The sequence below is a fragment of the Panicum hallii genome, chromosome 9, assembly GCF_002211085.1.
Source record: "Panicum hallii strain FIL2 chromosome 9, PHallii_v3.1, whole genome shotgun sequence".
NCBI classification, from domain to species: Eukaryota; Viridiplantae; Streptophyta; class Magnoliopsida; order Poales; family Poaceae; genus Panicum; species Panicum hallii.
In genome coordinates, this window is record NC_038050.1 from 19,426,898 (window position 1) to 19,498,986 (window position 72,089).

At 47.7% G+C, this 72,089-nt stretch overlaps 1 protein-coding gene and 2 long non-coding RNA genes across 3 annotated transcripts; all 3 read left to right on the top strand.

Annotated features, from left to right (window-relative positions):
- The first annotated feature begins 28,302 nt into the window (after positions 1-28,302).
- Positions 28,303-38,691, top strand: LOC112873951 (linoleate 9S-lipoxygenase 1-like). Its single transcript, XM_025937069.1, has 8 exons — positions 28,303-28,710; positions 28,808-29,082; positions 29,190-29,436; positions 36,287-36,526; positions 36,619-36,812; positions 36,906-37,258; positions 37,383-37,676; positions 37,879-38,691. The coding sequence occupies exons 1-8, from the start codon at positions 28,356-28,358 to the stop codon at positions 38,609-38,611; spliced, it is 2,691 nt and encodes an 896-aa protein (XP_025792854.1). The 5' UTR covers positions 28,303-28,355; the 3' UTR covers positions 38,612-38,691.
- On the top strand, positions 33,706-34,285 carry LOC112873954. The gene is made up of 3 exons (XR_003224859.1): positions 33,706-33,800; positions 33,876-34,080; positions 34,153-34,285. It is a non-coding gene; the product is annotated as an uncharacterized LOC112873954 (long non-coding RNA).
- On the top strand, positions 34,675-35,793 carry LOC112873953. The gene is made up of 4 exons (XR_003224858.1): positions 34,675-34,788; positions 34,870-34,982; positions 35,070-35,421; positions 35,540-35,793. It is a non-coding gene; the product is annotated as an uncharacterized LOC112873953 (long non-coding RNA).
- Positions 38,692-72,089: the final 33,398 nt, after the last annotated feature.

Consider the following 72,089-nt stretch of genomic DNA (forward strand, 5'->3'; position numbering starts at 1 on the left):
GCGCTTCGTCAGCGTGCGCGTTCCGATCGTAGGAGCAGGCTTGGGTCTACGACATCTAGTGCAAGACAACTAGGGGGATGATGTGGTGCTCACCGAGGGCTTGAACGGGCCGGAGAAGCAGCGCAGGCTGGCCGGCGATGAGGGCCGAGCGGCGGGAATGGGCGGCGCTGGCGGGGAGGACTGATGCAGGCGTCTCTGGGCTTCTGGTCACCATGGGTCGACTCGTGGAGATCCTGCGAAGGTCCTACGGGGGTTAGGGAGGTCCGGGGATCACCGGCGGCGAGGAATCGCAAGGGTGGAGCAGGATACCGGCGGCGATCCTCGGGCTCGATTCCAGCACAGGCAGGGCTCGGGGTCGAGGGTGGAAGCCTCAGGGAGCTTCCTGGAGGGACGGCGAAGCTGCTGCGAGCCTTGGCCGGAGCTGGGATGCACCGGAGCGGCCGGCCCACGACGGAGCAGAGGTGTTGCACGGCGGAGCAAGCGGGCGGTGGCGCTAGGGCTTCAGTGGCGGCTGCAGCAGCGAGGGTAGGGGGCAGGGGGGTTGGGGATCCTATTTGTAGGGCGGCGGGGCACCCTTGGTGTGCGGGCCCGGCGCGAGAGCCTCACCGGAGATCTCGGGCAGCATTGTGCATCGGGGAAGAAAGGGAGAAGGGGGAGGACGGAGAAGCTGACGGGTGGGGACAGGCTGCTAGATAGAGAGAAGGGAGGAGGCGCGGCTCAGGCTGGCGCTGAGGGAGCTGGGCCGGGGTGGCTGCTGGCCCGCTGGGAAAAGAGAGAAAAGGGAAAGAGGGAAGTGGGCCGCGCGGGGAAGGAAGCCGGCCCAAGAGGAAGGAGGAAGGGATGGATGGGCTACGGGTTAGGAGAGAGAGAGAAAGAGGGATGGGCTGCCGGGTGTAACACCCTAAGGTAATTTCCTCAAATTTTAATTAATTTATTTGGGCTTAAATAAATTTTCCATGCTTTTCCTTAATTTATATCGCATTTAACGTAATTTTATAACACAGGGAAATAAAATTAATCGTAAGATCAACTTGATTGTGCACTCATGCTGGTGCATTATTTTTGTTTGTGTTGGGTGTATAGGTTTGAATTCAAATCGCATTTGAATTCAATTAGAATGGTTTGAATTAATGAGTTAGAAAAACAAAAGAAGAAAAGGAGAAGGGATGAAAGAACCCAACAGCTGCCCAGCCCAGCCCGGCCCATCTCTTTCCCCTCTTCCCCTTCCATCTTTCCCGCGTGGGCCAAGCCCGAGGCCCATTTCCTCCCTCAGCCGGCCCACCTTTCTCCCTCAGCCCGAGCGCACTCGCCCTCTCCAGCTCTCCCCCGTCTCCCTCTAACCGTCGGGCCCCACACGTCAGCGCTTCTTCCTCCTCTCCTCTTTCTTCCCCGGCGTAACAGCCCCCTCCGAGATCTCCGGCGACCCCCCCCTGCTCCGGGCCCGCACGCCAGCGTGGCTCCGCCGCTGTACAAAGGGCAGCCCCCCCGAACCCTATCCCTAGCTCTTGCGTTGCCGAGGATCCCCAGCGCCGCCGGTTCCCTTTTCCTCCTCCGCACCCTCTCCTCTGCGCCACCGTGGGCACGCCGTTCCACCGCACCACAGCCAGCGAGAGCTTGCGCATCGGCACCGCCTCGTCACTCCGGAGCTCCTGAGCCCTTCATCTGTGACCTCGGGCCGTTCCTCCGTTCAAATTGCCCCGGAGCTCCACTGCGGGTAAGTTCATCCGCCTCCGCAATTGCTCGCCGCCGGCGATCCTCATGCCCCCTTGACCCCCCTGCCATCTCCACAGGACTACCTGGAGCCGATCTACCCCAGCTAAGGGCCCCGGCCACACCTGCAGCACCTTTCCCCGCGAGCGCCGTCTTCCTGCTGCCGCCAGTCGCCGTCGGGTTCTTTCCTCCGCTGCAACTCCGGGCATCGTAGCCCTCGGTGAGTTTCCCCTTCACGCTCTGGTACTTTTGCACCAGCTGCGGTAGTCTTTAGCCGCCTGTAACGCCCAGAACGCGAGCGCCGCCGATGCGTCGCCGCCCCGAGCCGCCCCCGCCGTCGAACTCACCGCTAGAGTCCTCCCTGCGTTCCTTTAGGGCCCTAGGTGAGTCACGCGTGTCGCGCAGGTCACGCCGGACCCAAGCCCGGGTCAGTTTGACCCACGGAGCGGCGGGAACGCCGGGCTCCGGTGAGCCCCGAGCCGCACCGCCGCAGGTGTTGCCGCCGGCGTCGCAGCGCCGCCCCCCCTCTGTCTCCTTTTCCCTGGGCCGTTCGATCCGAGACCGACGCGCCTGATTAGAACCGCGTACCCCTTCGTCCCGAACCGCTAGATCCAAATCCAAGCGCCCAGGTTAGAGCGTAACGGTTCGCCCCTCAGTTTGAATCTCGGCCGCCCATCTCAGATCCAGCGGGGAGTATTAGATCTGAGGGAGGATAGGGTCCGGAGCGTAGGATCGCGATCCAACGGGTGAGAACTGCGCGTACCCCTTCGATTAGCAGATCTAATCTGAGCCGCCCGAGGAAGATCCAACGATCCAGATTAAATCATACCGCTTCAGCTCGCCTCTTTTGCTAAAGAACCCCCGGGTTTTCCTGGAATAAACCCGCAGTCCACCTGTAGTTTAAAAGTATTTACGATCAGGTCCTTTTCTTTTCGTTTAAGCCCCTGTCTTTCCTGGAAATTGAACCCGCCGTCCAAGCCATGCCTTTTTGCGTGCTAGCCCCTAGATCTAGGCTTTAATTACGTTTTAGTCCCCGAGTTTTGTCCAAAAGCCCCTGGTTTCTCTGTTTTTCTTACAATTAGGTCCCTGGATCCTGTTTTAAGCACAGTTTTCGCGTTTTAGCTCCGTTTTAGGTGTTCTTTATATGCACGCGATCGTTGTAACGCGTAGATTAGTTCTAGGCTAGTTTCATGTGCTATTTCCATGTAATGTTGTACTGTTTTCTTATATTTTGCTATTGTTTGTGCATGTGTGTATGTGTGGGCTATGTTTGATGATCGTGAGTAGACGCGGAGCCTTTGGACCAGTACCAGGAGCAGCCGTCTTCCGAGCAGTTCGAGCAGCAGCCGGGAGAGTACGAGGAAGGCAAGTATAACATGAACCTCCTATCACTTTTAAATACAATCTCATACTGCATTTTAATACTGTATACCTATAAGGATTTACTAGCCACCTTTATATCCTATATATATATATCCTATGGGTTGCATATTTTGGTTAGTTGTGCTAGGTTGCTGCGCTATAACAAATCTTGGTCCTTTTTAATTAATTTGACTAATGGTCTTATGCAACTTAATTCTGGAGCCAACCCCCTGTGCTGTGTGCTTGAGTGGGTTGTGCGTCCTTAAAAGATGTTTTTGTTAGAAACATGGTTTAGGGGGCCAGCACGGTGCTTAGTGCTTGGTTGGCCACTCTCCATAAGGACCGGTTCATAGAGCGACAACCTGGGACAACCGCGCAACCACAAGACTGGTATGGGACGGTCTTGACTTACTAATTAGGTCATTTTGGTTCGGGAGTAACTTACCTGCGTGGGCAAGAGGGGTGGTAAGCTTCAATGGTCCCTGCTCCTCCGGCTTGGTCTGTGCTGTGTGTCTTGTACCCCCGGAGGTGGGCCCCATCGTCGCTGATCCAGAATCCTTAGCGGTTACACCTTACCAACGTGTCCTTTGTAACGGTCTCGTAGTGTGCTTGCTAGCCATCTCACCTAAGGAAGTGTGATGAACAACTAGCATAGCTCACGACTTGTGGGTAAAGTTGTGCAACCTCTCGAGAGTGTAAAACTGATATATCAGCTGTGCTCACAGTCATGAGCGGCCCAAATCCTCCGTCTGATTAGTGGGGTTATCAACCTTTGACGAGGGCGATTCCCCGGGTGGTTTTGGTTTGGATGGTTCTCAGTAGTTCTCAATTAATATTGATTAATTCTTATGCAATTTGGGTTATGGTAACTCATCCACTTGTAGTAATTAGCTTAAATAAAATTTGCCAAGATTAAAAGCTAATGCAGTTGAGTCAGCTAGCCTAGAGCCTCATAGTTTGTGTTATACTTGTTGAGTACGAGTTTGTACTCACACTTGCCTCTCTACTCTTCTGTTCTATTTTGGATATCTTCGACTGCTGCTCAGTGCCCGGCAACGTGGAGGACTACGTCAGCGGCTTCGACGACTTCTAGGCGTTTGTCTCCCAGTCGACGTCCCTGTGGCGCCCAGCTCTTTATGTATTCCTTTTACGCTTCCGCAACTCTTGAACCGATTCTTGATTCGGTTGTAATAAAATAATTTATTCATGATTTACTTACGATTTAAATTAATGTTATTCGTGACATGTGTTGTGATATCTTGATAATCCGTCGTATATATGCGTGACTTGATCCTGGCGCATATATGATTGCTCGATTTATGTTCTTATAAATCGGGTGTGACAGATTGGTATCAGAGCCGTGTCGACTGTAGGACGAAGCCTAGGTAGAATTGGTCGAGTTTAGGACTTCGGTTCTCTTGCTTGCCTCCGCAAATCTTCAACCATCATTTTTCTACTCCTATTCCTTGAGTCTTAAGCCCTAGATTTGCTATCTTCCCCGTCTTTTCTGAGAAGTAGCTTGAGTTTTCCGGAGACGTTGGCCTGAGTTGCCTAATCTTATAAGTTGTAAGTTTAAGTTGTCCCGATAAAAATACGCTAGAACGAGTGTGTTGGTCGAGTAGTGTGGAAAACTCGACTAATTTGTGAATATTGAATGTTTGTTATTGTGCACATGCTTGATTTGGATTTTTGGTTGATTGCATAGGCTAGTAGTTAAACTTGTTCATGCAAATCGACCTAACCCAACTTGAACTAAAATAATAAAATTGAGTTAGAACGTTGGGGGTAAAACCTATATTCCTTTCTGTCTGGCATATCCTTCCGAAGTTCATTTCCGCAGCTACACGATATCTTATTTCTCGTAAATTTCGTTTGTTGCAATCAGATGGTGAACACCAGGCGCACCGGTTCCGGTTCTGACCAGCAGGAGCAGAACAACCAGGGTACCGGTCAGCCGCTACCGATGCCGCCACCACTGACCCCGGAGCAGTTCTTTCAGCTCCAGATGCAGATGATGGCTACCCTGAACAACACCGTTCAGGCTTTACAGCAGATCCATGCTCAGCCACCGCCTCCTCCGCCGCCTCAGCCCCGCGACAGGCGTGCGGACTTCCTGAGAGGTCATCCTCCGACCTTCTCTCACGCCACGGACCCACTCCAGGCGGACGACTGGCTTCGCTCGGTGGAGCGCCAGTTGGTTGTTGCACAGTGCGACGACCGGGAGCGAGTCCTTTACGCCGCAGGGCAGCTGCGAGGCTCCGCTCTTGACTGGTGGGAGTCCTACCCAGCTCGAGATCGTGAGGCTCTCACGTGGGACCAGTTCCGTGAGCGTTTCAGGAACCATCACATTCCGGAGGGCATCATGAAGATGAAGCAGAAGGAGTTCCGTGCCCTCAAGCAGGTAAAATTTAACGGAAATTCCTTACCAAATTCTTTTGAGCTTGATCCATCCTTGATTTTCTTTTGTAAACCTAACCGATTGAGCGATTCCTATCCTTGTTATCTGTGTTCGTTATTTCAGGGATCTATGACGGTGACGGAGTATCGTGACCGTTTTCTTCAGCTTGCCCGCTACGCCCCTGCTGACGTCGCTCGTGATAGCGATAAGCAGGAGTACTTCAAGGAGGGACTGGATGATCACATCCAGTATGCGCTGCTGAACCACCGTTTCGACAACTTCAACCAGCTGGTTGATGCGGCCCTCAACACCGAGCGCAAGCGCCGGGAGATTGAGGACAAGAAGAGGAAGATGGCTCCATCCTCTTCGGGCAGCAACACCCGTCCCCGCTACCAGTACCCTCCACAGCAGCAGCAGCAGAGGCCGCCCCAGCAGTACCAGCAGCGGCAGCAGTACCCACCTCGTCCTCAGCAGCAGCAGCAGGCGGGACAGGGTCAGAGGCTTCCAGCGCCTCCGGCTCCACCAGCTCAGAGGCAGGGAGCGCCCACTCCTCCTCCTGGGCAGCAGGCTCCGGCACTTCCTCGAGTGTGCTTCCACTGCGGCGAGCCAGGGCACTACGCCAACGTCTGCCCTCGGAAGGCGCAGGCAGGACAGCAGGGGCGTGCAGCACCGCCCAAGGCCCCAGCTCAGGGCAGGGTGAACCACGTGACGGCCGAGTCAGCGGCCGAGGCTTCCAACGTGGTTATTGGTACGTTCATGGTTAATGCCCATCCTGCTACAGTGCTTTTTGATACTGGTGCTACGCATTCTTTCATCACCCAGTCTTTTGTTGAGCATCATGGTATTCCTACTAGCACATTAAAGAGGTGCATGATAGTATCTTCACCGGGAGGGCAGTTGAGGTCTCATGTCTTCTGTCCCAGAGTCAGTGTGGCCATAAGGGGGGTAGATTTCAGTGCGAATCTGATGGTGCTTGACTCCAAGGGCATTGATGTGATCCTCGGAATGGAGACCCTTGCTAAGTGGGGAGTCCGGATAGATTGTGCTCAGAGGACGGTTCTTCTGTCAGCACCGGATGGTCAGGAGGTTACTGTTGGAGCTACGGAGCCTTCTGGATTTCTTCATCAGATGGAGGCTAGACCCACGGATGGTATTCGCGTGGTGTCCGAATTCCCGGATGTCTTTCCGGATGATTTGCCAGGTATGCCGCCTGATCGCGACATTGAGTTTTCTATTGATCTCTTGCCTGGCACAGCTCCTATTGCTAAGAGGCCCTATCGTATGGCTCCTGTCGAGCATGAGGAGGTTAAGAAGACTGTCGACGAGTTGCTAGCTAAGGGTTATATCCGTCGCAGTTTCTCTCCTTGGGCTTTTCCTGTATTGCTTGTAGAGAAGAAGGATGGTGCGAAGAGGATGTGCGTCGATTATCGGGATCTGAATGCAGTCACTATCAAGAACAAGCATCCATTGCCCCGTATTGAGGATCTCTTTGATCAGCTTCAGGGTGCTTGTGTATTCTCGAAGATTGATCTGCGTTCGGGTTATCATCAGCTGAAGATTCGTCCTGAGGATATTCAGAAGACGGCATTCACCTGCAAGTATGGGTTATACGAGTATACGGTCATGTCCTTCGGCTTGACTAATGCTCCGGCTTTCTTCATGCATCTGATGAACAAGGTTTTCATGGATTATCTGGACACCTTCGTGGTGATATTTATTGATGATATCCTAATATATTCCAAGTCAGAAGCGGAGCATGAGAAGCATCTGAGGCTTGTGTTGCAGAGGCTCAGAGAGCACAAGCTGTATGCCAAGCTCAGCAAGTGCGAGTTTTGGATTGACGAGGTCCCGTTCCTCGGTCATGTTATCTCCAAGGGAGGTATTGCTGTGGACCCCGGAAAGGTGAAGGATGTGCTTGACTGGGTTGTACCGCAGACGGTGAAGGAAGTCCGCTCTTTTCTGGGCTTAGCAGGTTATTACCGGAGGTTCATCGAGAATTTCTCCAAGATTGCGAAGCCTTTGACTTCCTTGCTAGAGAAGGACGTGGGTTTTTCTTGGACTGATGAGCGTCAGAGTGCCTTCGAGGAGCTGAAGAAGAGGTTGACTACGGCGCCAGTCCTTACTCTGCCAGACCAGAGCAAGAGGTTCACAGTGTATTGTGATGCTTCGAGGGATGGTCTTGGTTGCGTCCTGATGCAGGAAGGCAAAGTGATAGCTTATGCCTCGCGGCAGTTGCGCCGGCACGAGCTGAACTATCCCACTCATGATCTGGAGTTAGCCGCAGTTGTGCATGCTCTGAAGATATGGAGGCACTACTTGTTTGGGCAGAGGTGTGATATTTACACCGATCACAAGAGCCTCAAGTATATTTTCACTCAGAGTGAGCTGAATATGCGGCAGAGAAGATGGCTAGAGTTGGTCAAGGATTATGACCTGGAGATTCACTATCATCCGGGCAAGGCTAATGTTGTAGCAGATGCTCTGAGCAGGAAGAGCTATGTTAACATGGCCGTGGCTTTTCAGATGCCTCAGGAGTTATGCGAGGAGTTTGAGCAGTTGAGTCTGGGTTTCTTGCATCATACCTCGGGTACATCATTCGAGGCAGAGCCCACTCTAGAGACAGAGATCAGGCAGCATCAGAAGGAAGATCAGAAGCTGCAGGAGATTCGTGAGTTGCTCAAGATTGGCAAGGCCCCTCATTTCAGAGAGGATGATCAGGGTACCCTATGGTACAAGGGTCGCATATGTGTGCCGGATGTAGCAGATCTCAGGAAGTTGATTCTGAGTGAGGCCCATGATACAGCATATTCGATCCATCCAGGCAGCACGAAGATGTATTACGACCTGAAGGAACGATTCTGGTGGTCTGGAATGAAGCGTTCCGTTGCGGAGTACGTGGCTATCTGCGACACTTGTCAGCGTGTCAAGGCAGAGCATCAGAGGCCAGCAGGGTTATTGCAGCCGTTGAAGATTCCAGAGTGGAAATGGGAGGAAATCACTATGGACTTCATTGTTGGTTTGCCTCGTACTCAGAAAGGGTACAACTCCATATGGGTAGTAGTGGACCGGTTGACGAAGGTTGCTCATTTTATTCCGGTGAACACTACTTACTCCGGAGCTAGACTCGCAGAGTTGTACATCTCCAGGATTGTCTATCTGCATGGTGTTCCGAAGAAGATTATATCTGATCGAGGATCTCAGTTCACTTCACGGTTCTGGGAGCAGTTGCACGATTCGTTGGATACGAAGCTGCGCTTCAGTACTGCTTATCATCCTCAGACGGATGGACAGACGGAGAGAACCAACCAAGTGTTGGAAGATATGCTTCGAGCCTGCGCTATTCAGTATGGTACCAGCTGGGATAAATGCCTGCCGTATGCAGAGTTTTCTTATAATAACAGTTATCAGGCCAGTCTGAAGAAATCCCCGTTTGAGGCTCTGTATGGTCGGAAGTGCAGGACTCCGCTATATTGGGATCAGATTGGCGAGAGGCAGGTGTTTGGTCCAGATATTGTTGAAGAGGCAGAACAGTTGGTACAGCAGGTGCGAGAAAATTTGAGAGTTGCTCAGACTCGTCAGAAGAGCTATGCGGATGTTCGTCGCCGAGAATTGACCTTCGCAGTGGGTGATCATGTATATCTGAAGGTCTCGCCGATGAGAGGAATCCGCAGGTTTAATGTACGAGGGAAGCTAGCTCCTCGATACATTGGTCCGTTCAAGGTGTTGGAACGGAAAGGTGAGGTGGCATATCGTCTGGAGTTGCCACTCAATCTCTCAGGAGTGCACGATGTGTTTCACGTATCGCAGCTGAAGAAGTGCTTGAGAGTGCCAGAAGAGCAAGCACCGATAGAAGGGTTGGATGTGCAGGAGGATCTGACTTATGTTGAGCATCCGGTAAAGATTCAGGAGACATCTGAGAGAATTACTAGAAACAAGAAGGTCAAGATGTGCCGTGTTCAGTGGAGTCATCATACGGAGGATGAGGCTACTTGGGAGCGAGAAGACGAGCTGAGGAAGACATATCCTGACCTCTTTGCTAGCTAGCCTATCCGAATCTCGGGACGAGATTCCTGTAAGGGGGGTAGGTTTGTAACACCCTAAGGTAATTTCCTCAAATTTTAATTAATTTATTTGGGCTTAAATAAATTTTCCATGCTTTTCCTTAATTTATATCGCATTTAACGTAATTTTATAACACAGGGAAATAAAATTAATCGTAAGATCAACTTGATTGTGCACTCATGCTGGTGCATTATTTTTGTTTGTGTTGGGTGTATAGGTTTGAATTCAAATCGCATTTGAATTCAATTAGAATGGTTTGAATTAATGAGTTAGAAAAACAAAAGAAGAAAAGGAGAAGGGATGAAAGAACCCAACAGCTGCCCAGCCCAGCCCGGCCCATCTCTTTCCCCTCTTCCCCTTCCATCTTTCCCGCGTGGGCCAAGCCCGAGGCCCATTTCCTCCCTCAGCCGGCCCACCTTTCTCCCTCAGCCCGAGCGCACTCGCCCTCTCCAGCTCTCCCCCGTCTCCCTCTGACCGTCGGGCCCCACACGTCAGCGCTTCTTCCTCCTCTCCTCTTTCTTCCCCGGCGTAACAGCCCCCCTCCGAGATCTCCGGCGACCCCCCCTGCTCCGGGCCCGCACGCCAGCGTGGCTCCGCCGCTGTACAAAGGGCAGCCCCCCCGAACCCTATCCCTAGCTCTTGCGTTGCCGAGGATCCCCAGCGCCGCCGGTTCCCTTTTCCTCCTCCGCACCCTCTCCTCTGCGCCACCGTGGGCACGCCGTTCCACCGCACCACAGCCAGCGAGAGCTTGCGCATCGGCACCGCCTCGTCACTCCGGAGCTCCTGAGCCCTTCATCTGTGACCTCGGGCCGTTCCTCCGTTCAAATTGCCCCGGAGCTCCACTGCGGGTAAGTTCATCCGCCTCCGCAATTGCTCGCCGCCGGCGATCCTCATGCCCCCTTGACCCCCCTGCCATCTCCACAGGACTACCTGGAGCCGATCTACCCCAGCTAAGGGCCCCGGCCACACCTGCAGCACCTTTCCCCGCGAGCGCCGTCTTCCTGCTGCCGCCAGTCGCCGTCGGGTTCTTTCCTCCGCTGCAACTCCGGGCATCGTAGCCCTCGGTGAGTTTCCCCTTCACGCTCTGGTACTTTTGCACCAGCTGCGGTAGTCTTTAGCCGCCTGTAACGCCCAGAACGCGAGCGCCGCCGATGCGTCGCCGCCCCGAGCCGCCCCGCCGTCGAACTCACCGCTAGAGTCCTCCCTGCGTTCCTTTAGGGCCCTAGGTGAGTCACGCGTGTCGCGCAGGTCACGCCGGACCCAAGCCCGGGTCAGTTTGACCCACGGAGCGGCGGGAACGCCGGGCTCCGGTGAGCCCCGAGCCGCACCGCCGCAGGTGTTGCCGCCGGCGTCGCAGCGCCGCCCCCCCTCTGTCTCCTTTTCCCTGGGCCGTTCGATCCGAGACCGACGCGCCTGATTAGAACCGCGTACCCCTTCGTCCCGAACCGCTAGATCCAAATCCAAGCGCCCAGGTTAGAGCGTAACGGTTCGCCCCTCAGTTTGAATCTCGGCCGCCCATCTCAGATCCAGCGGGGAGTATTAGATCTGAGGGAGGATAGGGTCCGGAGCGTAGGATCGCGATCCAACGGGTGAGAACTGCGCGTACCCCTTCGATTAGCAGATCTAATCTGAGCCGCCCGAGGAAGATCCAACGATCCAGATTAAATCATACCGCTTCAGCTCGCCTCTTTTGCTAAAGAACCCCCGGGTTTTCCTGGAATAAACCCGCAGTCCACCTGTAGTTTAAAAGTATTTACGATCAGGTCCTTTTCTTTTCGTTTAAGCCCCTGTCTTTCCTGGAAATTGAACCCGCCGTCCAAGCCATGCCTTTTTGCGTGCTAGCCCCTAGATCTAGGCTTTAATTACGTTTTAGTCCCCGAGTTTTGTCCAGAAGCCCCTGGTTTCTCTGTTTTTCTTACAATTAGGTCCCTGGATCCTGTTTTAAGCACAGTTTTCGCGTTTTAGCTCCGTTTTAGGTGTTCTTTATATGCACGCGATCGTTGTAACGCGTAGATTAGTTCTAGGCTAGTTTCATGTGCTATTTCCATGTAATGTTGTACTGTTTTCTTATATTTTGCTATTGTTTGTGCATGTGTGTATGTGTGGGCTATGTTTGATGATCGTGAGTAGACGCGGAGCCTTTGGACCAGTACCAGGAGCAGCCGTCTTCCGAGCAGTTCGAGCAGCAGCCGGGAGAGTACGAGGAAGGCAAGTATAACATGAACCTCCTATCACTTTTAAATACAATCTCATACTGCATTTTAATACTGTATACCTATAAGGATTTACTAGCCACCTTTATATCCTATATATATATATCCTATGGGTTGCATATTTTGGTTAGTTGTGCTAGGTTGCTGCGCTATAACAAATCTTGGTCCTTTTTAATTAATTTGACTAATGGTCTTATGCAACTTAATTCTGGAGCCAACCCCCTGTGCTGTGTGCTTGAGTGGGTTGTGCGTCCTTAAAAGATGTTTTTGTTAGAAACATGGTTTAGGGGGCCAGCACGGTGCTTAGTGCTTGGTTGGCCACTCTCCATAAGGACCGGTTCATAGAGCGACAACCTGGGACAACCGCGCAACCACAAGACTGGTATGGGACGGTCTTGACTTACTAATTAGGTCATTTTGGTTCGGGAGTAACTTACCTGCGTGGGCAAGAGGGGTGGTAAGCTTCAATGGTCCCTGCTCCTCCGGCTTGGTCTGTGCTGTGTGTCTTGTACCCCCGGAGGTGGGCCCCATCGTCGCTGATCCAGAATCCTTAGCGGTTACACCTTACCAACGTGTCCTTTGTAACGGTCTCGTAGTGTGCTTGCTAGCCATCTCACCTAAGGAAGTGTGATGAACAACTAGCATAGCTCACGACTTGTGGGTAAAGTTGTGCAACCTCTCGAGAGTGTAAAACTGATATATCAGCTGTGCTCACAGTCATGAGCGGCCCAGATCCTCCGTCTGATTAGTGGGGTTATCAACCTTTGACGAGGGCGATTCCCCGGGTGGTTTTGGTTTGGATGGTTCTCAGTAGTTCTCAATTAATATTGATTAATTCTTATGCAATTTGGGTTATGGTAACTCATCCACTTGTAGTAATTAGCTTAAATAAAATTTGCCAAGATTAAAAGCTAATGCAGTTGAGTCAGCTAGCCTAGAGCCTCATAGTTTGTGTTATACTTGTTGAGTACGAGTTTGTACTCACACTTGCCTCTCTACTCTTCTGTTCTATTTTGGATATCTTCGACTGCTGCTCAGTGCCCGGCAACGTGGAGGACTACGTCAGCGGCTTCGACGACTTCTAGGCGTTTGTCTCCCAGTCGACGTCCCTGTGGCGCCCAGCTCTTTATGTATTCCTTTTACGCTTCCGCAACTCTTGAACCGATTCTTGATTCGGTTGTAATAAAATAATTTATTCATGATTTACTTACGATTTAAATTAATGTTATTCGTGACATGTGTTGTGATATCTTGATAATCCGTCGTATATATGCGTGACTTGATCCTGGCGCATATATGATTGCTCGATTTATGTTCTTATAAATCGGGTGTGACACCGGGCTGGGCTAATTTTTTTCCCTAATCTCCTTCTCTTTTCTTTTTCAAACTAACTCAATTCTATTTGAATTCAAATGAGATTTGAATTCAAACTTAACCATTCAAACAAATAAAAGAGATGCACCAGCATGAATGCACAAACATGTTGAACCTAAAATAAATTTTAGTTACTTCTAGTATAAAATTAATTTAAATGCAAACTAAATCAAGAAAAACCATAGAAACTTTACTTAAGCCAAAATAAATTCATTAAAAATTAGGAAATTTACATTAGGGTGTTGCAGTCAAAGCTTGAGCTAAATTTTCTAGAAGGGAATGCGATTCTCTAGTCTTGACAACGATGTCATCAACATACACGTCAACTATGTCTCTAACCAAATCACCTAACGTAATATTCATTGCACGAGCAAAGGTGGGTAATGGATTAAGCAGTCCATATGGCATTACATCATAGCAATAAAGACCATCCACTGTTACAAAAGCTGTATGCTTCCTATCTGCCTTAGCCATTTTGATTTGATGAAAACCAGAATAGGCATTTATGAAGGACAGCAAGTCACACCCGGAGGTGGAATCAATAATCTGATCTATTCCAGGAAGTGGATAGGGGTCTTTTGGACATGCCTTATTGAAGTTGGTGTAGTCAATGCACATCCGAAGCTTCCCGTTAGCCTTTGGGATGACGACCGGATTGGCTAACCACACGGGGTAGTAGACCTCCTCGATGAAACCAGGCTGTAGCAGCTTGCGGACGTCTTCACGGATGAAGTTCTACCGCTTGATGGACTGCTTCCGTGGCTTTTGCCACACCGGCTTGGTGTCGGGGTGAATCTTCAGATGGTGCTCAATCACCTCCCTGGGAATCCCAAGCATCTGTGACGGTTCCCAGGCGAACACGTCAACATTTGCCCGGAGGAAGGTGATGAGTGCGCTTTCCTATTTCTCTCCCAGGTTCCCACCGATACGGGTGGTCTAGGAGGGCTCTGCTCTGACCTGGATGATCTTCACGGGAACATCGTCCGTATCAGATGGATGGACCTTGGGTGCCTTAGCAGGCACCTTGACGCGTGAGGGTGAAGGGTCGGACCCCTTGGAGCTAGCAGCTGGGGCGAGTCCCGCTGCCAGCGCATGCAGCTTCTCTACTGCCTCCACGGTAGCGGTCCGATCACCTTGCACGGTGAGGACGCCAGCAGGGGACAGCATCTTGAGGACCAAATACCCATAATGGGCAACGGCCATAAACCGGTACAGAGCCGGTCTGCCAATGATGGTATTGAAGGGGAGGTTCACCTCCGCAACCTCAAACTGTACGTTCTCTATGTGGAAGTTCACCTCCGTCCCAAACATGATCGGCAGGGAGATGGTCCCCACCGGGTAGACGGGATGAGGGCCCAGACCGGATAATGGGTGAGACGGGGCCAACTTGGACTCCGGAATCTGCAGCTATTTGAACGCTGCATAGCTGATGACGGTGAGGCTGGCGCCTCCGTCGATCAGCACGTGGTGGAGCCTGATGTTGGCAATGGTGGGGGCGGTGACAAGTGGTAGCACCCCAGCCCCCGCCATGTTCTCCGGGCAGTCAGATGGCTCGAAGGAGATGGTGGTGCTCTTCCACCGCTGGTGGGGCGCCGCCTTTGCTGTCCCCAGCTTCACCGAGAAAACTTCTCGGCGAAGGGTTTTGACGTCCTGTCGGTAAACGAGCTCCAAACTGCCGCCGTACATGATGTACAACTTCTTGCGGCGCTCGTCCCCCCGGACTTGGAGTCGGACTGGTGGAAGAGAACCTTAAGGTCCTTGTTTGGGGTCTGGTACCCCAACTCCCTCTCTATCGCAGCTGCATCAGCATCGGAGAACTTCTCCTTGCCGAACCGCCGCGGCGGGGAGGAGCCATCCTTGGAGGCCTGGTCGCGCCTCTTGCTAAGGCACTCTGCGAGTTTCTGGATCTCGCGGCACTCGGTGGCGCTGTGGTGAGCCCAGGATGAATAGGGCATGACCTAGGGTCGGTGCATTGTTGGCGTGGGCGCTTGCCGCGCGAGTTCTGGCCCCCAGCCGTTGCTGCCGCAGCGACCAGAGCCCCAGCTCGTGGCTTGTCTATGCCACAGTTCTTCTTATTCTTTTTCTTGCCGCTGCTAGGTGCAACGACACTGGAGCCCCCCATCTGTGTGGGCCGTCCTTGAGGGGCAGAGTGCCATGCACAACCCTCTGCAGCTCTGGCGCATTTGTCTGCCAAGGCGAACAAGGTGGTGATAGTTTCCACCTGGTGTGTCGCTAGCTTCTCCAGCATCTTCTCATCACGGACCCCCTGATGGAAAGCCGTGATGATAGATGCATCGGAGATACGCGGAATGGTTCCACGTACCTTGGTGAAGCGGGAGATGAAGGCCCGGAGGGTTTTCCCGGGCTGTTGCCTCACGGTGTGGAGATGGGCCTCCACGCCATGCTGCTAGTACGCGCTGGTGAAGTTCGCCGTGAACTGCACGCAGAGCTCTCCCTAGGATTGGATGGATCCCGGAGTGAGATTCATGAGCCATGTCCGGGCTGGCCCGGTCGAGGCTACATGAAAGTAACTTGCCATTACGGCGTCGTTACCCCCAGCCGCCATGATGGTGGTGATGTAGACCTGCAGGAATTCTGATGGGTTGGTTGACCCGTCGTACTTTTCTGACAGGTGTGGCCGAAACTTGGACAGCCAGGCCACCGCTCGGAGGTGGTCTGCGAGCACTACACAGCCCACCCCAGCCACCGGTGCCTGGGCGAGTCCTTGTGGCTTCGGCATAGCTGCGTCAAGCTCAGCCTCGAGGTTCTGTCCCTCAATGCTGAGGCGGCGCACACGCGCCCGCTCAATGGTGACACGGGCATCCTCTCCCGCACGTCTGCGGTTGAGCTCTACTCGCAGGTCCTCAGTCCGTGCACTCCTCACTGATGGGGAGTGCACAGAGCCAGATGCGCCGCTTTGGCGACGACACTGCCTGGGCACAGATCCTCCCGCTGAGCCTGGGGAAACCTGTGCCAGGTTGAGGAGGCGGTCGATGTCGTCACGCCATTGCCTCAGTGCATCAGGCGAGGCCGCCGTGCCTGGCGGGTTGTGGAGCAGCTCCCTAGCCGCCATCAACGGCCCGTTTTGAGTGGGCTGTGACACGACCCGGGAGGACTGCCCCGCAGCTCACTGTGGCGCAGCAGGTGCCACAACCCTGGATGGAGAATGGCGAGAGGCAAGCGGCGCAGATGATGCCACTTCCTCCCCCATCGGGTGGTCACGGAGCTCAGCTAACTGAGGCATTGTGACCAAGGGCCTTGATCTTGTGTAAGCCAAACTATCCCCCTACCTGGCGCACTAAATGTCGGAGGAAATCTCCAGCAGGGTGGCAGAATGCACCCACCTAATCCTAGTCTAGGATGAGTTTGGGGGAAGTCAAGTAACGCTAGATCAAGGGGTGAATGAACATGGAAAGCACACAAAGGTTTAGAGTGGTCCAGGCCGCCGGAGCGTAAAATCCTACGTCTACTGTGTGTTGTATTGCTTGTGAGAACCTAAAGCTTCCGAGAGCTCATGAGCTTGGGAGTCTCTCTATCCTCCAGAACTTTTAGGGCTTGTGTTCTAGCATGCGCGCTTCCCTTTTATAGGCTCAAGGGGAGCACGTACACTGAGTAGGCTCCCGACAGGTGGGCCTGGCTGCATATTAAATAACGTACATATTGGAGCTTTTATGCCACAAATTCGGAAATCTTTCTCTCCAGCTCCTCCCTGTAGTCCTCGATCGGGAAGTTGATGTGCATATCTTCTTCCAAGGTATGGTCATGTGCCACCTTACCGGCACAGTGCCTGTTGTTAGTGACGTGCACAGTGGAAGTCGTGCTGTCACTGTTGGGTCAATTCCCGCTGACGGGTGAAGGGGCCATGTTGACCTGCCGTGCTGTAGCTTCCGTGCACACTATAGCATCGCACGCCGCAGCCCTCCTGCAGTAGATCATAATTACCCTTTGCTCATGTGCGGTGTTGTGATGTGACTACACACCGCCCGCCTTCGTACGCGGTGCGGTGATGCGACGCGCCGTCTTGGTAACTGGCGGGCTTACCGTGGTGTCAGCTTGCCTACCCGACGTGTCAGTGGACAGCCCACGCCCTGACCCGGGCACGCGCACCCCACCTATCGGTATTTAATGCGGTAGTTGGGCTGGCATCCCGCAGAAGGCTGGCTACCCCTGGACACGTGGCAGAGCTGGCTTAGCAGCCGGTTCCTCAGGGGCACGTGGCGACACCAAACCTCTTCCCCGGAGGGTAGGGAGGTCCGGACCCCTGAGGCCGACCCAGGTGCACAGGTCCCCAGAGGGTCCGGCTTCCACACGTGGCGGCACCGGACCACCCTGCGGGGGTCCGGGCCCGTGGTGGCCATTCCTGAACACCTTATCCTTGTGGGCACATGGAGGCACCGGGCCTGTCAGAGCACGGGGCGAGGTCCGGAGACCGTGACCCTAGCTGTCAGGCCTGGGCCGTACGCCTTATCATCCAAAGGCATAGGGCGAGGCTACAGATACCCTTGCACCCTTTGGGCTGGACACCCTAACAGGAGGTACCCCTGTCCGTATGTACAGACACTAGCATTTCTAATTTATTAGCCAAGATCAAAGCCATATGATATTGTGGTTGCACTATTTTTTTGAGCGGTTCTCCATGTTCTAATTAAAACATATGATCTTGCGATTAACAACATAAAGTAACCAAGAACATGAAGTAAAGTAGATGTAGCATTTGTTTCAAGTTAACCAACCATATCCCAAGTGCGTAAGCAACTAGCATAGCTACCCAACATGAATTAAATAACTCAAGTTCAACAATGAAGTGTAATAAAGACTAGGCATATCATTAATATCGTTAAATTGGGACCCATCAAGTTCAAGACACGTGCATACATATAAAATAAAGGTGTGTATTTAAAGATTATTAGACCAAAGCTATGATCAAGAAACACTTGTCTTTCTCAAAAAACTACTGCTGCTCAGTGTCTTCAAAGCCTTGATCTTGCGGATCCTCGAATTACGTACTGTCTATAGTACCACACAAGTACATACAAGCAAACAAGTATAATAAATAAGAAATAGTACACCAAAGAATATAAACAAAACAAAATAAGATTATAAAGCTATGGTACAAATCGCAAGGATCGCGTGAGTGTAAGAATTGATGAAAGAGAAGTTAAAATGAAGAAGTCATGGCTAGAACAAGGTTCCAAGGGCCTATCCGCGATAGATTTGAATCTAAAAGGAATCTGAACGAAGAAACCGACGGCTAAAATGAGATTAAACCTAAAACTCAGGGGTTAGATTTAAAACGAGGGCTTAGGGACGGTGGGTTCTATTTTTAGAAAAGCGTAGAGGCTTAAATAGAAAGAAAAGGACTTAAATCTAATTACTTTCAAACTACCTAGGATTGCGTGTAGATTACTACGAAAACAAGGACCTCATTTGCAAACATGCCTAGGGTTGATCGGTACAAGTGGTTTTGACTCAGATTAGATCCGATCTATTCCGTTAGATCGAGATCGGACGGCCCGGCTCAATGCAAGGCGGAGCGGGCGGCATTGAGCTGCCGGCTGCAAGGGGCAGCGCCGGTGGGTGGCCGGGAGTTGGCCGAAATTCACGATTCCGAGGCTAGGGAGGTTAGTTTTTGATGTGGTTTGGCTGAGGAGGAAGCTTAGGAGGCGGGGAACTCGATTGGGGGCTTTGTGCGGGTGAGGGAGGCTAGGAGAGGGGCGGTCGATGGTGAGCGTCAGCTCGGTTGTGGCGATGAGAGATTGGGGTCGACTGAGGGGGCGGAGAAGTGAAGGAGCAGGTCGATGGCGATCCTTACCACGACGCTGAGCTATGGTGGCGCACTGTCGTCGATGCGGAGCAGAAAAACGGCAGGACGATGGCGCGGCCGAGCTCACGGAAATGCAGCGGCATCTAGGGTTCTTCGTGGCCGATGGCAGGGTGTGTTTTGGTGGAGGGTTTGAGGGCGCAGGCGGCGGGTCCTATAGGAGCGACTGCGTGGTCTTGGTGTGCGGGCCAAGGTGGGGAGCGGCGCAGGCCGCCCAAACTTGGGCTCCAATCTCGGGCGCACCCGAGGTGGGAGACGGACCCGATGCGGGGGCCCCACCAGTCGATGGAAGAGAGGGTGAGAGAGGAGGGAGGGGTGGATTGGGCTGGGAGAGGGATTTTGGGCCGGGAGCTGGGCTGAGCAGGAGAGGAAGAGAGAGAGGGAGAGGCGGAGGTGGATCAGGCCGGAAGAGGAGAAAAGGACAGCTGGGCTGCTTGGGAGGGAGAGGGAAAAAAGAAGAGAAAGAGAAAAGGAAAAAGCATTTGAAAAGATAAACAAATAAATTCATTTGAATCTAAATTCTGAACCACAAGCAAAAAAGACAAATGCACCAGCATGGATGCACAAAATCTATATTAACTTATATTTCTTTTAGGCTAAGTAATTTATTTAAATTCATGATAAATGTCTAAAATCAAAAGAAAAACAATTGAAACCTTAACAAGCCGCGAAAAATCTGATAAATTTTATTTAGGTTACTAAAATGAAAACTAGGGTGTTACATAAACTAAACCGTTTGTTGAGCTAATAGTACAAAATCATATAGAATTAATGTTTAGCGAGTAAAACAGGGAAAGACTGAAATTCTGGACCGACAATTACTGTGTATTACTCTTATGATTATATAAAATATATATATACTGTATAATATATCATATTTTATAAAATTACTTTCAGCATTGTAGTATGCTAATCAATATACTTATATAGCTTCGACTGTTGCAATGCACGGATATATTTGGTAGTTATTTTTAACACTAGAAATTTTCTGTTTCAGACAAAATAATGGCTTTTCTGATTTCTTGAACCGGCTTTACACCCCATTTCCATTAACGAAAACGGAGACCTAGGTTTGAGGAGTACGTGAGCCTGTGAGAGTTGGCTTGCTAATAAGCCCGAGTCAGGCAATCAAGGACTACCATTGTCTTGTCTTATAATTTTTGGTTGATGACACACCTCCCTCGCGTATATGCTAAGCACAAGTTTATAACAAATGGAAGCAAATGGTAGATTAATTATCCATCCTCATCATCGAAACTGATGTTTGGAGATCCGATCGGGTGATCTGTCAGACTGTCACCAATGGTTCTAGTTCAAACTAAACCCATCCGTTTCCCCAAGAATCCTAAAGGGAATCTGTATTGCTGATGCATCCATCTTTATATATTAAGCGCTTCAAAAATTGTCGTACGTGCAAAACACAAAGTACATTGCATCCAGACAATAGATGGTACGTACTAACGTCGTGCTTAAAATTAGTCTATATCTTGTTCAACAACGAATGTTGGACGGAACAAGAATTCCTGCTTTAAAACCATAGCCGTTTTCAATAGGCAAAATAGCTAATTTCATCCCTCAACTTTTTTTCCAAGGCTCAAATTTATCATTCAACTATCAAATTGGCAAATTTAGTTCCCAAACTTTTTATGTAGGTCCAATTTCATCTCTGGTGTGATATGAGACTCCTAGGTAGTATCCCAAGTCATCCCAGAGTGCATGTAAGGTTCTTGGCATGTTAGCAAGTTTAGCACGATATCAACTCAAGTGACATACTAACGCGTAATTCACTAACATAGTGAAAATAAGTTATTGATGATATTGTGTCAATGAATAAAATGTTTACACTTTTGTTTATTACTAATGCATTCTTATTGACTATTGAACCATATTTTTTTAGGGACATCGAACGTGAGGAAATATCTGTTAGACAACTAGGCAATTTTCGGTATATTTTAATTCCAAATATTACTCGCAATTTCATGATATAAATGAGTGATAATGGGTGAATAAGATATGTGCATGTATTCATGTTATTCTTACTAATAAGCATGAACAAAGAGTTAAACCACAATAGGTTTATTAAGTACCCCAAGGCAGGACCAATGCCGGGGGCACCGGTTGCGCCGTTACCAGCTAGAATAGACATGCTATTCGATTGGCCTTGCTCGAAGTAGCCGAACTATGTCGATGCAGGAAGAAGTTCGCAGTGCAGTCCCACGAACGGTTACGCCGGGAAGTAGACGAAGTAGTCGTTCCCACGAACGGTCACGCCGGGAAGTAGACGAAGTAGTCGCTCCAACGAACGGTCACGCCGGGAAGTAGACGAAGTAATCATTCAGGGAGCGAGCAGTCGCGTCAAGATGCTCCCCAAAAACCTGATTGCCCGCGTCCCGTGCAGGACCTTCAGCGAGCAGAGGTCCCGGAGGCATGCTCTCGCTAGAGCTGTGCACGCAGCACTAGCGATGGGAATGGCAGAAAGCAGCTGAGGGAGAAGGGAGAGGTCTCCTAAGCAGGAGAACCTGGATGAGTGCTGAGGTGAGTGAGGATGGGAGGAGGGGGTGGTGGTTTATATAGGCGTGAGGTGCCTCAGGTTCAACGAACCTGGACGTCATAAATGACTTTGATGAGCGGCAGTTATTGTGCCTCAACCTGGACGTCGTAAAGAGTCTTGATTGTCCAGTCATTACTGTCAACATTAATTCTCTGTTTTAATGCTCTTTACAGCAAAACGTCCTTCTCATCTCAGCACATCACGTCGCACCGCACCGCACCTGCACGTCACGTCACGTCACGTCCGTCCGGCCACGCACGCGCAGTGCACCGCACCGCACGTCCGGCCGGCCGGCCGTGCCTCGCCTCAGCCTCACCGCACCGCGCCCGGCTCGGCGAGGCGAGTGAGCGAGCGCGCGCGTGTGGTTCACCATCCTCCTCTTACCGGCTTCACAAGTGGTGTACACGAGGTCCACCCTTTAAGTTGGTTGAGATCCTCCTCAATTCCCGGTACGAAATTAAGCTATTGATTCCCTAATATTTAATAGCAGGCTTTAAATTCTTTTAATTTATTGATTAGAATGAATGGGCCAAGCCCATAACTCCAACAATCCCCACCAAGAAATTCAAGCCACACTAGAAATACCCTCATTCCCTCATTGATATACCAGTATTTGACAGAGACTGTTAAGTTGAGCTTCCATCTAGGACAAAAGCTACACTTATTCACAACTGTACAATGGACTATGCCTTGAATTGGCAGTCTTGTGCAAACAAATTTGACCAGAGCCCTACACTGGTACTAGGCAGCAAAAGCATCCCCGCGGTTTGGAGCTTATAAGTCATACTCTAGGCCCTTCATGAGTTTCTAGAGAATACCCAGTTCTCATAGACCATGACTAGTAGTCAGACTCATATAGGTGTGTTCCTTTCAGATGTTCTGTAGGACAGCATCTTTGTTTCAAGAAAACAACTCATTTGTTTTAAAGAAACCACCTGGACCACATTAAGGTATAGACCAACCTGCCATACAGATTAGAAGAGAAATGCATCTTATACACGGAATGAGCCCTTTTCACAAAGGTTCTCTTCTCATAGTCAGACTTTAGTTTGTTTCACCATCCTAATTCACGGGATCTCCGATCACATAGGACAGGTTTCCACTATAGAATGACTTACGTGGATCTCAAGCCCAATTCCATAGATGCATTGTCTATCACATTTCGTGAAAGACCCTTTGTAAACTGATCTGCCAGATTTTTAGCTGTCTGAACATAGTCCAGGGCTATAACTCCGGAGTTTCTCAATTTTCTGACAGATTTCAACCGCCTTTTCACATGTCTAGATGACTTCATGCTATCCTTTGAACTATTCACCTTGACAATTACCGTTTGATTGTCACAGTTCATTAGAATTGCCGGTGACGGTTTTTCAACTATCGGCAAGTCCATAAGGAGCTCACGAAGCCACTCAGCCTCAACAGTGGCGGTATCTAATGCTGTGAGTTCTGCTTCCATAGTTGACCTCGTTAAGATGGTCTGCTTGCAAGACTTCCAGGAAACAGCTCCACCACTAAGTGTAAACATATATCCACTTGTGGCCTTTATCTCATCAGCATCAGAAATCCAGTTTGAATCACTATACCCTTCTAGTACCCTTGGGTACCCAGTGTAGTGAATTCCATGGTTCATTGTCCCCTTTAGATAGCGCATTACTCTTTCAAGAGCCTTCCAATGATCATCTCCCGGGTTTGAAACAAACCGGCTCAGTTTGCTTATAGCAAACGAGATGTCAGGTCTTGTAGCGCTTGCTAAATACATTAATGAACCAATGATCTGAGAATAGCTCAGCTGATCTCGCATTATCCTTTTGTTCTTTCTAAGAATTAAACTGGCATCATATGGTGTTGAGACAGGTTTATAGTCGCTATAACCAAAGCGACTTAACACCTTCTCCATATAGTGAGACTGTGTAAGAATCACCCCACCATTGTTCTCTTTTACCAGTTTTATATTAAGGATAACATCAGCTTCTCCCAGATCCTTCATCTCAAAATTTTTGAGATAAAAACTCTTTGACTTCCTTAATCACATTAAGGCTAGTGCCAAAGATCAGTATGTCATCCACATACAAGCACAAAATCACTCCTTCAGCCCCACCATAGTGATAGTACACACATTTGTCAGCTTCGTTGACAACAAAGCCAGCAGATGTCAAAGTTCTATCAAACTTTTCATGCCACTAATTAGGCGCTTGCTTGAGACCATATAAAGATTTCAACAACTTACAAACCATTCCTTCTTGACCCTTTGATACAAATCCATCCGGCTGATCCATATAGATCTCCTCTTCTAACTCTCCATTGAGGAAAGCCATCTTAACGTCCATCTGATGAACGAGAAGACCATAAGAGGCTGCCAGGGTAAGTAACACTCGAATTGTAGTCAATCGGGCAACTGGTGAATAAGTGTCAAAGAAATCTTCTCCTTCTTTTTGGGTATAACCCTTGGCCACAAGCCTAGCCTTGTACTTTTCAATAGTACCGTCTGGCCTAAGCTTTTTCTCGAACACCCACTTGCATCCAACCAGTTTACATCCATAAGGACGTTCAACAACCTCCCAGGTTCCATTAGACATAATAGAATCCATCTCACTCCTCACTGCTTCCTTCCAATAGTCAGCATCAGGAGATGAATATGCCTCTTTAATAGTTCTGGGTGTATCATCTATGAGGTATACAATGAATTCATCACCAAAAGACTTTAAAGTCCTTTGTCTCTTGCTCTTTCTCGGAGCATCATTGTTATCCTCCTCAAGATTTTCCACAAGTGTATGTTAATTGTGTTCTATCGACTCAGCAGAGCCATCATCCTTGATGAACTCTTGCCTAGATGAACTTGTTTCATCTCTCATGGGAAAAATGTTTTCAAAAAATGTAGCATCTCTGGACTCCATTATAGTACCAACATGCATGTCAGGTACTCTAGATTTCACTATTAAAAATCTATACCCAACGCTGTGAATAGCATAACCTAGAAAGATTCAATCCACAGTTTTAGGTCCAAGTTTACGTTTCTTGGTTATTGGCACACTCATTTTTGCCAAACAACCCCATGTACGTAAGTATGATAGTGTTGGCCTTTTCTTCTCCCATTCCTCGAATGGAGTTATCTCTTTATTCTTTGTAGGAACACGGTTTAGGACATGACATGCAGTCAATATAGCCTCACCCCACCATTCCTTGGAAAGTTCCGCTGTATCTAACATGGCGTTAACCAAGTCCGTTAGAGTGCGGTTCTTTTTTCGGCAACCCCATTTGACTGAGGTGAATAGGGAGGCGTCCTCTCATGAATAATACCATGTTCCTCGCAGAATAAAGTAAATAAATTTGAGAAATACTCGCCACCACGATCTGACCTAACTCTTTTGATCTTTCTCTCAAGTTGGTTTTCTACTTCAGCTTTATAGATTTTAAAGTAGTGTAAAGCTTCATCTTTTGATTTCAACAAATAGATGTAACAAAATCTAGTACTATCATCAATCAAAGTCATGAAATATTTTTTCCCACCTTTTGTCAACACTCCATTCATTTCGCACAAATCGGAATGAATTAATTCTAAGGGTGCCAAGCTCCTTGCCTCCGCAGTCTTATGAGGCTTACGAGTTTGTTTTGATTCAACACATACATGACACTTAGAATTTTTGACAAAAGTAAACTTTGGAATTAAGCTCAAATTAGCTAAGCGCATCATACAACCAAAATTAACGTGACACAGCCTCGAATGCCAAACATTTATTTCATCAACGTTAATAACATTGTATGCAACTTTATTACAAACATCTGACAAAGAAAGATGGAACAAGCCTCCGCTTTCATAACCCTTTCCAACAAAAGTACCAAACTTAGATAAGATACATTTATTAGACTCAAAGACTAATTTTAAAACCATCTCTACACAGTAGAGAGCCGCTGACTAGATTCTTCTTGATGGTGGGGACATGCTGCACGTTCTTCAGCTGCACGGTCTTCCCCGAAGTAAACTTCAGATTTACCGTACCAACACCAAGAACACGCGCATGTGATCCGTTCCCCATCAGCAAGGAGGAAGTCCCGCCGGTCTGGTAAGAAGAGAATAAAGAAGCATCAGCACAAACATGAATATTAGCACCAGTGTCAACCCACCAATCGGGTGAACCAAAGACTGAAAGAACAGTAGGTAACAATTACCGTACCCCGATGTTCCTCCAGGCTTGCTAATAACCATGTTGGCGGAGTCGTTGCCTTTGCGGTTCGGACACTTTGCAGCAAAGTGTTCCATACTAGCGCACACATAGCAAGCTCCCTTCTTCTTCTTCTTCTTCTTCTTCTTAAAAGTGGTTGCCTACTTAGTCTTTGGTTGGTTCTGCGGTGGCTTTTTCTTGTTCTTGTGGGAGTTATTCTTCTGAACAAGACCTTTGCTCTCGCCTTCTCCTCAACATCAAGAGTCCCTATGAGTCCATCTATGGTGAACTCCTGTCTCTTGTGTTTTAGAGAAGTAGCAAAGTCCCTCCAAGAAGGTGGCAGCTTAGAGATTATACCTCGGCCACAAACTTATTGGGTAACACACATGGGGACTCTTTGCTTCAATTTTTGAGATCTTTTGCCAGAGTATTTCATGAGCCTGTTCTACCACAGAACGATCTTCGACCATCCTATATTCAAGGAACTGCTCCATGATATACAACTCACTCTCGGCGGTAGATATTCCATATTGAGCCTCAAGAGCATCCCATAATGCTTTGCCAGTTGGCAGCCGGATATAAGAATCGACCAGGTTTTTACCGAGAACACTAATGATCAAGCCTCGAAAGAGGATATCAGCCTCATCGAACGCACTCCCTTCCTCTAGAGAGAACTGTTCAAGCTTACCCTCTTTTACATGGATCACTCTCGATAGTGTTAACCATAGTATAAGCCGCTTTTGCCAACGTTTATAATTTGAACCATCAAAAGGTGGTGGTTTGATTGATGCAGCAAAGCTAGATACCGAAAGCCTATTAACAAAATCAGGTTTTTGGATTGTTAGACAACTAGGCAATTTTCGGTATATTTTAATTCTAAATATTACTAGCAATTTCATGATATAAATGAGTGATAATGGGTGAATAAGATATGTGCATGTGTTCATATTATTCTTACTAATAAGCATAAACAAAGAGTTAAACCATAATAAGTTTAGTAAGTACCCCAAGGCGGGACCAGTGCCGGGGGCACCGGTTGCGCCGTTACCAGCTGCAATAGACATGCTATTCGATTGGCCTTGCTCGAAGTAGCCGAACTATGTCGATGCAGGAAGAAGTTCGCAGTGCAGTCCCACGAACGGTTACGTCGGGAAGTAGACGAAGTAGTCGTTCCCACGAACGGTCACGCCGGGAAGTAGACGAAGTAGTCGCTCCAACGAACGGTCACGCTGGGAAGTAGATGAAGTAATCGTTCAGGGAGCGAGCAGTCGCGTCAAGACGCTCCCTAAAAACCTGATTGCCCGCGTCCCGTGCAGGACCTTCAGCGAGCAGAGGTCCCGGGGGCCTGCTCTCGCTAGAGCTATGCGTGCAGCACTAGCGATGGGAATGGCAGAAAGCAGCTGAGGGAGAAGGGAGAGGTCTCCTAAGCAGGAGAACCTGGATGAGTGCTGAGGTGAGTGAGGATGGGAGGAGGGGGTGGTGGTTTATATAGGCGTGAGGTGTCTCAGGTTCAACGAACCTGGACATCATAAATGACTTTGATGAGCGGCAGTTATTGTGCCTCAGGTTCAACGAACCTAGACGTCGTAAAGAGCCTTGATTGTCCAGTCATTACTGTCAACATTAATTCTCTGTTTCAATGCTCTTTACAGCAAAACGTCACATCATGTCGCACCTGCACGTCACGTTCGTCCGGCCACGCACGCGCACCGCACATCCGGCCTCGCCTCGGCCTCGGCGAGGCGAGCGAGCGCGCGCGCGTGTGGTTCACCGTCCTTCTCTTACCGGCTTCACAAGTGGTGTACGCGAGGTCCACCCTTTAAGTCGGTTGAGATCCTTCTCAATTCCCGGTACGGAATTAAGCTATTGATTCCCTAGCATTTAATAGTGGGCTTTAAATTCTTTTATTGTATTGATTAGAATGAATGGGCCAAGCCCATAACTCCAACAATATCAACGGTAAAAGAGTTTATGTCTATTGACTAACTTTTATGTCACCCATTGTTGACTAGCTATGCCAACATGGCATGCTGCATAGGCCTAGGGATGAAATTGAGTGAAAATAGAAAGATTGAGGACTAGATTCGTCATTTTCATAGTTGAGGGACAGATTTGAGTCTAAGGCAAAAGTTGAGAAATCAATTCAGCTATTTCGCCTATTTGATAACAATATATATTCAATGAGAAATAGCACAAACCTATCGCCAATTGGGTACATGATTGGCTTTTCAACTTTCCATTCTAATCATGTATGTTTACATATATGTACACAATCATTGATTCCCAGTGAAAATCATGTGAATAAAATTTTGACGAAGAGATAGACTGGGGCTCTTCTGTTGAACTTTCGTTGATGACACCTCACTCACTTTTATGCCAAGCAGGCAGGCACAAGCTTAGAGGAAATGGAAACGGTGGTAGATTAGTTCATCCTCTTCCTCAAGCCCTGTACAACTACGTGATGTTGGATATAGCTATATATCCTTCAAACTGTCACCAATAATTATCTTGTCAGACTGTCACCAATTATCCTTCAAACTAACTCATTAGCTAGGTAGGTTTTCCAAAAGGAATCTCCACTTCTTATGCACCCCTCTGTCTATATAAAGACCTTTGAGACCTGTCAGGCAGAACACACAAAGCACATTGCACTTAGCGTTGCATCCACACAGACACAGCCGACCCTGTGACGCCCGTGGACATTATGCAGCCCCTTCCCAGCCAGATTAGCCCTTGCTGCCGCGCCTCCCATGGCCCATCCTTCGCGGGCGCAGGGATGGCGCGGTCCAAGGCGATATGGCCGATCCCCACTCATCGGCCAGCGCGGGTTCTTGCCGCCGCCCATTCACGTCGGCAGAAGCAGCAACCCAGCAGCAACAGCTTCCATCAAGCTACTCCGGCCGCCGGTGAAAAGCCACATCACCTAGCCGGCCCGAAGCTAGGAGCCTCACCCACGAGCACCGTGTATGTTGGAGGCAAGCTGCTTTTGCAGACCTTCTTGGATGCCCCTAGCAACCAGCTCCGGCTCTCCTTCCAGCTTGTCAGCGCCACGGTGGCCAGTACACAAACACAACTACACATTTAGTTTCTTCAGTTTCCAGTTCGTTGGGCGCATTTTGCCTGAGGAGCTGAGCTGACGCGTGCGCCTTGGTGCAGGAGGTGACGGACGCGGGGTGAGGGGGGAAGAGGCCGTCCTGGAGGCCATCCTCGGCGGCTGCGAGGAGACAGAGCTGGATGTGAAACTGGCATGGCGCGAGGCTCTGGGCGCGCCCGGCGCGGTGGTTGTGAAGAACCACTCCGACTTCCCCGTCTACCTCAAGGTGCTCAACTGCTCGGCCGCTGCTGGGCTTCGGGTCGCCGTTGACTTCGCCTGCAACGGATGGGTCTACCCCGTCGGGAAGCACCCGTATCGCCTCTTCTTCACCAACGACGTCCGTAATAATCATCAGTAGTTCAGTACACGCTAGTATGATCGAGCAGCAGCCGTGGTCACCCAATAACCCAACATTTCTGACAGTAATTGGGAATTTTCCTGCAGGCGTATGTCAAGGAGAACACTCCGAGGCCGCTACTCGGGTACAGAGAAGATGAGCTCGCCCTTCTCCGGGGAGAGAGAGCCGATGAGCGGGCGTTCCAGGAGTGGGATCGTGTGTATGACTACGCCCTGTACAATGACCTGGGGAACCCTGACCTGCGCAGGGATTTGGCGCGGCCCACACTGGGAGGATCTTGGGAGTACCCGTACCCTCGTCGCACCAAGACCGGGAGGCCACCAACTCGGACAGGTAGAGCTCGATCGGTATCACGTCTCGTACGTCGATGCGACTTGGATAACCTAGAGTCTTTTTGTCATGTTCCGGGGAACTAGATATATATCTCGTACGTGCATAAAATTATTGGTGTCGTCATGTTAGCAATGGCTGTAGAGGGTCACCAAGGGTCAAGTGTCATATTATTGAAGCAAGATAATGGCGAGAGATGAGTCGAAGAACGAAGTCTCAAAGATCGGTGGAAACAAATACCAAGTGGGCAGCGTGGGGACGTCTTTGTATTGTATTCGCGTCTGAAAGGTAGGGACATGCATGTAGGATTAAGAATAGAGGGAACGTTTAAATTACAAGTTGGTTAAAGCAAATAGAAAAAACGTGGTCCAAACTTTTGAAATGGCAAAAAATAAATCTTCAACATATATGTATGAGAGCAATTTATATCTCGTTCAGAGTCTAGTAGACACGACATGATTTCATTCTTGAATTCCGCATAGATCGATGTAGATCATGCTGCCACCTATATGTAGATATTAATCCCTTGGGTAGATCGAAATGAATAAATGTTTTTTGGTTGGTGATCATGAAGTCAAACACTCTAAATCTGGAGCATCATCATCTTCTTTAAGATCGAACACTTAACTATATGGCCTACAATTTAAGTTGGCAGAGATATTTGCTAGCTTGGCAATGCCCTAGCTAGTGACCACAATTACAAAACTATCAAGATCTAAGATAGAAATTACAACAATGACTAGAATAATCCTGCTGCGAACCCAGATCTGGTAGAGTATTTCCAAGTTGAAAGTACTTCTGTTTTCTCGGTTAGAAGACCTAACTCCCCTACTAATACACTACAGGAAAACGGCAAACTTCCGACGGCCAAAATAAATTTCGACGGCCCCGTTGGAAGTTACTTAACTTCCAACGGCCAACGAGACAGCCGTCGGAAGTTACTTAACTTCCGACGGCCAGACAGCGAGCCGTCGGAAGTTACTTAACTTCCGACGGCCATAGTTAGAGCCGTTGGAAGTTAAGTAACTTCCGACGGCCTAGGTCGGGCCGTCGGAAGTTAAGTGGCACGCCGTTACCCCCCCCCCCCCCCCCCCGCGGCCGGGCTCGTGTTATCTCCATCCATCCGTTTTTTTCCCCAAATCTCTCTCTACTCCCGCCGCTGCACCGCCGCCCGTCCCCACCGCCGCCCGTTCGCGCCGCTGTCCGCGCCGCCCCGGGCCTCGTCCGCGCCCGCGCCGCCGTCCGCACCACCCCGGGCCCCGTCCGCCCCGCGCGCGCGCCGCCGCGTCCCCCCCCCCTGGCCCGCTCGGCAACCCGGCCTCCCGCACCGCCGCCCATCCGCGCCGCCCCCGAGCCGCCCGCCGCGCCGCCGCCCGTCCGTGCCCGCCCGCGCGCCACCGCCTCCGCCCCCGGGCCGCGCGGCCGCCCGGCGTCCCGCGCCGCCGCCCGTCCGCGCCGCCCCCCGGGCCGCCCGCCGTGCCGCCGCCCGTTGGCGCCGCCCCCCGCGCCCGCGTCCGCGTCCGTGCCGCCGCCCGTCCGCGCCGCCCCCCACGCCCGCCCGCGCGCGCGCCGCCCGTCGCGCCCGCGTCCGCGTCCGCGCCGCCCCCGCCCCCCGTGCCCGCGCGCGCGCCCGTCCGTCCAAGCCACCTGTCCGCGCCGCCCATCCCCGCCGCCCCCCGGGCCGCGCCGCCGCCCGTTACCGCCGCCGTCCGTGCCGCGCGGCCGCCCGTCCCCGCCGCCGCCCGTTCCCGCCGCCGCCGCCGCCCGGCCGCGCCACCCGGCCCCGTCGCGGCCCGGCCCCCTGCCGCCCGGCCGCTCCGCCCGGCCCGTCGCCACCCGACCCCCGGCCGTCCAGGTTAGTGCAGCATCGTCGGAAGTTAAATAAAATATTGTATTTGATATGCATATTATAGTGATTAAATCCTAATTGCTTAAGTTTAGTAACTAAAGCTTTATAATTATGATATATCTAATTTAAAATTAATCGCTCAAGATAACTATATTCTAACTTTGCAATTATTTAACTTAAAGTATAGGTGAGGATCGACGATGGATGTACGAAGATTGGTCTAATTTGTCAGATAAATGGATAGCTAATACGGAGGAATTTGTTAAGCGTGCTTTTGCTATGTCAAAGAATGGAAATGATGTGAGATGCCCATGTAGCCGTTGTCGTATTTGCCATTGTCAGACTAGGAAAGTTTTGTCCTCACATCTGATAAAGTATGGTTTCATGCCTAACTAATACTTTTATGCAAGTTGGAAAAAGTTTTTCCTCCAGGCTTTTTCAATCCAATGCAACATCTACTTGTCCACCTTCCATATGAAGCTAAGATAGCTGGTCCGGTCCAGTATAGGTGGATGTATCATATTGAAAGAGCGTTAAAAAAGCTTAGTGCAATGGTTGGCAATAAAGGAAGAGTTGAAGGATGCATTGCGGAAGAATTTAAGTACAAAGAGATATCATCCTTCACAAGTGTATACTTTGCAGAGGAACACAATGTGAATGCACCTAAGTTGCATTACCATCTAGATGAAGAAGTTCGATGCAGTGATCTTTCAATTTTCTAGTGCAAGGGAAAGACCGTTGGAGCCTCTACAAGATGTGACCCTGATCGTGAGTAAAATTTGTCTGCTTTGCTCTACATGTATGCTAATATTGATGAGATGGCTCCATATTTCAAGTAAGATTAATTTTTACTTAATTTATGCTGTTAGTTATCGTGGCCGATATCTCATCCGTTTACTTCACAAACAGGGAATTTGAATTGCAAACTTGGTCATCTAGGCGTAAATTTTCTTCGAAGCAATATGAAAACATGCTTCGATATGGTAGAGATGGGAAGCCAAATTTTCTGAATTGGTTCCGGGATTATGTAAGAATTTATAATTTTCTATGATATTTTTTCTTACTATGTTTCAAATATCTAATTGAGTCATATAATTGACAGTGCGATATGATAGAATACCCCACATACACAAGGATTTATGTCAGATGTCGCTTGGTATAGTAACTGTTAGAAGCTATGGTCGGTATGATATCAATGGGTTTCGGTTTCGTTCGACAAAATTTGAATCTACTCATCCTTTAGTAGCCACAACAAATACTGGAGTTGTTTGTACGACAAAGGATGATAGAGAAAGGAGGATTAATTATTATGGAATTGTTAAGGACATACTTGTTTACGACTTCACGGGACCGAACAATCTTCAAGTAGTGTTCTTCCAATGTGATTGGTTTGATCCCTATCACGGCACTCGAGAAAATCAATTCGGTATGGTAGAAGTACGACATGAGAACAGAACACGTGCGTGCAATGAATTTGTGCTCGCTCACCAAGTCGATCAGGTGTATTATATGTCGTACCCATGCAGGGATCTAAAAGACTGGTGGGTAGTGTACAAGGTCAATCCTCGTGAACGGATACACATCGCTGACGATCAGGTGTATTATCAAAGAAATTTGCAAGAAGGGTTTGAAGAAATTTATCAAGAAGATGAACTCCCGAGCTCTTTCAACATAGATACAGAGTTGTTGTCAGATGCATTAGTGGAAGATCAAAATGATGTAGTAGTTCCTCCAAAAAGAAAACGAGTGCCAAAGAAGAAAAAAGTTACTTGGCGTCCTTCGAAGCGTACAAAACAACTTGATCCTAATTTTGAATATGATTGATAAGTAAATACCTTATATTTCCTTTATTTATATGTACTATTAATTATACTTGTATTGATGTACTAACTTCTTTTTTTAACAGGATGTCAAAAAGGATAAAAAACCTAGCAAAGAGTTTCATGAAAAGCACTAAGCTATCAAAGAGACAAGATGATGATCTATTTGCGGGCACTTCTGCGAGAGCTTCAAGGCGTAGACAATTGCTGGAACACTTACCTCCAGAGATGCAGGGGCAGATTGCGTTCCAGAGAGATGAGGTATATATGTAATGTTTATATGTGTATTCTAATTTTGAGATTCAATATAATTACTGCAATATGTTATGTATTTTGTAGAGTGAAGAGGAGACGGAAGAGGAGACAAGTAGCAAGGAGTCGGACGAGGCGGGCCGGGAGAATGACTTAGGTGGTTGGGATAGATGGTCTGAAGGATCTACTGGTGGAGGGCTGGCAGGTCAAGGGTCAAGAGTTGGTGGGTCAAGAGCTGGAGAGACTAGTGCTGGTGCTGCGGGGACAGGAGCTGGTGATGAAGGGGCAGGTGCTGGAGAGGCTGGGGCTGGGGCTGGAGGGTCAGAAGCTGGAGGATCTGGAGGGTAGGATCGGACACGTAGGCAGCGGTCGAAGATTGGTTGGATTCCGCTGCCTAAACCTCCACGAGAAGAAGAAAAGTGCGTGATCACACCGAATGGAGATGGGTTAGTATGTTTTTTCTATATTTTAGTACATAATCCTTATTCCGAATTGATTCTAATTATTTTATATACTTGTAGGTCTTGGTTTGAGCCTAATTTCCCAGGTGTTGGTCATTTAAGACAAGTGAACAAAATTTTAGGTAACATATGCCGTATGCTTTGGCCTGGAATGGTAGAACTTGTATCTGGTGAACGGATCCCTGCTACATCTTGGAATTATTATAGATATGGTGTCAACATAACATTCGGCAATACCCAAAAGGCAGTTTGGGCTGAGTTTTGGGTATGATTGCTCTTATGTAACTGATTTAATTTTCTACATACGATGGCTACTGATTGTGTAAAATTTTTGCAGAAATACTACAAGTTGCCTGAGGAGGGAGCTTATGATGATCATGCCAGACGTGTGTTCCACCATAACGCACACATTGTGGTTAGAGATATGATTTCTTATGCCAGAATTCAGGTTGTTGCTTCTTATCTGGAACAGACTCAAGGGATACGATTTGAGAAGAAACGGGATGCTGGAAAATATTACTTGACTGAGGAGCAATACCACGAGGTAAACTGTTGCAAGTTGCAATTACTATGATTCTGTTTGTTACCTTGAAACGAAATATTATTGTGCAGGAAATGATTCCGTGGATGGCCACACGTGAGGAGGCTTATCATGCCTTATGTCACTATTGGACCACGGATGAGTTCAAAAGCATTTCCCACAGAAATAGAGGAAATCGTGGAACTGAGTCCTATCACACCTACGGAGGTGATGGGCACTTCCGATTAGCCAAACACATTGTAAGTGAACTCTTTGAAGTGAATTCTATTAATTTCATTTATCAATGCATGCTTCTTTAATTTTTTGTTGTATGTATAGGAAGTTCGCACAGGTGTAGCGCCGAGTGATATTCAGGTCTACCTCGAAGGTCATAGAGGACGTGATCCTACAAATCCAGATCAGTTATGCTCTCAGGTGGCTACAGAGCGTCTGGTATATCTAAATTTACAAAATTAGCACTATCGAGTTGTCATGAAACAATCTTATGTAACTGTGTGATTTTGTTATTTGAAGGCGGCATATGGTGACCAAATGATTGCTCGCCATGGAGAGGGTTATGATTGGAGAAACGCGCCTATTGATCCTGAGGCCGTTTACAGTAGTGGTGGTGGAAAACCTCATGGCCGGTTAGATTTCTTTAAATTTCAATCTAATTTTATAATTTAAGCAAAAATACATATTTTGAATTTGCTATATTTGGTCAATATTTGTAGGTATCCATTATTCGACAAAGTCGTTGACTCGAGTCAGGTGCCGTCGCGTCAAAGAGCGGGATCGTCGCGGTCAGCAAGTCGCAGCACAAGTAGTGGCGACGACAGCGCGGAGGTTGTAAGGCTGTGTGAAAGAGTAAGACAACAGGAGCTACAGCAGCAGTGGTTCCAAGCTCAACTTGCACAACAGAATGCAATACTGCAAGTAAATCTTAATTGTTACAACTTAGGTTAAGTTACATTCTTGCTGACAAATTTGATCTTTCAGCAAATAGAGACCCAACAGAATATACAACTGCCACCACTGGTACCTCCACCTTTTGCACAGGCCGGTTGGCCATCAGTTTCACCTCAGGTATGATACTCAACGATTCAAATGTTAGTTCATAGTCATTGCAAAATATGGTCACTCTAAATAAATATTATCCAATTAGTTATCTTTCAAACTAATCTTGTCCATTTATCTTTTATAGCTTTTTCACACCCCACCACCTAACCTAGCGGCACCGGGAGACTCACACGTTGATCCAACATCGAATTGGGCGGATCAATTCATTGGAAGTGGCGGATCAGTTCAACCAGGTGATGGAGGCGGCCAAACTTAAGTGAAACATTAGTGTTCTATGAATTTGTTCTATATGATACTTGTATCAAGTTTGTGAACTTTGATTATGAACCTCTGAAGTTTACGTATGTGGATATATGAATTGTGTACTTGCCTGCAATTTCTGATCATGAATTATAATTATGGACGAAATTTGATTGTACGTAATGCATGTGGTTGGTTTTGGGGTTTTAAATTGGTCTGTTTGCTGGGTAACCTTAACTTCCGACGGTTTCTGAGCGGATGTCGGAAGTTAAACGCCTCAAACTTCCGACGGCCACGGCAAACCGTCAGAAGTTAACAGACGGCCGTCAGCTGCCGTTTGCCAGGCTAACTTCCGACGGTTTCGCCAGGCTGTCGGAAGTATAGAAACTTCCGACGGTTTTGTTCTAAGCCGTCGGAAGTCGAAAATTTCCGACGACTTAGTCCCGTCCAACTGACTTCCGACGGCTTAGCGCTAAACCGTCGGAAGTTACGGCTTAAACGTCGGAAGTTATTGAACTTTCGACGTTTAAGCCGTAACTTCCGACGGTTTATTTTCCTGTAGTGATAATAAGATGCTGGCTCTTTAACCATGCACATGCACACCACCTGATTTCCATCAACTGTGCATCAGATCCTCACACAGTGACCAGAGTTCCACTGGACCAGCAGATTTACGTCCCGTGCGATGAGCGTGTTGGTACTGACGTCATCGCAGCGCCAAGCCTTCCAAACCTGGGTGGCCACTTCAAGTCCATCGCAGAAATATATAGCCTTGTTGGCCTTGACGATGTCGGTCGGCTCGCTAAGGCCAAGCAAGTCATCAACAGCCGTGCCGCCGCGCCAAAATTCCCCGTCCCACAGGTTATTTCAGGTAAAGCAAAATTGCCTCATTGTAAACCTTGTCTTTAGAATCAGTATCGAGTATGCTCTACAGAGATAGAATCATTTCCGCTTTTATAGCAGTGAATCCAATCAGTTGGCGGAGAGATGAAGAATTCGCTCGCCAGATGCTCGCCGCGACGAACCCGGTGTGCATCAAGCGCGTCACCAAGTTTCCACTCACCAGCGACCTTGATCGGACCGCCTACGGGGACCAAGATAGCAAGATAACGGAAGGCCACATTGAGAAGAACATGAGTGGCATGACACTCCAGCAGGTACTATTGATTTCTAGGCAATTCTCCGAGACAATTCATGCGTTGTTTTCCAAACAAAAAATTGTATGCCGTTATACATGTACATATATATAGGCTCTGGAGGACGGGAGATTGTTCGTTGTGGATCACCACGATTGGGTGATGCCATACCTGAAGCGCATCAACGAGCTGCCGGGAGAGGAGGAGATCGGTGAGATCTCTCCGAGGAAGGCTTATGCCGCTCGAACGCTTCTGTTCTTGAACAATGACTCGACGCTACGACCGCTGGCGATCGAGCTGAGCTCACCGCACCAGGACGACGAGCAGCTTGGTTCTGTCACCACGGTGTACACTCCACCGGATACCAGCGACGACATCTTGTCGGCCAACAAGTTCACCGCGTGGGACCTCGCCAAAGCCCACGCCACCGCGAATGATACCTCAAAGAACAACTTCGTCATTCATTGGTACGCACGCTGCATAGATCATGTGTCAGGCTATCAGCACCGTACCTTCCTGTAAAAAGGCGGTGGCAAATTAACTCGCAATACGTACACGATGCTGGTTTGAGTGTTGATGTGATCGTTGCAGGCTCAACGTGCATGCGACCATGGAGCCGCTCGTGATTGCAACGAACAGGCAGCTGAGCGTGCTGCACCCCGTCCAGAAGCTCCTGAAGCCACATTTCCGGAACACCCTGCACGTCAATGCCGTCGCACGCCAGATCATCTTCGGTTCAGGTGACCGAAGGAAGAATGACGACATCTTCCGTGGCATACAAGAGGTCACCTATCTTCCAAGCAAATACGCCATGGAGATGTCCTCAAAGGCCTACACGAACTGGAACTTCACAGCGCTGGCTCTCCCGGCTGATCTCATCAAGAGGTATATGTCGTAACTCAGTTCCAAAATGTTTCTTGATTAAAAACAATAAATAAGATGTGTTTGAACTTTACGATCTTAAAATCAGTATTAGATAGATGGTATACTGTATTGAAGATACAGATACGTATCAAAAAATAATTATGAATTTCCACGAATTCTAACCCTACTTCTGAATTTATTGGGTGAATAATTACATTTGCAGAGGTGTGGCAAAAGGTGATCCAAATAACCCAGAGAAGCTTGAGCTGTTGATCAAGGACTACTCATTTGCACTGGACGGTCTCGAAATCTGGATGGCGATCAAGAAATGGGTCGCCGACTACTGCGCCATCTACTACCTCAACGACGGCGCGGTCACGAGCGACAGTGAGCTTCAGGCGTGGTGGAGGGAGGTGAGGCACGTTGGGCACGGCGACCTGCAGGACGCGCACTGGTGGCCGGCGATGGACTGCCTCGCTGACCTCGTGGAGGCGTGCACCATCATCATCTGGCTGGGCTCGGCGTTCCACGCGGCAGTCGGCCTGGGGCAGTACTGGTACCAGGGGTTCGTGCCGAATAGCCCAACCCTCACCTCACGCCCAATGCCGGAGGCCGGGGCGGTGGTGACGGAGGCTGAGTTCCTGGGGAGCATCACCCCGAGGAATGAGACGCTGGCGCTCATGGGGATGGCAGCCAAGTCGTTAGCGAGAACGGGGGACGTGTTCCTGGGACAGCGGCCGGAGTCTGAGCTGTGGACGATCGAGCAGCGTGCAGCCGAGGCGCTGGCGCGTTTCCAGGAAAGGCTGGAGGTGGTCGCAGGTAAAATCCAGAGGAGGAACGCCGACCCCACGCTGAAGAACAGGGCTGGACCGGTGGAGGTGCCCTACAACATGCTCACGCCAACCAGGGAGCCAGGGCCTGTCGCCCGCGGCATTCCCAATAGCATCACCAACTGAGGTGGTCGTCTGCCGCCCAAGCCCGGCCTCTGATCCCATGCATTTTCACTACAGAAAATGGGCCTGGATACCGGGTAGAAATGGTCTCAGGCACCGGTTCTTGAACCGATGCTGCAAGGCCGAGACTTTTTAGTCTCGACCTTCGACATTGAGTAAAACGACCGGTGCCAAAGCATTTTTTTAAAAAAATTATATTAAACTGCTAGGAAGAGGCCCGCACCCGCGCATATCACAAGTCACGCGACTTTTTCACGCAAAATACATGCATGAGTTGTGGTGGTTGGGATTTGAACCCGTGACCTCTTGCCTCACGTGTACCTCTCTTACCATCTCACCTACATAATAGTTGTGATTAGGAGGGAGATGCTTTTCTTTTGAAGTAAACCGTGGAGTACCCTTACACCACCCGGTACCTAAGGCTAGACAAAGGTACCGGGTGGTGTTACCACCCGGTACTACCCGGTACCTTTGTCTAGCCTTAGGTAGTGGTGTTACCACCTGGTACTAAAAGGTCCCTAAACCTTTTGACCTACCTCAAAAGTACCGTCATGAAGATGACCTGGTACTAATACTAGAATTAGTACCGGATCATCTTCATACTGGTACTTTTAGGATGGATATTTAGCCGTGTTTTCTAGTAGTGTTTCCTTCATCAACAGGCTACAAATTGGACGTCTCACCGTATTTCCTTTTTGCATTATATGATACTTTGGGTAGTAACGAACGGAGTACTTTATTTTCTCACGAGCAGTCATTATATATTTGCCCACTTACCATGATTTACTTGTGAGTTGCGAATGACCACTACCATAAAACGGCCATACTAGTTAGACAGCTTATGTGTCACGTGTTGAAAATACATATGTTAGGTCAAGAGTTTTATAGCAACGTAATCAAAGTAGCGGTCATTCTAACGATGTGAGTACCGGTTGGTAACACCAACAGGTATCAAACCTGTACTAAAGTCACAAGTCATGCGATTTTTCATACGAAATACGCGTGCGTGCGGTTCCTAGGATACAAACTCAGGACCTCTTACCTCGCGCGTACCCTCCTTACCATCTCATCTACACATCAGTTGTGATTGGGAAAGAGATGCTTTCATTTTAAACAAACCCGCGGAGGACCCTTTAGTACAGGTGGTAGCACCAACCAGTCTTCTCCTAATCCATGATTTGATGGTATCCTGAGTAGCAGTCAAGAAAAGATAGTAAAACGCACCCGGTCGTAGAGTCAACGACCTGGTGGATGCGTGGAAGAGAAAAGGGATTCTTAGGGTAGTGCTTGTTGAGATTGGTGTAGTTGATACACATTCTCCATTCTCCATTTTTCTTTTTTACAAGGATTGGGTTTGCCGGCCAATCTGGATGTGTAACTTCTCAAATGAAACCAGCAGTTTGGAGCTGGTTTACCTCTACCGTAATGGCCTCCTTTCGATCTTGAACGAAGCGGCGCAATCATTGCTTGACAGGTCGAGCCTTCTCATCAAGATCCAGGGAGTGCTCAGCCTCCTCCCGCGGCACTCCTAGCATGTTAGTGGGATTCCAAGCTAAGATGTCCCAGTTGATGTAGAGGAATGAGGTGAGCGTGTCTTCCTATTTGGGAGTTAGTCCGGTCCCGACTAGAGTTGTCTTGGTCGGTTTGTCAGGCTGCATTGTGATGGTCTTGGTCTCATGGTCGGGCTACAGCTGAGGCTGCCCTGCTGAGATGTTATCGGGGATGGACACTTCCGACCGGGGAAGGTTCTTTACAGAGTTGGCAAGAAGTATGGTGTTTTGGGAACATTCTAGGGCTGCTGCTGAGTCGATGTTCTCCGTCTCACAAGAGTGAGAGGTTTTAACGTCTCCATAGATGAAGAGAACTCCATTTAGCGCATGCATCTTGAAGACAAGATACGTGTGGTTGGAAACTGCCATGAACTTGGCAAGGGCGGGCCTTCCAAGGATGGCATGGTAGGAAGTCTCGAAAGCAGCTACCTCAAAGTGGATATGCTTCGTGTGTAATTCTCCCAAGTGCCGAAGGTGACGGGAAGAGTCACTCTGCCGACTAGGGTTGACTCGGAACTAAGGATGATTTTGTAGAAGGCTTGCTTAGTTGGGACGAGGGTGGTCATGTCCTACACCATGCTTTCGAGAGTCTTCGGGAAGATGATGTTGAGGCTGCTTCCTCCATGGATAAGCACCTTGGAGAGGCGCACCATGCTAACCACTGGGCTAACCATGAGTGGATACGACTCTGGGTTGGGTAGATGGATCCAATGATCATGTCTGTCGAAGGTGATGGGTACCACATACCATTGCAGATACTCAACTAGGTGGTTGAACACCGATTTGACTTCTCATTGATGAAGTTTGAGCTGGGGCCGACAGGTTGGGGTCTTTGACCCTCTATAGATGAAGTGTATGGTTCTGTTGGCATCCTGGAAATCATCTGCTGACTTGCTGGAGGGTTCGTCAAGATCAAGCCATGGCGAGTCATTTCGTTTGTCGTGGCTGCGGTTTCCCTAGAGCCACTTTCTTTGTTGCGATCCTTGTAGCGGAGTCATTTGGCATCTTCCTAGGCCACACGGCTGTGGAGTGCCTGGCACTCATGAGGGGTTTGACGGGCGTCTTTGTGCCAAAGGAACTTGCCATTGGGAAGCCTGTCCAGACTTTCCTGGTTGAGAGAGTATTGGCGTTTCTTACGTCACAAATAAATCTGCAAGCGCATGAAACACCGTTGTAGCATTTTACCCGTGAGTAATCTCGGGTGTCGTATTTACGGCGGTTATAGAATAGGTAAGTTGATGATCAATTCGTGGTTAAATATTCAGTTGCATAAATAGAGGTAAGATAATATATGGATAATGAGGTACTGTGACACACAAGTTACTCAAGCTCAAACCCAAGAAAGGCCTAGGCAGGGAGAAAGGAAGAAGAAAGCTATTCGGGACTTCTGTACTTCTATCTAGATATACAGCTCATACTATACACTCATACACATACACATGATTATCCTCAGCTATAGGCTCTCAGGCACTATCGGGAGAACTGCACATGACTAGCAAAGGAGCCGCCAACCAACTCGGCTTTATGGACCTCCTACAGCCACTACCCGAACGGGGAGGGTTACGCTGGACAGATAGGGCTGTCACCATCTGCCGCCTACCTCAACAAACCATGGGATAGGACCGCATCTGGCAACACTAATTAACCAAGACACCATGCCTACATTAACAAGCGATACTCTAGAATCCCGTGCGGAACCCCCACCCTCTGGATGGACAGACATCATACTAGAGCAAACATAAGAATACCAGAACAGTTGCCGTGGCACAAGATCTACTCTTCTAATCATACAAGGTATAAGGTATGAATATAAACTAATCATAGCATACATGTCTGACACTGCAGAAGATAAACCATGCAAGTATATAAATCTAGAAGATAACTCTATTAAAGATATCAGAGAATTACATAGGAGAGGAAGAGCAAAAACCCATACCGAATACTCCTGGACAACCTCAGGAACCTGAAGAAGAGCTACGTCAGCCTAAACTACACTAGCCTATGGACTAAGCAAGAGAGAAACTTGAGAGAGAGCAACTTGAGGTGTGTTCTAATTCTACCCCTCCTCCCTCTCCCCTCATATTTATAGGTGTGTCCAAGGGGGTGTTCCTACCATGCAAATAAGTGAAGCCTTGGAGAACCGACATTGAGCAGCAATGGGAAGGCGCCACGTGGAAGAGGTAAGCCGGTGGCCGAACCAGTGTTGGATCCAACCAGCCTTAGCCTTTGCTAAGTGGCTGACAGGTGGGCCCTCAGGTCAGTGGTGCATGGCTTGGCATTGTCCTATGGCGGTTGCATGTCCTGGTGGGCCCTTCGATCCATGTGAGGCTGAAAGATGCATTCTGATTGGTTGATGACTTTTGCCTTGGATTAAAGGGTATGTTTTCCCTCTAGTTCTGCTCAAATTCCTGCATAGCACTAATTTCCAAGGAATATGTGTGTTATCGGTTGAAACCCGCCGGCGAGCAGCGACAGGCAACACGAGGAGCCGGGAGGCTCGCTAAACTGCTGGTGGGCCCCGGTCCCTCGGTCAACGGCCCGAGATCCGGCACACATCCTGGCTTCTGGGTTGCTAGGCGTGCCACCTGACCTTGTACCTGATCAGGAAGGTGTTATATGTTAGTTTCCTGCATGCACAAACACGTATAAACATTAGTCCGAGGCGTGATCTGCTCATCGGCTGATTCCCGGTATCAGCTATAAAGAGCCGATAGTGTTCAGTACCGGATCGGATCTATAAATATAGCAAATATATCCAAGGGTGATATGAATCTTGCTCCATAAACATCAAGCTAATCCAATCTATGACGATTAAAGCTTTCACTACGTAATTAGAACATCCTACACGTAATTGAGCCTAACAGATATGAAAGGTGATGAAACAACAGCCTAAACAGAGGCCTAAAAACCAAACCAAAGTCGATTCCCGGAACAATCCCTTTTTAAGCTATTATAAAGTACCCAAGATACTACCGGAACATTCAATCCTTTCCAAGGGCCTAATCATGCAGATATTAAACTAAATCCTCGATTGACGAAGACTAACCATAATAGATTGGATCTACTAAACAAGAATGGAGCAAAGTGCTGCCCTTATACCCGAAATCGAGTACAGGGGCAGCCGGACGTTTGCAGGTAACAAGCAATGCACAATTAAAGAATGGAAGAGCCGATGCTACTCTATAAATGCTAAGATAACTAGTGTTACTCACCATCAACAACGCTTTAGAACGAGAAACACGAAAGGTAAATAAGAAGAACGATGCTGCCCCGATCACGCAGGGCGTGATCGGGGCCGCACGGCACTTACCCGAGAAACCGTAGAACAGGGGTGGCGATGCGCTGAGAGTTGTTGGTGAATGATTGATTTTTTCATTGTTTATCCAGGGTACATATTTATAGTCTGTAGACTTGCCTTACCTAACCAATCCTAACTCAACACGACACAAATCTTAACTATCTCTATCTAAACTATTTAAACACACACGTCTATCTAGATACACGGCCAACCTTGGCCTCAAACACCTGCATAAGGTCCGATTCACAAGCCCATTATGGCTATCCTTCAAGCCCATCTTGCTCCTCGGCCCACCTTTCTGGCCCGTCTAAATTATGGCGATAACACATGCCCCCCTGGTTTCGACAATAATTATTCCAAAACCATTTTCCTTTTAATCGCCTCACCTCTTCGACTTCTGAAATCCGTATAGGCGTGCCTCTTCAACTTCCAGGGGATTTGACTGCTCTGCATCAGGCTCCTTGGAAACTGTTATGGTGCCGATTCACCTTCCACTTCATCTTTATAGACCTATCCCCGGTAACTTTCTTTTAATCGTCTTCTCTCTTCAGCCATTAGCAACCATACCTAACTCGATTTTCTTCCTCTCGTAATGGCTTCTTCCTCTTCCTCTGCTTCTTCCGCCATCTCCTTCAAATCGGAATCCACTCGAGAGCCTACTCCATAATATAACCCTATAGCCGCCTAAGAAATCCTTGCCCCCCTGCATTGGGATGCAGAGGAATGGAACTTCCAATCTTGGTCATAGGATGATGAGTCCCTGATCGATGGCGAAGACCTCCTCCTACTCCTTGGTGATGAGCTGGAGGAAGATGACGAAGACGACGCATCCTGAGAAGAGGACTTCTCCTCTTCTTCGGAAGAAGAATCCGATTCCTCCTCAACCGAGGAGGATTCAGTAGCAGGAAACATCCTCCTTGGCGGATCGTCGGAAGATGATGACGACGATGATGACGAAGAAACTGAAGACAACAGCGGCTTCACCAGCAGCAGCAGCAGCGGAGACGATGGTAGCGACGTCGATAGCAGCGGCGGCGATAGCGACGTCAGCACGGCTCCACCAACCAAGCACCGGAAGACCTCCGGCATCTACTGGTGGTAGACTGTAGCATTAAGCCGATAGATCGGCTCTAGGAGCAATCGGCTCCCCTTTTGTACTTACTCTCTATTGTAAATAAGATCTTCTTTTTCAACCGTGACTCGTTTAAAAGCCGATCTGTTAAGAGTCGATGGCAACGCATCGGTCCCTTTCCTCAAAATATGCCAATCCGGATTCAAACCAGTTCTTCAATTCATTTCATTTTCCACTTAAATCTAGATCCTTCCGCAAAACAGATCTCTGAAGATTCCCCGAATCCAAGTTATTCTCCAAAAACCCTTTGCTCATAAACCCTAGCCACAAAACTCGCACCTGAGCCTTAGAACACAAACTCGATCTTGCACCGCCAACCCTTAGATTTATCCCCCAAGTCCTCGATCTTCATCAGGGTTTCCGATGGAGGAGTCTTCGAACACCGATGCACATGTCTTTGGTCTGAAGGTAAGACTCCGATCTTTGCTAATTTAATGCAGCAATTACGAGTTTCCCTGCGCCATTAAATGACCTTTCTCTGATTATTTGGCTTTCATGGATTTCTTCAGGTTTCTGATATCCTCTTGCCGCATCCTTCTTCCCCCAATTCTTTCTGTCTCGAGCCTCGTTCTTATGAGAAACCCGTAGATCTGATTGCTTGTGAGGCCAATCGAATTCCATTCGAGAGCCAAAACATAGATCTAGACTCCGGGTCCGACAGCCTCCATGCCTCGTCGAACCCTCCCGAGGGCTGGGTAACATGGTATAACAGAGTGGCGAACACCTACCAGCCCACATGGGAGTCCATAGGGATAGCAGGTGCTCTATCCCTGTCTCTAACCCTCTTGAAAAGGACAAGAACCTTCTGAAGACCATCTGCTACTTTTGGTCCGATGCCTTAAACTGTTTTCTCTTTGGTCATAGACCGATGACTCCAACCCTTCTGGACATGATGATGATCACTGGTCTGGACATCTCATCAACCTGTCCCTCTACCTACAGACTATCTGAAGTTCCTTTCAAGTTGTCTTCCAAAGCAGAGTGCACGAACTGGGGTGCATACCTGAATCAACACCTAAAAACTAAAAGCCCTATGATAGAGAAGGAACACACAGCTTTCTTGAACCTTTGGTTAGAGCACTTCCTATTCTGTGGTCCTTCCCTTGCTCCAACCAAGAATTATCTCCCTCTAGCATACGAGCTGGCCAAAGGTCACACTGTTGGCCTTGGTAAATTATTCCTTGGAGAAATCTACAGATACCGTCATCTGATGTCTTTGAGCCTTCTTTCCTAGAAAAAATATAGGACTGGTGGTCCCTGGTGGTTCATCCAATTGTGGGCTCACCTTTACTTTCAGGACTTCATCCCAAATTTTCCTTCTTTAGCCAATAACTCTTTCCAGGACTGAAGTGGGAGGCAGATCAGATGCACCAGCTTCGGTTAGGCTTTGTACAGCCTCCCTGGTGGCAAGTTGAATCCCTCAGATGCTTCACAATGGTTTAGGATTTTCTATAGGGGCCTGAACAACCCAATCTTCCTTCCCTACACCGAATCTGAAATTTTCGAGAACCCGGCCACCTTCAGGTTGGCTGATTTTGTCGATGATGTCGACACCTGGCGCCTGTATTCTATCATGATTCGCCCTTGCCTCCTCCCAGTCAGCATGAGTACTTCCAATCGGATCATTAAACCAGGATATGAGTTCTATCAGCCGGTTGTAGCAGCCCGGCAGTTTGGCCTTGAGCAAGTTCCTCCTCACTTCCTCCTTCATCATTTGACATCCAACAGAATTGACCTGCCTGACGCCGTCACCACCCAAAGATGCTACAGCTTATTTTCAGACCTTCTCATCCCAATCCCTGTTGACCTAGCGTTCACTTCTTCGGCCATCGACTTCAAGAACTGGTGGTCGATGTGGAAGACCCATATCTTCCGGAAAGCCCTGGGGCCGATGCTGCAGCCGATTCATGCTGAGTCTGAAGTCCCTGAGGAAGAGGTATTACTGTCAGCCCATCGTTCTTCCTTCTGACTTTGCTGAATTCCTTTTCTGATTCCATTTGCTCTTTTTGTAGCAGGAGGATGGTCCAGAGCCCAAGAACGATGATGGATCTAACTTCCAGTTCTTGCCAGTTGCCCTTGTGGTTCTCTTTGGCAAAAACGCACCTCCCCCTTCAAAAGGCATCATGCAGATCCAGCCCAGCACCGCGAAGTTGACCCCCAAGCGGAAACGGTCTTCTAACACTATTGCCCCCCGAGCCCACACTAAGGTGAGGAAGATGCTTGTCAGGAAAATTCAGAAGGAAGCTGGGGGGCCATCTTCTACCAGTCAAGAAGCTCCAATTGCTGGCCAGGTTTGGATCACCCCTCTCATAGTTGATCCTCTGCACATGTACATTTTAACTTGATTACACTTCCCTTTCTTGCAGTCCATCGTTGTGTACATTTCTAGTGGGGAGGAACCCGCATGCCAAAAGGACTCAGCTCCAGAAGCTCCGGAAGATTTTCTGGCACCGGTCAGCGCCCTGGTTACCCTTCAGGATCCCGTCCTAAAAGCTCTGGAAGGCCCTGTAACACCGGTTGATGCTTCAGTCACCCTTCAAGGTCTGCAGGAGCCGGTCGTCGCCGCGTTGGACGTTGGTCCCTCTCTGGAGGGGCCTGCTGTCACCTCATCGACTGTCAGCCTTCCTTCGAAAGGGGCATGCCTGCAAGAGCCGACCGCTGCCTCATCGGCTGTCACTCCTTCTAAAAGGGTAAGTCCCCAAGAGCCGATCATCGCTTCACCCGCTGTCATCTCTCCTCCTCCAGAAAGGACGCATCCTCAAGAGCCTATTATTACTTCATCGGCTGTCGTTACTCCTCCTCCAGAACAGGTATGTTTTATCACTAGATTGTTTACATCTTTCCTTGTGCTGCCCTACTCACACGCCTTCTTTCAGGGCCTGAACCTCTCAGAGTTGCTTGCATTTGATCCTGCATCTGTCGGCTCGGCCATACTAGAAGTCGACGATCCTCAACCGGATTCGACCAGTGTTGCCAGTCAACTTCTCCATGTCAAGGACCTTCTATCAGCTTCGATCGATGCCTTGGTCCAGGATTCTAGTGCAGTAAGGCAGATTCTTGAGGAGATTAAATCTCAGCTTCCTGCAGTCCTTCAGATCAAGCTCTGGCCCACCGGGCACCTCCCTTTCTTTCGGGCAAGAGTAGAACAGGCTCGTCATAGGATTGAGACCCGTCGCTCTCAAGCCCCCTTGAAGGCCAACATTGCCAAGGGGTGCTAGTTACTTAACGAAAAGAAGGCGGCTCTGGATGCCAAGGTCGATACATCTATGCATTCTCAACGGCTTCATCTTCTGGAGAAGGGATTAGAAGACCTCAAGGCTAGGGTCCGGGCAACTGAGCAGTGCATCCAAGAAGAGAAAGATCTTATTGTCAGCTCCAAGCAGGAAGCAGCAGCCTTAACCGCTCAACTGAAGGTAGATCTTGCAGAGCTGAGCGCTTTCAGTAGGCAGCTGGTGTCAAGAGTGGACAAGGACGATGAAGCAGTGATTGCTGAGGCTGATCGTGTCCGTCTTGAGGCCATTGCTGCCATTGATGAGTTCCTTCAGTAGGCTTACTTCTAATAGATAAACCTGCATGTATTTATTTTAAGATTCTAAAGTCGATGGTCATACATTGGCTATTCGATCGACTCCATGTGTTAGGTACAAAGTACTTCTCTTTTTCTTTTTCATATGTGGGCCGACTGCATGCATCGGCCTTCTTTCCTTGTTCCTGTCTTGGCATATATCACCAGCTCCATCTGTACGAGCCATTGGGTTCTATCGGCTCATATCTTCCCGCACAGCCTCGGCTCTCTTCTTATTCGGGCCCGTTGATCATATCGGTTCACAGCCTGATGTGTAGCATCAACTTTACTGCTCACCATCCCACATGCTCAGGAAGTACTTCTTGAGATGTTGACCGTTGACCACCACTGGGAACTTGATGCCATCTAATTCTTCTAGCACATATGCATTCCCCGATAGGACTTGGTTAACCCTGTAAGGCTCGTGCCAGTTTGGAGACTATTTTCCATACGCTGCATCTTTAGTCCGCAATGGTAGCACTGCTTCCCAAACCAGATCTCCAACTCGGAATTCTTTCGGCTTGACTTTCTTGTTGTACGCGCAGGCTACTTTGGCCTTATTTTCTTTGATCTTCTCAAGTGACCAAAGCCTGAGCTCCGTGAGGTCCTCAACATTATCATTCATCAGAGTAGCATATTCTTCAGCTGTTAAGTCATTCTGAAACTCTATGCGCCTCGAGCTGGCCGTAATTTCCCACAGTAAAACAGCCTCCTGTCCATACACTAGGTGACAAGGAGAAGTTTTTGTTGCTCCATGGCAAGAGATACGGTATGCCTATAATGCCTCTGATAAGACCTCATGCCAACGCCTAGGATATTCATCAATCTTTCTCTTGATCAGCTTGATAAGGCTCTGATTGGATGCTTCAGCCTGTCCGTTTGCTTGGGCATAATATGGAGATGACCTGATCAGCTTGATGCCCATGTCAGTGGCGAATTTTTTGAATTCCTCTGAAATAAAGACCGAACCTCCATCTGTTGTAATGGTCTGGGGGATCCCAAACATATGAATGACATGCTCCTTGACAAAATTAAAACATTTTTGGATGCTACCGACTTCATGGGAACCGCCTCCACCCACTTGGTAAAGTAATCCGTGATGGCCACGGTTTGACGATAGGGTTCATTACTGATGCTGGTACCATCTGAATCTTCCCGAACCTCTAACATGCCTGACATCCTTTATAATATTTGAAGCAATCTTCAAGCATGGTAGGCCAGTAATACCCTGATCGCCTAATTAGCCACTTCATCTTGTGAGCCGATTGGTGAGTCCCACAAGTACCTTCGTGGACTTCATATAAAAGCCGATTGGATTCAACCGGCCCAGACACTTGAGCAGCAGTCCTTCTAAAGTCCTGTAGAACATATCATCTCCTATCAGGACATATCTCATAGCTTTGTAGCGTATCCTCTTGGGTGCCCCCCGAGCCGAACCCTTTAAATAATTGAAGATATTAGCTCTCCAATCTCCTTGGTCCAGTAGGTGTACCTGAAGGTCGGTTCTATCTTCTACAGCCTTGTACCCCGAAGCCATTTGTGCCAAATCATTGGCCTCAGAATTTCGCACCCTAGGTATCAAATAGAAATTTATGTACCTGAACTGGGCCATCAGCTCTTGATATTGTACCCATAACGGGAAAAGCGACTCGCTCTCGCATCTGTATTCTTCTATGAGCTGAGAGATTACCAATTTCGAGTCCCCAAAAATTTCCACTGCTTCAGCTCCGGCCTCCAGAAGCAATTCCATACCTTTACGCACCGCTTCATATTGTGCGAGGTTATTGGTGCAAGCGGTAGGCAATCTGATTGAAAAAGAATACGTTGCCCCCCGAGGTGATACAAGCAGGATACCTATACAACATCCATCTCCGCAAACTGACCCGTCAAATTATATGGCCCATGCACGTATGGAAAGTGCTGCTATGTTAGTATTGAACCTTTCTGCAATAAGATCCGCCAACTCTTGCCCTTTGACTGCCTTCGCGGGTTGATATTGGATGTCGAACTCTGATAATGCAAACATCCATTTTCCCAATCGGCCTTTCAACACAGGAGCCGATAGCATGTGTTTTATGACATCCGATTTGCAGATGATAATTATCTCGGCTGATAGCAGGATATGACGAAGTTTGGTGCATGTAAAGAATAAACAAAGGCATAACTTTTCGATATCAGTATACCTTGTCTCCGCGTCTAGCATCCTTCTGATGAGGTAGAACACAACCCTCTCTTTTTTTCATGCACTCGTATCACTACTGACGTGATGGAGGTGTCACCTACTGATAGGTACACGTAAAATGGCCTATCTTGTTGGGGTGGAACAAGCATAGGTGGCCTATCTTGTTGGGGTGGAACAAGCACAGGTGGTTTTGATAGGTACTCTTTGATCCCTTCAAATGCCCATTGCTGCTCTGCCCCCCAGCAAAACTCTTCATTGGCTTTAGTTTTTACCAACTCCATAAAAGGCTCAATCCGCCCGGAGAGATTGGAAATAAACCTTCTAACAAAGTTGATCTTACCAATGGGCTGCTGGAGCTCCCTCTTCGTAGTAGGTGGCACCATGGTGCACACAGCTTCTTGACTTTTTAGACCGATCTCGATTCCCCTTTCATGAACCAAATAACCCAAAAACTGACCAGCCAAGATGCTAAAAGCGCACTTCTTCGGATTCATTCTAAGCCTGAACCTTCTAGTTCGTTCCAGAACTTGTCGTAAGTCCTCCAAGTGCCCTTCAACCGACACAGACTTCATCATGACATCATCAATACAAATTTGCACCAGCTTGCCGATCAACTCGTGAAAAATGTAGTTCATGGCACGCTGATACGTAGCGCCAGCATTCTTCAACCCAAAAGTCATACCCAAAAGTCATAACCATATATTCGAACAGACCCACTGCCCCAGGTACTCTGAATGCAGTCTTGTTTATATCCTCGGGAGCCATAAAGATCGGGTTATAACCAGCGTTGCCATCCATGAAACTCAAGATCTTATGACCGGTAGCCGCGTTAATTAATGTCTCTGCAACAGGCATCGGATATTCATCCTTTGGAGTAGCCCTGTTGAGGTCTCTGAAGTCCACGCAGACTCGCCATCGGCCATCCTTCTTCTGCACAGGTACAACACTTAAAATCTACTCAGCATACCTGCAAGGCCTGATAAATCTTGCTTCTAGCATTTTCTCCACTTCCTTTTTAACTTCAACCAAGACCTCAGCCTTCATCTATCGCGCTCGCTGCTGAAATAGCCAAAATCCATTCTTGAGAGGGAGCCGATGCTCGACTATACTCGTGTCCAACCTAGGCATCTCCGTGTAATCCCAGGTGAAGCAATCTGTGTATTCCTTTAGAAAAACAATCATCGGCTCTCATAAACATGGGCGTAACTTTTTGCTGACAAATGTTAGTAGTGGCTTATCCCCAGGACCAATATCTACTTCTTCGAGCTCATCAGCCGATGTAAACCCATATCCTAGTTTCCCATCATCTGTTAAATCAACACTGCAGATGGACAAAGAAGATAATAAAAAGAATTTCGGCTGATCATCGAGATCGACTGCTTTATGTCCTTCATTGCTTTTTGAAACTTTACAACAAGAGTATGGCCGGCTGTCAAAGTGGGCCCTCCTATAACTTCTATGTGCAACACTTGACATCAAAGATTTACACTTTATTTCTTGGGGCTGATTGCGGGGATCGGCCTCATTAAGTGCGTCAGAGCAGCTCGTTTTCCATGACTCATATACTCTATAAGGCTAGTGGATAAGACCAGCCTCACCCTATTTTTTGTAGCTTCAATGCGGTCGCAGCTTTCCAAACTGATCCCTGAGATCGGCTCTTGGTCCTCCGCGTCCCAAATGCTCATAGCAGCATGTGAGATCTCGATCGAGTCATCTGCATGAACCACCTCTACCTCATCTCCTTCCCACTAGATTAGACATTGATGCATTATGGAAGGGATGCAGCAGTTGCTATGGATCCAATCCCTACCAAGCAAGATGTTGTATGTGCTCTTGCTGTTAACAATGAGGAAAGAGGTTAGGATAGTCTTGTTTCCAACAGTCAGATCCACACCAAGAATACCTTGAGCTTCTGATGTTTGCCCGTTGAAGTCACTTAGCGTGACGTTGGTCTTGATCAGATCCCCAGCTAACCGCCCCAAGCGGCAAAGTACTAAGTACAGCATTATATTAACTGCCGCTCTTGTGTCAACCAACATCTTGTTGACGGGCTGACCGTTTATGTAACCCTTGAGATATAAAGCCTTCAAATGCTTGTAGTTCTTTGCCTGTGGCTTCTCAAATATTACCGCCCGCGGCCCCAAGTCAAGCTGGGCTACCGATAACTCCTCATGGGCTCGAGCGTGGAATTCTGTAGGGAGCACAAACACCATGTGCATATCAGCCGATGCCTTCACATCGGCTCTTGTTGACTTCGGCCGCCACTCCTTCCTAGGATGGCGCGACTCCCTTTTCTGCGCATAGTGGACTTTATCCGCCAAATCCGGGCGCGCCTTCCTTAGTAACTCAAGATATCTAGTCTCAGCTTCTTTTAGGCTACGCAACCGCTGAACCCTACGTTTTTGAGAATGGTTAAGTCCATCAGGGCACCAGCGCGGATGGTGATACTTATCCTCTTCTTCTTCAAAGTCCACCCTCCTTTGTGGTGGTTGAATCTGCTCTTGCTGAGATGGCACAGGTCCCAAACGCCGAAAAACTGAGACCCCCTTTGTGTCTTGCTTCCTAGGTGCGCATTCTGGGCAGTCCTTGGTAGTAGGCAATTGACTCATGCTGGAATCCCAACAATACCTGAAGAACAGGCAATGCCAATGATCACGCGCGTCTTCCTGTTTCTTCAAACGCTTTCCAGTATGGCGCTCATACTCCTCTTCCTCTGACTCATGCCGGAGACATTGTTGGTACTGGTATTCATACTTCTTGAGGAGATCAGAAGAAGCTGGCCGCTGATTCCTGACATGCCTCACTTGTTCCTCTGTGATATATCCCTTTTCTTCTTTTTGGGGCCGATCGCAAGGATCAGCCTCTTCATTATTGGTTTGGCGGCATGATGCAAACCCTGCCATATTGATGCCGAGCACGAAATCCAGTTGCCACCTCGTAGACCGATCATAACCTTCCACCATGTTCACACTCAGGAAGGGCTGGGTATCGACCTTCATGGCGGTTTGGTCCAAGATCAATCGGCCGATTGGATCTGCCGCCGGAGTTCCTTGCAGTTGCTTGTGTTGTGAGTGAAAGAGTCATGCCACTTGCAATATGATCTCCCTTTCAGTTCCTGCGCTGTAGGAGGCTTATAACCTTCAGGTAACTTCAACTATTTTTCTGTCAATAACAGATCGAATATCTATTCAACTTTGGTCACGTCGAAGTCGAAACCTTTCGCAGGCCCTTTTTGTTTCACCCACTTACAGGACACGGGGTTTGCCCCTCGAGTCCATTCTGCGACTGCCACTTCCTGAACATCCCCAGAGTCTTCAGCTTCCTTTGTGTCGATCAATGTCACTTGACGCTTGAACTTATCTTGGTATAGCTCTGGGTGGCGCTGCTCATACGTTGTTAACTTCTGTACCAAATGCGCCAAAGAATTAAACTCCAATTGAAAAGCTAGATCCCTGATCAGCTTTAGTAATCCCAAAGATGCCAGCTTGACCACCTCCTTCTCCAAAATCAGGGTCGAGTAACATCGGTTTTTCACCACTCTGAAGCGTTGGATATATTCTGCCACAGTTTCCCCAAGCTTCTGCCGCACTTGCGCCAAGTCGGCAATTCCTGCTTCTGCAGCTTCCGAGTGATACTGAATATGAAATTGCTCCTCCAGCTGCTTCCACGTGCGGATTGAATCAGGGCCTAACAATGTATACCCCCCAAAGGCTGGCCCTGTGAGATATTGCGAGAAAAACCTCACTCGCAAGGGATCCAACACCAAGATCATCCCTAATTGTGCTAAGTATCGGCTCACGTGCTCGATAGAGCTAGATCCTTCTGCTCCACTGAATTTGGAGAATTCAGGAAGCTGATACTTGGCAGTAGGGGAATTAAACCATAATCACTAGGATACGGCTTAGTATAGCCGATCGCCCTCCTTTTTGGTAGAATGCCAAACTGATCTCTTAGGATGGCACTGATCTGTTCTACCATCTGTTCTCCTGGGGCTGAGTGCGCACTATCGTGACTTGGCCCGGTGGCATAGGCAGCTAGCCACGATTGTTTGTCTGCATCCGTTCCAGGAACTCCTCCAGCCGCCCTCTGTACTGAGTGTACCGGATTATTGCTATCCGGTATATAAGCACACATATATCCATGCGGGATCTCCTTGGGCAGCTCGCTGAAGAATTGGTGATCTACAGGATCACCTCCCACCTTGTAAACAACATAGGCCGGAGAGCCATGTGTTTCTGCAGCCGCAAGTGCATAAGGCAGTGGTGGCCTAGCGTGGAATGGAAATTCTCCCTTGTAACTCCCCAAGGTAGGTCCCGTTGGAGAGTATTGATGCTTCATAATTTCCTGGACCACGCGCCGTGCAACACGCTCGAAAGCATTAACCAAGCCCTCGGAATGTTGGTGTAGCGAGTGGGCCACCACGTAGTTTACTTCCTGACGTAGAGCTCTGGTACGATCTTCTGATGGGGTGGACAGATCCACTCCATCAAGGGCACCTTCAGGTGAAAATCCTTTCCACCTGACGCCGTGGTGGCGGGTCTTCTCAAAGGAGCCGATGAGATCGGCTTCGAAGAGGGCTTTAATCTCGTCGTATTTCTGCTTGTGTTCAGCAAGCAGCTTCTCATAGGTGATCGGTTCATCCCTCGTCATCTCGCCAACAAAAGTCGATGGAGTTGATGAAGATGGTGTAGTTGATGATGATGATGAAGACGGTCCCACCGGGCGTGCCAGAATGTGTTGTCGGTCGAAACCCGCCGGCGAGCAGCGATAGGCAACACGAGGAGCCAGGAGGCTCCCGGGACTGCGAGTGGGCCCCGGTCCCTTGGACAACGGCTCGAGATCCGGCACACGTCCTGGCTTCTGGGTTGCTAGGCGTGCCACCTGACCTTGTACCTGATCAGGAAGGTGTTATATGTTAGTTTCCTGCATGCACAGACACGTATAAACATTAGTCCGAGCCATGATCGGCTCATTGGATGATTCCCGGTATCAGCTATAAAGAGCCGATTGTATTCAGTACCAGATAGGATCTATAAATATAGCGAATATATCCAATGGTGATATGAATCTTACTCCATAAACATCAAGCTAATCCAATCTATGACGATTAAAGCTTTCACTGTGTAATCAAAACATCCTATACGTAATTGAGCCTAACAGATACGGAAGGTGATGAAACAATAGCCTAAACAGAGGCCTAAAAACCAACCGAAAGCTGATTCCCAGAACAATCCCTTTTTAAGATGTTATAAAGTACCCAAGATACTGCTGGAACATTCAATCCGTTCGAAGGGCCTAATCATGCAGATATTAAACTAAATCCTCGATTGACAAAGACTAACCATAACAGATTGGATCTACTAAACAAGAATGGAGCAAAGCGCTGCTCTTATACCCGAAATCGAGTATAGGGGCAGCCGGACGTTTACAGGTAACAAGCAATGCACAATTAAAGCATGGAAGAGCCGATGCTACTCTATAAATGCTAAGATAACTAGTGTTTCTCACCCTCAATAACGCTTCAGAATGAGAAACACGAAAGGTAAATAAGTAAGAATGATGCTGCCCCGATCACGCAGGGCGTGATTGGGGCCGCATGGCACTTACCCAAGAAACCCTAGAACAGGGGTGGCGATGCGCCGAGAGTTGTTGGTGAATGATTGATTTTTTCATTGTTTATCCAGGGTACAAATTTATGGTCCGTAGACTTGCCTTCCCTAACCAATCCTAACTAAACACGACACAAATCTTAACTATCTCTATCTAAACTATTTAAACACACATGCCTATCTAGATACACGGCCAACCTTGGCCTCAAACACCTGCATAAGGTCCGATTCGCAAGCCCATTATGGCTATCCTTCAAGCCCATCTTGCTCCTCGGCCCACCTTTCTGGCCCGCCTAAATTATGGCGATAACAATGTGGAAATGATATTATTCTACATAAATATGCATGTAAGAAATGCTAGTTCTCCCAATTTTCTGATCAAAGTGATGGTCAAAATTCGTCTGTAACAAGCATCAACAAGGAGCTTCGTGGATGTGGTTGATCAGCTATGATGACTGTGTTATCGGGTCCTTGCTTATGGTCTTGACTCCTGGACCACTCGGGTCAGTCGCCACGGTTGCTGCTGTGTCGAGGAGGTTGGTCATCGCTGTGGTGATTGGAGAGATCGTTGTTGCAGCAGTCGGGGTGATCATCTGAACGCTGCTTTGGCCAGTCGTCATGGGTTTGTTGATCTTTGTGCTGTCAATGTGCTTTATCGGCGTCCTCCATATCTGCCAGCTTGTTGACCACCATCATCATCTCAGGGACCATCCTAGGATTGCTCTCAAACATCTTGCACCATAGCTCGATGTTGTGTAAGCCTTGGTGGATGTAATAGATAATGTCCCTATCATCAACATCCGCAATAGTGTTATGATTAGCGAAGTACCTCTTGTTGTAGTCGCAGAGGGATTTGTTGTGCTGCTGGATGACGCTACCTAGATCCCCTCTAGTTTTGGGACCTAGGCTGGACGCTTGGAAGGGTTGGACAAAGGTGGTGCATAGGTCCTTCCTGCTATCGATGGAGCCAGGGTGTATCCCTTCCAGCCAACTCTATGCTTGCTGACTCATCATGATGGAGAAGTAGGCAGCCATCATGTCATTATTCCATTGGCTGCTTGCACTGTGATGGAGTAGGTGCGGAGCCAAGTCTTTGGATCAGAGTCACCATCGAATTCTCGATGCCGACTAGTTTGAATTTTGATGGCTAATGGATTGCCCAAAGTCGAGTCAAGGTCATCCCAGGAGTCATCATGGGAGTTGATGGTTCCATGAGCTGGAGATCGAGGAGGTCGGTAGGACTCGTCCTGACCTTTCTTGTGGCGGTAACTCTGGTTGCCTCCAAGAGGGCCAAACTCGTCATCATATTTTCTTCTTCGTTCACGCTCCATATCATCATGTTGTCGGTGTTGATCGTTCAGGCTGGCTTGGAGGTCTCGGTTTTTGTTTATGTTAGCTCGTAGGTCCTGGGGCAGGTCAACTTCCTCATTGCCAGGGCGATAGCTTCTAGCTTGTCGGTTGGTGCTCGACTGAGTGCTCATAGCAGAATTTTCTTCTCTAAGACATTGAGCCTGAGTCACAGCAATGTGCAAATGAGCCCAAGCACATTCAAGTTATAGCGACGGGGCTAGGTTCTCGAGCATCCCAAGGATAGCTGCCATCTTGGCAAATGGAGTGGTGAAGTCTTCCTGGCCATCCACATTGAGGACAAATACCTTGATGAGGTTTCGAGGTGTGACTGGATGTCGTCGTGCCCTAGGGTTCTGTTGTTCTGCATCTCTGTCAAACCCGAGCCCATGAGACTGTGCACATCGCGTACATATCCTAGAATAGGGGATGGGACATGGCTCACACCCTACATCAGTTGTAACTACTCGTACCGTAGTAGAACTACTCGAATAGTAGTAGAACTAGTCGGAATAGAAGGAAACTACCCTAATACTACTCGGGTAGGACTCCTAGGCTCGTATCCGACTAGGACCTCCATATAACCCTGTCCCCCCAAACTATATAAGGGCGGGCAGGGACCCCCCTCCAAACAGGAGATCATCCCAATCAACATCTAAGGCAATACAAACCACACACAAGACATTGGGTATTACGCTCTCGGTGGCCTGAACCTGTCTAAACTTTGTGTTCCTTGCACCTTTGAGTTCCTGATCTCGGTAACACCCTACCTACAAACTCACCACCTCAGAGGTATCCCTTGGTGGTCGTGGTGGTAAAACACCGATAATCTCCTTCTTCTGCAGTGTTGATGGTAGCTTCGTTATCTCTCGCCGTTGGGCACAACAATTCAGGTTCTATCAAAATCGTAGGGTTCAATGCTCGTCACTATCACATTTGACTGTGTGCTCGTCTTTGGATATGAGGACTTGGCATTGCTCTAGGCTTGTAGTTGACCTAATGTGGTTGGGTGGGAGGGTGAACAAAGCTTCTTGAAATTCGCCAGCTGGCTCTGAGAACATTTGGGATTCGATCTGGATGACATAGAGTCATTCCTGATCTATCCTTCAAGTATCTTCCATCAGATGTTGGATCTGATCTAAGTAAGATGAGGTAGCGTTGTGCAGACCGAGTCATTGCCGAGGTAAATCGTGCGTCGAGTCATTCGGACGCTGAAGGGCTGACTCATCGAGTGAGATGTACTCAGTGATGATTTGGCTGATGCGATCTAATCTAGATATCAGATCATTAGAGTTGATGGTGAGATGACAGGTCATCGTGATGCTTCTCGGTGCCGAGTCATTGAGGGAGAGGCCACTGACTCATTGGATGAAGGAGCTAGGAAGGACCAGATCGGATCTAGGACCTCGCGAGTTTGACATCTCGGAGGTCGAGGTGTCGCAGCTGGTACTATGAAAGGAAGTCAGCTGTGGCAAGGTGCCAAAGATGAAGGCGTAGCTGATGGTGGCTTGAACCTGTATGGAGACTTGTTCGGAGAAGAAGACATCATGACGAGATTCCATCAGGTTTGCCATAAGGACCCTGGTGATCCCCCAACCTGGAGCGCTAACTGTCGGATTTCTACTCGACGAGTCCAACTGAGGTATCCTCTGACAATAGATTTTAGGTGATGGAAATAGTAGAGCAAAGAACCTTGATGTTAACACAAGATGCAATAGTTGAACAGGTTCGAGCTACTAGGAGCATAATACCCTACGTCCTGTGTTGTTTGTTGTGCTTGATTGCTATGACTCAGCGTAGTGCAAGGATGTGTCGAGTTATTGCTAGGGTTTACAACTAGATTGGCTTATTTTTTTATAGGTCCCCCTATGACCACCTTATATAGTTATGTTACATACCTCTCAGTGATTATTTTACAAGGAAATGGGTTAGTTTAAATCTACAACTCCTCGGACGCAGAATCCAATTTGTATCCGATCCATAAGGGACCCTGCACGTATCTGGTATAGTGCCTGTATGTCTGGAACATAGTCTGGTTTGTTTCCTGAAAATCCGGGGCCCACTTGGCAGGGATATCCCAAGATCTACCTCCGTTAGCGATGACTTTCATTTAAACCTATGGATCATGGAGATTGACAGGTAGAGTGCACAAACTGTCACGCTGGAAGGAATGGACTGCGAGTAGGGCCAGTGCTGGTTCGGCCGAACTTGGGGTTCCATCGACCCTGGCTAGCACCTGTTCATCTCGGCCTTTTGCATGCTGGTTCATTTGGCGTTGTGCAACGTGTTCAAGGGTGATATCGATTCTGTCTGCGTCAAAACTCCGGGAGATTTCCCCCACACTTATTCTTCTGCCTGAATTAATTCACAACATGGTGGAAATATAGTAATGGTTCTACTGGTTTTAAGAACCAAGGATCTTTAAAGTTTATGAAATTTTAATTTTTTTCTACTTCTTTTTTTTAGCAAAGCAACATTCATGAGCTAATCTTCAATTCTAGACAAAGATGAAATTATTGTGACGTTCAGGTATTTAGGATTAAAACACACCAAATGTTAGTATGAAGTGTGTATATTTGATCTTGTGTCTGTGTGCTAAAACTTTAATGCAATGGCAAAAGGATCTTTTAGTAATTTTGGAAAAATTAGGTCCTTTGGTGCAAAATGGGTGAGAATGGTAGGTAAAATCAATTTATGTAAAGGGTTGTTTTGCAAGAAACAAGTACTTGCTTTTAAACCACAAATAGAAGTGAAACTACCCTAAGGATTCAAGTGGAGTGTAGTTTTTAAATAGGATTTCTCCGAAGTTTAAATTTTTGCCAAGTTTTAAAGTAGATTCAAATTCTTAACTCTTTTGAAACTGAACCTTAAAGCAAAGTTATAGATCTTGCTAAACCCTACACTTTTTCTTTTGGGCACATTTTCATTTGAGCTATGATTTGAAAGTTAACTAGGTTTTACAGTGGAGTCCCTACACTTTTGGGAAATTGCAGCTAGGTCCTCTCTCTGTTTTCTCTCTGCCGGACCCCGCCGCCCTCGCCGACCGTTTCCCGAGCCCCAGCTGCCCCCGCACCGCCTTCCTTCGCGCCACATGCCGCTCCAGCACCGCGCCCGCCGCTCCCCACCCCGCGCTGGCCCTCTCCTTGCTTCTCCACGTTGCGACGCCACCGCCCAAGCCTCCACGCGTGCCGCCGACTTGCCAGCAGCTGCTCCCGCGTGCCCATGCCTTCTTCTAGACCTAAAGCATGTCCTGGAGGTCCCCACAAACTCACTCTTGCCATCACGCGCTTGCATTTCCACTGCTTTTCTCTCCCCCAAGCACCACACCTCGCTGGAGCCCCGCCGCTGCCTTGGCTCACCGTCGACAGCCGCCGCTGCCGCTTCCCACCCCCGATCCAGTGCTCTAGCAGCACCGCCGCAACCCACTGAAGCTCACAGACCTGCCCAATTTCATTCTCTCGCACTAGATCGCCCGGACCACTGGGCCGGTGAGCTCGAGCTTCCGCCGCCGCTCGGCCTCGCCGTCATCCTGACGATCCACCGCCTCTCAGCCCCGAACAAGTAGCCCATCAGCACCACATCATCGCGAGGAAGCTTCCTAGCTACTTCCCCACCATTCTCCTGCCCTCCGGCCATCGGAACGCCATAGCCATCCCTCGGAGCACCGCCGGCCGCCTCTGTTCGCCGTCAACCCGCCGCCTCGGCCCCTCTCTTCCCCAACACCGGCCACCCTCGTGACCGCCGTGAGCTCCTGAACCTTTTCCCCCACTCGCCCCTCGCCGCCGGTGAGCCCCCTCGCCAGCATTTGGATGCCACCAATCGGCATCCCTGTGTGGCCCGGCCAAGGACCCAATTGCAAATATTCAAAACTTTCCAAGGGCCTTTCTGTGGAAAAATCAGAACCCCCCTCTAATTCAAATCAGCCAACTTGTAAAATCCATACGAATTTGTAGAAAAATCCAAAAATTACCAAACCAGTTTTGTTATGTTCCAGAACTTTAGCTCTACAACTTTTGTTAATAAAGTGCAGTATGAAACAAAATATTTAAAGTTTAGAAAAAGGGTATCTTGAGTATAACTTATGCATATTAGCTCTATTGTTTGTGAATTTTGGTGAGTAGCCTGTCTAGGGTATGAGTGAGCTTGTGTAAAAATTCCACCTGCAGTAATGAACCCTAGCTTGAATTAATTTAAACTTATGCAAATCAAGCTTGAAATAGTTTAAATTTATTCAAGCATGTTACTAAGGTTTTCATGCTTAGATCTTTTTACCATGTGATGTTCTGCAATAGTGTAGTTCATAGTAAATCTTTCAAAAATTTATAACACTGTGTTGCTTAAGATTTGAATTTAAACTTGACATTTGAATTAAATTCAAATGCTTTAGTGTTTGTTTTTAGAAAATTATGAAAAATTCGTAGTAAGCTCATCCATTAGGAATAAGCTTACCCACAAAAATACAAGACCATAGCCTTTATGGATTTCAAAATAAAAATCCAACTTGTTAACTTAATTCAATTAAAACAATTAATTTGATAATTGAATCAAAGTACACATGGTGGGTTTGAATTCAAACTTCCTGCTTTATGAAAATATGTTTATTAATTAGTTGGATTGCAACTTTATCGTGAAGTAAAATTTTTAACTCAAGAACCATCTAATTTAAATCATTGCATATCATGTAGAGTCAACGACACTCGATGACGGAGACTACGAGTTAGTCCTGGAACACGAGCAAGGGTTTTCTGAAGATCCTGCGAACGTCACCGAGGTTATAACTGAAGCCCCGAACCAAGGTTTGGAAGTTATTGACATCCCTAACCCCAACCCCACTCAAGAAGGCAAGCCCCGATGCATAACCCAGTATTTTAAATTACTACACTTATACAGTTTTATCCTTATATGTCTATATTATGCATTAAGTCTAAGAGTTGAAACGGAACCCTAGATGCATGAACCCTAGGAACCTTTGTATTGTACCTGAGTCCTTATCGAATAGATGCTCTGCTAATAGGACCGGCAGAAGTCGAGTGATTTCCTGTCACTCGCGCGATATATGAATTGAATGTTTATTATTCTGCAATCACTATAAGGATAATGGACGGGGTCATGTGCAGTATCATGACCTGAATGGTTACCCCGTCTGTGTTGATAAAGTTGATAAGGTTGCAGTGTGTGGTAGCTGTGGTCAAGTGTTTGAAAGTACTAGCCACATGTCATAAATATGGTACGCGGTAAGCCTATTACCTGATTTGCCCGGCAAATGGACTTATCCCCACCACTCGATATGCTGGTTTTTAGTTGCACACACGCACTGACGTGTGGGAGTATTTTCTGCGTAGCAGACAGGAGTACGATCATGTAGTCGCGCTACAGACTTACGTCCTGCACATTGGATGTGCGTACGGTCCTGCAGTCACTTGTGGTGGCCCTGCTCCATAACCCGGAATCTGATGGGAACGGTTGTTCGGAAAGTTAAGTTTCCAAACATGTGAGTTATGATCCCTTGCAAGGTTATGAAACTCGATTCAGAATCGTCTGTTTCTCGTGGAGATTGAGACTGCTTGCTCCTTCTGCCACATAGAGTAAGAACAATAACCATTGTTGGAATAATCTTGATGGATGCTAATCTCTACCTTGCTTGTCTAGTATATGTGCTTACCTAGAATGGTTAATGAAACTAGAATTGGAAAGCTAAAACATAAAAATTAGATCATACTCTTTGTTGCGTTTCAGTAAAAGAAAACCAGAGCCTCCCAATCCTTCATGGTTTCGTTACGGGCTAAATATACCCAATCTCGGTTAAGTCTTGCTAAGTATTAGTATACTCAGTCTTGCTAGTCTGTCTTTCAGGTATGTTCGGTGAAAACCAAATGAATATTCCAGCCTGGCCTTTTTCTATTCCGTTTGGCTGGTCCGTGGTGTGGGATCCATCCCCGGCTGGCAATGACCCTCCAGAATGACACCAGGTTTCACACTGAATGTGGTGTCAACTCTCGTGATGTGTGTAGTCGCGTGTTAATTTTCTTCCGCTGTCACTCTGGCACAAGCTTGTATAGCTTGTGGTTTTAAACAATGTTTGTATAAGTTAACTTTAAAGCTTGAAACAGTCTGTAATAATTTTATTATTCCTGTAAATTAAAAGTTAGTGAGTTGTGGTGTGATTGTAAACTTGCCTTCGTGCGAGGTAAACCTACTTCGATCTTGTTGAACCATGGTTGTATTAGGCGTTGACCCGATAGACCAATGGGTTGTTCCGTTTGAAGTGCGTTGAGTTAGGATCACCTGTATAGCGATGACTAGCGCGCTTGATCCGGAATAATTCAGGCGGTTCTGCCACAATTATGGAGGGAACTTGTTACGGGATACATTCAAACCTTCTCCACACTTAGATTTTTGCTTCGCTAGATACCAAAAATCAAGTGTATGGTGTTGAAACGTCCTTTGAAACTTGTTCCACCAAAAATGTACCATGGTCATACAGCTGATGTAGATCTCATGTTCTTATGCATCACGTTCCCATCGTTCTTAGTTTTAACCTGGATTGGTTAGCGACTAAAAATACCTGAGGGCGACTTATCCTAAACATACGTTCTTGCTCCATTGCTTTTATTGAGTGGAAGGGAAACCCTTTTTTAAAAATTCATATTTTCACCATTTTTCTTGAAATCTAACTCAATCAAGACCAAAATTAACTTGCATCAACATGAACACTAGAGTTTTTCGCTGTGTACTCACCATGGACCCTTGAAGGATGATATGTACCTGCTTTGTATGTTGTGCAATATTGTTGCAGTGCATCCAGTGTCTTGGTTTATCTCTAATTTGAATTGAACTCAAAGACTTAGCTGCTCAAATTTGACAATGTTCCTGAAGGGGTTAGTACGTACAAATATACAACCAATATCTACAAAAACATTAACTTTAAGGTTCATTAATCAAACTTGATACCGTGTATAATTTGATTAAAGAAGACCTTTTTAACCTAAGCACCATATTTAATTTAAAAAAATCTATGAACATACATTCAAACCAGAGTATACGAGAAGTAAACAAAGCCTGGAAACATGATCAAGCTATATCCAGATGAAGATATACATGACTATGAGAGTATGAACTTAGGGCTACCTTCCGATAGGGCTTTGTTTGTGGTCAGAAGCAAGAGCATGGGGAATCTTCATGTTGCATCTATTATTAGCTATGCATTTTCCACTTCACCTCCAATTGTTGATTTATTGTTGAAGTCTTAGCTGCAAGGTTAGTGCCACAAGTGCAACCACGAGATTTGGAAAATTTATGATAAATGAAGACATCTATAACCAACCTCCTAAATACTTTACTAATGAGGACATCAAGGTGGTTGTAATCCTCATATGTGCTTGTGGCACAAAGCATGACTGACTCTGGAGATGCACTATGCTAGCATGATTCTTGTGGTTTTTCAAGAATGAAACCTTCATGCTCGTCTATAGAATCATCTATCTCAGATTCCAGAGTCAATGCCTCAAGTTTGTTCTTGGTCCAAGGGTTCTCCTTCTTAAGAGGATTAGCATATTTTGGGCCAATGGGCAGAGGCTTAAGCTTGATCAAGGGTGATGATGATCGTTGCTAAGGAGATGAAGAGTTTCCCCAAAATCATCCACTTCAAGGATTAAGTGTTCAACATCTTTCTCGAGAACGGATTCAGGTGGATCAAGAGGGAAAACGGCCATCACTTCCTCGATGGTGGCCTCGACATCTTTGTGACATACAGACACATTCCGTAGAATTTCATACACTTCTACAAGAGACCAAAAGGACTCTTGAGGATATTGCAAGTTTGTGCTAAGAGCTCGTCACATAAAAAGGTCAACATGAAGGATTCGAACATGAGGTTAGCACTGATAGTGGGATTGTAGAGAACATTCACCATGGTTCCTCGTATTTGGCTTTGGGTAGTCAAGCATGGGGAGCTAATTCGTATTGCATCAGGAGATAGCTCCACCTCCCTTAAACATTCGTTGCTCATGATAGTGGTTGACTCCATAATGGTTTCCTTGATGAATTCGTCTTCAAGAATATTAGAATGAGTGACAAGAACTGGTGGTCTCTTTTGGTAGAAGTACTATGAAGGTAGAATTTCTTCTTCCTTCAGGGTTTGTGGTTAAGGTGAAGGCTCAGGGGTCGAATCTTGGAGTATGGAAGATGAAGGCTTAGATTTGGCGTCTAAGGCTTCTCCGTAGCTCATCTCGGCTTCATCATGGAGGGGATTGGTTTCACGGACAAAGGAAGCATTTTCTATGATGCGATCTAGGATCTTTCTTCCTTCAACCGCGATTTTATGTGTGAATGATCCTCCAGCAGTAATGTCGAGATAATGGGCAGACTCCTTGTTTAGACCCAAACAGAAGTGTTATAACAACACAAGTCCGAGCTGAATTGGATTAGCATTGAGAACCTGGCCGAGGCTGCACCGATAGATTCCTTCTCACCCTGCTGGAAGCCTAGATATTCCATTCACAAAGCAACGACTAGGGATATCAGAAAGAACGTGAGATGAAACCTATCTCGAAGATCATTCCAATCATCATTCATACTCTTTACAATATGTGGGTACCATTGCTTTGCTTCTCCATTGGAGGGAAGGGAAACAATTTCCACTTTAGAGTTTCTTGAGTCATGCTTGAGATCATCAAGCATGATCACAATTGCTCCAATTCACGCAGGTGATGGTAGGGTTTTCATTGTCTCGCCCTAAGAAGGATTGTTCTCGAACCATGGCTATAAAGCTAGGATGGAGTTCATAGACAAATGTGGTGATGGGTTTTGAAGATGATGGGACTCACAGAACTCGCCCTTAGGAGCGGGGAGCTATTTAATGGATAGCTATGGTGAAGATAAAAGAAAAGAAAATAAAAAAGATATGAGGACAAACTAGATTGGAAGGTAATACATCTATCATTCCCTGACAACGGTGTCAAAAAGCTTGTTGGTATATTTAGTGATCATAGGTAAATCCACAAGCGTACAGATACCACTATAGCTTTCACCGATAGTGTTCTAGGGTATTCTATCCACTGGAAAATGTGAGTGTACTATCTAAGGTTCAGGTTCATCCAAGGACAACATGAGAAGTTGAAGGTAAGGGGTAGAGAGAATTTCCTATGGCTAAGAGTCTTGAGATAAGTGGCACCTTGAAATAAGTAGGACTACCCTAGTTGCTTACTTCGGGCGATAGCTTCTTCCTAGACATTGCCAGATCACTCTGGCCTATAGCTCTATGATGTACTCAGACATGAAGGATTAAGAAGGAAGGACATGACTGTCACTACATGATGCCTACCTCTGCAAACTGTGGGCACACAACAAACAAAGGCAACCCCTAGTCTAGACACCATTATTACTACTCTAGCCTCAGCCAAGAACACCTGTCTCTGTCAGGAGTCTTAGAATAGAGCATCCACTAAACAAGTGAACGATGAACCCACAAGCAACTAAAGATAGAACTTAATAAAATAAGAAACTTAAAGCGCATAAAAAATTATGAACACTTAGTTTGATTAGAAATAAAGAAATTACGAACACTTAGTTTGATTAGAAAGTCTCCATCGAGGTACGAGCTAGAGGAGTGTGCTGACAGAACCGGCACTTCCCCGAACTACACCTCACACTCTCCCTATTTTCTACGCACAACTAGGCAGCACTAAACCTCTAGGATAGTGCTTTCATCACTTTTATGTTGTTCTGTCTTGAATGGGGACCCCTCCCTTGTATTTATAGGTTGTTCCAAGGCAGTAACTGCCAGCCAAACCGCTACAACCGGCTTCAGGACAACACCAGTAGTCGACACGTGGAACTGGAGATGAGTGGGTCCAGGGGCAGTTTACCGAACTTATGGTTCGGCCGACCCCGGGTGCTGCCTCTCGCCACCGCCTTGGTCTGGGTGACTGCTGTGACACCCTAGGTGTCAATTTGTGTCACATTAGGTATGAAATGTAATGCATGTGTTGATTTGTATAAGGTTGGATGTATTTGTAGAAATAAGACCCTATGTGTAATTTTATAAAAATATGAGTCCTTTTGTGCAAAATGCATGAGTTACAAAAGTAATTTTCAAAAGTTACTAGGGGCCAAATTATAAGAATGCAAGTAATCATGACAGTTCTGAAAACTTGCATTTAGGCCCAAGTTGTGTGTAAAATATTTAACAAGGGCAAAATCTTTACAAAATTTAAGTTAGTCCCAAGTTTCAAAATAAAGTTGCATACTTCGAGTTTTTGATTTCAAACCCTAAAACAAAGTTGTAGATCTTAAAAAGTTTTACAACTTTCATTTTGAACACTTTTCCTTTTGAGCCCTAGCTTAAAAGTTATCGCTGGTTTACAGACAGGTCCCTGGAATTTTGGAAAATCACAAATCGGTCCAGTCGTCCTCAACCTTTCTTCTTCCTCTGGCTGTTTTCCCCTGGTTCACTGTTCCTGCGCCGCCGCCGTTTTTTCTTTAATCTCGGCCGGCCAGTGCAGTCCCCCTCGCTCCCCCTCGCTCCTAGGCGCCGCTCTAGCCCTGCTCCTTGCCCTAGCCCGCCCCCGTGGCCTTTCCTCGTGCCCCTACGTGTCTGCCCCTGCCGCCCGAGCTGTTATGTGGCTGGCCTCCCCACGCCACCTCCCTCCAGTGCACCTCCTGTCCATCGCTGCCGCGGCCCTCTCCTCCCCGAGCTGCTTCGCCGCGGAGGATCGCCTCCACTAGAAATTCCCCACCTCCTGACGCCCTCAATTTCCCCCCCTCGTTCTGTTTGCTGCCGCTCCGCTTGCGCCAGACTGCCATCTCCTTCCTCCTCCCTGCTGTGCACCGCCCCTCTGATTCAGGCCGCCCCAACCCTCACCTCTGGATCCCTGCACCGCCCCTGCCCTTCCCCAGGACAGAACTGCACCGCCGCTTTGCCCTCCTCGGCCGGAGCAGTCTGCTCCACTGAGCTCCACCTCCCCACCGCCGAGGACCTTCTTTTGGGCCCTCCTGCTCACCTTGTGACCCCCAAAATGGGCTCCTGGTGTGCTGCTCGACCCCCCCCCCCCCCGGCGACCATCTGGTGAGGCACATCCCTGAGCTTCTTCCCCTGTGCGAGATTCTCTTTTTCCCCCATGGAATCGACCCCAAGCGCCTCCTCTGTTCTATTTGCAGGTGAGGGACCTCGTGCAGCAATTAAGACAAGCTCAGGGGGTTTTCTGCGAAGTCTAGACCCATAGGAACAGTATGTTTGAGGACCTCTGTGTAAGAGAGCTCGTTATTTCATGTGAAGTGATGCTGCTGAATTGTAAAATCAATAGAAAATAGTAGAAAATTCCAAAAATTGCAAAACCAGTTTTGTTGGAAACTAGATTTTAAGTTCTACAACTTTTATTAAGTGAGTTTGATATGAAACCAAATATTTTTGAATCTATGTTAAATCTAAGATAAGAGAGTGTAATATTCGTAGCTTTTACATGTTAACTTTGTTGATCCTGATTTTTGGTATGCAATCTCTACAGATTAAATATGAATTGATGTGGAATTTTCAAACCTAAATTTGTTTTGTAATTTAAATTCTTTTAAGTTGATCAATTTAACTAGTTTTATAGAGATTAGCTAGGTATACCCTTTGCAGCTTGTCTAATTAATTCACCTGGTCAGAATCCTTAAATATGCAATTGATCTGTGTTTTAATTTTCAAAACTTTATAACCTTATTCATCCAAGCTTCGCATTCAAAATTGAATTTAATTTTAAATATTTCAATTCTTGTTTTCAATCAAATTAATGCTATAGTCATGAGTTAGCGCTTATGATTCAAGGCTTAGATTCCTTTTCATACCCTGAGTTCTTGAGTGTTAGCAACTTTACCGTGAAGTAAGTGAAAGTGCGTGCATCCATTGAACTCCATCCTGCATATCATGTAGACTCGATCTCTCCCTCGCTGACGGAAGTTACCAGCTAATCCCGGAACTAGAAGGAGGTTGTTCTGAAGACCCTAAAAACTTCGTCAGGGAACTCTCGGAAGGCCCGAACCAAAGTTCGGATGTTATTAACTTGACTAACCCCAGCCCCACCAGTAAAGGCAAGCCCCGGACATAACCTACTATTTTTATTACACTGCAATCTATATCTATTTACGTATTATATGCATTAAGTTCTTAGGAATTGCTTGAAACCCTAGTTGCATTTCTCTAGAAACCAATGTATTGGATATTAGCGCTTGAGTCCGACTAGCTGCTATGCTAATAGGGCCGGTAGAAGTCGGGTGATTCCCTGTCACCCGCGTGATATAGGAATTGTAATGTTTACATTCCTGTTATCACTACAAGGATGACGGACGGGAGTTTTGAGAGGTATCATGGTTGAGGTGATACCCCGTTTGTATTGTTGAATTGGATAAGGTCGCAGTGTGTGGTAGTGCGGGTTAAGCGTTTGAAAGTACTAGCCACATGCCGTGAGTTATGGGTAAGCGGTAAGCCTAGTAGCCAATCGGCCCGAGGAGTGGACATACCTCCCACCACATGTATTTGGTTCTTCTGGTTACTTATGTTCGATTGGGGAAATACATGTTGCAAGGGCAACCAAGAATACGGGTTTTGTAGTCGCACTACAGACGTATGTCCTGCACTTTGGGAGTGCGTATGTTCCTGCAGTCGCTTGTGGTGGACCTGTCCATGAGTCAGAATGAAAGGCAAACGGTTGCTTCGGAACTATCGTTGGATGTTCCAAGCGTGTGAGTTAGGTTTACCTTGCAAGGTTGAAAATTCGATTCTAAATCGTCCGCTTCTCACGAAGATTGAGACTGCTTGATCCCTTTACCACATAGAGTAACAAGAGCAATGTTATGATTATTAAAGATGATGTTTGGCTAAAGATCTTACCATGCTTGAGTAGTTATAGGTGCTCACCTAGAATGGATAATCAACTAGAACCTGAAAGGTAAAAGTTGAAATTAAGGATCTACTCTTTGATTGCTTTTCAGCTGAAACTAAACCCAGAACCATTATAAGCTTTCATAAGTCTAGTTATGGGCTAAGTATACCCAATCCCGGGTAAGCCTTGCTGAGTATTAGTATACTCAGCCTTGCTAGTTATATGTTTTGCAGATGATGTCTTGAAGACCCTACTCTTCCCTTGCCTTGGCACTATGCTCTCCCAGAAGATTGGTCCGTGGAATGGGATCCGTCCTCGGCCAACATTGATGATATCGAGCGATGTCGTGCTCGGGCTTAGCATGACATCCGTCTTAACGACGTGTTTAATCATCGCGTATGTTTTCCGCTGCTAAAAACCATAGTTTTAACAGTTTGTAATCTTTTCTCTGAATTTGAAACTTCGTACCTCTTTTGGAAACCCTTGTAATGTAATTTTCTTTGTGATGTAAAAGGTGATGGTGATTGTATCTCTGGACTCACCTTCATGTGAGGTAACCTTATTTGATCCTGTGTATCGGTGGTTTATCGGGACGTTACCCGACAGGCCAAGGGATTATACCGTTTGAAGCACGTTGGAGCCCTCGGGAGGGGACTCGCATTCTTGAGCCGGTGTAATTCAGGTTGGTTCTGTCACAGCTAGTATCAGAGCTATAAGGTTACCCTGGAGATACATTTTACCTTAAAAATGCTTTCAGTATAAAAATTTGACCAATAAAATGTTTGAAAAAGGTCACGTTGGATTCGTTAAGGATCGTGCTTAGTACGTAAAGCCCTAGGGTAATGTTTATGAGGGATTTAGAGGTGGCTGTATTATATATAACCCTAACTACCAGCATTACTTTTCTATCAAAACTTAAATTCATGCACAACCCAACCTTACTTTTCGTAACGACACCTTCGATCGTGAGGTAAAGAGGTAAGGATCCTCAGCCAACTGAGGGAGCTTGGCCTTCCCGTCGGTGATGCGAACTGAACGCTGTTTCTCAAGCAGTGGCCTACTTGAGATGCTGCCAATGTACCAACTTCGGTTGACTATATTGGGAGTATATAGTTAGGTAAGGGGGTATGAACAGCAACCTCCCTGCATTTTGCGGTACCCCGTGAATACGTTGTTTCGATAACGTATGTTAACGTTGTCTGTACAGCGGTAATTGTACAGATGTTGTTTCTATAGTGAGCAGTAATGAATGGGAACGCTTTCATGATATGCTGGCATGAAAGGTTCATTGGTTATATATTGTGGTTTTCTGCAGGTACACTAACCACGAATACGAAACTAGGACGGATAGGGTTTATAGACTAGTTAATAGTGAGAGACGTATGTATTAAGCCACCGAAGCTAACCACGTAAGTCCAAAGATATTCGGCAATTGTTTTTGGTTTGTGAGGACGAGTAGAACATGCATGCATAACTCATCATTAAATACATCATACAATGTGTGTTTTGGTTCTTCTAAGGATGTGTGGTAGGATGTTGATCTTTGGTGGGGTTAACGGGATTCTTGTGGTAGTGTTGGACCAGCTCCTTAAATATCTTTCTGCTTTCCAGCCCTTGCTGTACCCGAATCAGTTGTCTTGTCCTATTTACCCTGTAAGTCTTCAGCAGGGTAAATAAATTTTATCATCTGAATTTTTGTTTCAGATGGTTGGAGCCACACGTGGAACCCCGGAAGGTTTCCGGGCAGATCAATCCAGCAATTCCCAACAACCATCCCTATCACTCTCACATCTAGCCGAGGTTATGGCTCGGCAAACCGAACTTCTCAACCTATTTGTACAAGCACAACAGAATCAACAACACCAGCAGTCACAAGGTCGTGATGAACCTCTGGTAGCAACCTATCAGGATTTCCTCAGTACTCAGCCCCCGCTGTTC

What these genes read in the sequence shown, in the direction of transcription:
- LOC112873951 (XM_025937069.1), top strand. Translation starts at nt 28,356, where the DNA reads ATGCAGCCCCTTCCCAGCCAGATTAGCCCTTGCTGCCGCGCCTCCCAT. An exon ending in CGTCCCACAGGTTATTTCAG is followed by an intron (nt 36,527 to 36,618) that starts GTAAAGCAAAAT and finishes CTTTTATAGCAG; the next exon opens with TGAATCCAATCAGTTGGCGG. An exon ending in GTGGCATGACACTCCAGCAG is followed by an intron (nt 36,813 to 36,905) that starts GTACTATTGATT and finishes ACATATATATAG; the next exon opens with GCTCTGGAGGACGGGAGATT.